The sequence below is a fragment of the Xenopus tropicalis genome, chromosome 6, assembly GCF_000004195.4.
Source record: "Xenopus tropicalis strain Nigerian chromosome 6, UCB_Xtro_10.0, whole genome shotgun sequence".
Lineage (NCBI taxonomy): Eukaryota > Metazoa > Chordata > Amphibia > Anura > Pipidae > Xenopus > Xenopus tropicalis.
The window spans coordinates 143,667,402-143,739,490 of NC_030682.2; the positions used below are offsets into that span (position 1 = coordinate 143,667,402).

Sequence of the window (72,089 nt, forward strand, 5' to 3'; positions counted from 1 at the left end):
TTTGTGCTTGTTTTATAAAGAGTTTGACACCCGACTCAGAACCATTTTTGAAGGGGACAATTCCAGTTTTACTGTTGTATGAACCTCAGAGGGGTGCAACCACAATAAGAGAATAATATCATTGGTAGCAACTACTCACTCACAGTAAAATATATCTGATTACCATTCCGGATTCTGTTCAAATTTATAGTTGCTTTCCAATCAAAATGTTGTAATTGTGAAAAATGAATTATTATAAAAATCCAAGAAGTAGTAAATGGCACCAGAGAAACACAGAGCATCCATTAACACGCAGCAGTGAAAAGTTAAATGTTTATTATTCTTTAATAAATACAATAATCCCATTCCAATATACAGTGAGCTCCTTCAGTGTCCATCAGGTCTACAGAGACTGAAAATATATCTGCCCCAAAAATACTCGAAAAAAACCAAAACAAAATAAATCCCAAATACTGGATCTACGCTGAAAGGACCTATTACACAATTGTATGATAAGAAGAAAAATGATTTCTTTGAGTGATTTAACAAGAGAATGGTGCATTGCACCTCTCCTAGAGAACACACAATATATTTATACATACACAGTGTTTGCATGAATTTAGCATTTTCTTTCATTAGCAGTAGGGATGCACTCAATTTGGTTCGGAATTCGGCCACAATTTGGCCTTTTTTTGCAGGATTTGGATTCGGCTGTATCCACGGTCCTGGCCGAACCGAATCCGAAAAGTCATGTAACTAATTAGGAGTCAGATTCAGTTCGGTATTTGCCCAAATTCTTTACAAAGGATTTGGGGGTAGGATTGCCACCTCTGCCGTACATGGCCGATTCTAGCTGCCGATATTGGTCCCTTAAGGTCCCCATACACTATAAGATCCGCTCGCTTGGCGATGTCGCCAAGCGAGCGGATCTTCACCCGATATCCCCACCTACGGGTGGGCGATTTCGGGTAGCAAGTGGGTTTAAAAAAAAATACATTTGCGGCCATGGGGCAGTCGGTTCGGGGAGCCAATGCGGTCCCCGATCCGACTGGATTTTTCCTAACCTGCCCGATCGATATATGGCCAATTTCAGGCCAGATATCGGTCGGCCAGGCCGCTCGTTTCTGCCCATACACGGGCCGATTAGCTGCCGAATCGGTCCAAGGGAGCCATATCGGCAGCTTCTATCGGCCCGTGTATGGGGGCCTTTAGACCGATACGGCAGCTGATCTACCCGCGTATGGGCGCTAACGATGGGCCTGACCAACCAATATCTGGCCCGAAATTGGCCAGATCTCGATCAAGCAGGTTTAAAAAGTAGTCGGATTGGGGGCCGCATTGGCTCGTTGATGTGGTGCCCGAACCGACGCCTACACCCTTCGTTTTAATTCGACGGTTTGTCCCCAGGGCCAAATGACCAAAAAGCCCGATATAACCCACCCATAGGTGGGGGATATCGGAAGAAGAATCGCTCGCTTGGCGACGTAGCCAAGTGAGCGAATCTTATCGTGTATGGCCACCTTTAACTGGGCAGGGGTGACATTATGGGGGCGGGAAGGAGGCGGGGCCATGACATTGTGGGGCGGGGAGGAGGCTGGCCGTGACATCATGAAAAACGGGGCTGTCCAGGTCCAACCCTATTTCAGCCGTATCCGAAAAAAGTGGATTCGGTGCATCCCTAATCAGCAGCCACTATGTGCGTATGGACTACAATAATCAAATATATTTCTTGCTTTACTCCTCGTTGCTCCTATTTTCTGGAAAACATTTTCATTTTTTTTTTTATTAGCTTAGTAAAATTCATTTTTTTTTCCAGTTAATTATAAACCACACCCCCTTTTCCCCATTATTAAGCATGTTATAATATTGTCAACCTCAGAACAGAATCAGATTATTTCTGGTTTAATACGATTACACAAGACAAGTTCAAAACAGAATCAGAATTTTTTTTTTTTTGTAAATCGAACTTTTTATATCCGTTTGTCTTTGAAGGCGTTTAATACAATTTTGAGATATATTTTGACATAAAAATAGGCAGAGTCTTGTCTAAGGAAATATTTTTTCTAGTGTAAATCAACTATTAAAACAGGATTTTTTCAATGCCTTTATAAATATTCTCTCTGACATTATATATTTACATTGAATGAATGAAAAAACCCCAAAGGGTTCGGCCATTTTTTCAGAATGTAGTGGTTATGGGTAAATATCACGGTAAAGCCTTTCCGACTGGGAAGGCAAAGAATGATCAGAGTTTACACCATTGGTACTAAATGCACAATCAACCCATTTATGGTTTAGTTGATACCACTTTTATCTGGACTCCTAGTCATGGATTGAAGTCTGATTTTCCTGGAACAATATACATTATTTTTCATTTTTACTCTTTGGTCCTCAAGTGTTTCAGTTCACAGAGACTAAATCGAACCTTAGCCCCCCGTTTGCTGGTGGAATAACCCAGACAGCGAGGAGGTTAAGATGTTTCCAATCTTTATCATTGGCAGGCAGGTCTTCGTTGTTGAGGTGGAACCAAGCTTAGCAGGAGATTTCCATGGATTTTGGAGTGTTGTGCTCGGAATTGGTGTTGTTGCTGTCTGTGTGCGAACGGCTGCGGTTGCCGTCGCCGGTGTGCGCTCTGCTCCTGTTTCCGTCCCCGGTGTGGGAGCGGCTCCTTGAGCCTTCGTTGGTGTGAGATCTACTTCTGTTGCCGTCTTGGGATGAAGAGCTGGCCGCTGATCCAGTGCGAGATCTCATCAGTCTGGTCATGCTAGCAGCAGGCACTAATAGGAGAAGGAAAGGTAAAAACTCAAGAAAGGTCTATGTAAAGCCATAAGCACTCACAGAGTCCTCTATCAAAAGAAACACAGGATTTCTTGTCTCCTTTTTTGTAAACATGTTCTTTGGTATCAGACCTCCTATCTCTAAAAAATCCTTCATTCCTGGGGCCAGAGTCTCTCCTCTCTCCCCTCTCCTGCTCCTCCCTCCCATAAGAATTCATAAAACTCACTCCCCTGCCCTTAGGAATGTGTGATCTGAGCTACAAATGTGAATTTAGAGTTTATTCATTCCTATGGGATTTTAAGAAGTTTAAAACTCACCAGTTGATAAATACTACGCTTCTTAAAGGAGAAGTAAAGGTAAAAACTAAGTAAGCTTTATCAGAAAGGTCCTCTATCAAAAGAAACACAGGATTTCTTGTCTTCTTTTATGTAAACATGTTCTTCGGTATCAGACTCTCTCCTCTCTCCCTTCTCCTGCTCCCCTTCCCATAAGAATTCACTTCCCCTCCCATCAGAATGTGTGATCTGAACTACCAATGGCCAGAGCTGCAGCAGGGAATCTATGAAGACCAAGCTAAAATGGCAGCTGCTATCTTAAACAAACGGAGGGAGATTCTAGGGCTCTTTACTCAGGTATGGTAAAGCTTTCTGCAGAATAAATATAGCGTTCTAGGTGGCACTAATGACAAATCCATTGGCAATAAAATGCCAAAATGACTTTTTTTCTCCTTTACCTCAGAACAAAAAAAATCTTTTGGGACAAGATAACATTTAGGGATCAAGTTAAGAAAATCTTTTTAGGATATCACCAGAAATCATTCGGAATACACAGTGCTCCATCTATACAGTATGGGGATCATTTCTCAAAGTTGGTATTTTCATTCTTTCCTTAATTCGATTCGAAAATTATAAATTTGAACTTTGGTTTAAAAACCCCACTTTTTTTTATAATAATTACGTGAAAAAAAATGCAAAAACATTGAATATAAAACTTCAGCATCTGAAAGCTTGTGAGCAGTGATGAGCGTAATTTTTCTCCAGACATAGATTTGCGGCTAATTTTCACACGTTGGAATTGCGATACGGCGCAAAAACGAGCCGCAGAAAAATTTGCAGTGTGTCAAAAAAACAAACAAACAATTTTTGCTGTGCACAATTTTTTGACTTTCATGAATTTTTGCCCGTTTTGCGGATCTATTTAATAAGTTTCGCAAACTTTTTAGCGAAGCGGAATGGCACAGATTCACCCATCACTATTTCTAAGGTCATGTAGAAATCAGAGGGAGGCCCATTTATCAAAATGTTTCTAATTTTTGTATTGGTCAATTTTTTTTCTAATGGGAATAAACTCCAAATTTTAAGAAATTTGGAAGTTTGCTTATTTATTAACAAAAAACGTGATTGGATAAAACGGTAGGAAAAAACTCAAATACCACTAATCTGTATAAGCTCAAAAAAATTTGAAAAACTTGAACCAATAGTTTAGATTTTGCCTAGGGCAGCTCCCATTGACTTTGCCATGACCACGCAAGCTTTCAGATGTGAAGTTTTGAACTTTTTGTTTTTTTATTGCTCAATAAATGTGTGTTTTTATCATGTTCAGAACAGCGCAGATTATTTTCATTACAATAAAGCAAACCATGGGTCACCCTTCATTCTGGCAATGGCAAGAAGAGTTTGGATGAGGAGGATTTAGGCCGGCTGCCATCTTTGAGGGAATTTACAAAAAATTCTCATAAAATGAGACAAAAGTCCTGGGATCCATTTCCAAACACAGTGATCTAATAAGGCAGGTGCCTAAGTGGCGTGACTCTTGCATAAGCCAAGAACGCACAAGTGCCATATTCTATTGAGAAAGAATGAATCCATAAACTGGAAGTGGCCCATGGATACAGCGGGAAAGCTCAACCCATGAACTTGTCATGTGACCTCTCATCAGGTCTCTGCCATAAACCCTATGCTTCCAGGTTCCTCTTTGATTGGTGCCAAACTGCATGTTATCTGGTAATGCCCACTATGGCAATGTCAAAGAACCCCCAAGAGACAAAGGGGCCCCCAACCTTAGCTACACAGGCCCTGACTTAAGGCAAATTAGGAAAGATTTGGTAAGATACTCCTTGAAGTCCAGTGTGAAGGTCTTGAGGTGGACTTGACTACTGTAACCTGCTACTAACTACTAACTACCCAACTCCCACCTCTCCCCCCTACAGTCTATATTAAACACTGCTGCCAGAATTCTCCTCCTCTCACCCAGGAGAGTTCAGGCCCTTCCCCTGCTAAAGTCCTTATCGTGGCTCCTATTAAACAGAGAATATTTTACAAACTTCTTCTCTTAACCTTCAAAGCCCCCCATTCCTCTGCCCCTCACTACATCTCTTCCCTTGTGTCTCCGTACGTTCCTGGCCGACTCCTTCGTTCCTCGCAGAGCAATCGTTTGGTTGCTCCCCCCACTACTACTGCTGTTTCCCCCCTTAACCCTTTCTGCCCTGCTGCCCCTCACATTGGGAATGCCCCCCCTGATTTCCTCCGGAGAGAATCCTCTCCCAGTCTTTTTAAAACCAAACTAAAAGACTCCCTATTGGAGCACTCGCCCAGCACCTGATCTGGGAACTGGCACTTATATTGTAGTGTCACCCACTGTCACCTACAGCCCTTATATTTGCCTATTTTTGTCTGTTAGTTACCCTCCCATATAGTAAAAGTTCCTCATGTTGCGGTGACCCCCCAACCATAAAATTATTCCTAAGACCATCGGACCACAGGCGACCCCTGTGAAAAGGTCGTTCAACCCCCAAAGGGGTCCCGACCCACAGGTTGAGAACCGCTGGATCTAAAGGCTATGGAAAAAAAGATGATTTTTCCCTGTTTATCATTCCCTATAGATTTATGGGGAAAAATTTCCAACAAAGGGATTATAATGAATGATTATAGCATCATATTATGTGTGCAAGGCTCAGGTATAATATCATTCTTGCTTTGTATTATTTCCTATTATACTTACTGTATCCCATGCCCTGGACAAAGTATTTAAAAGCCTCAGCAAGTTTTGCCGGCTGGAAAGACAAAAATGATGATAAACAATGAAAATAAGCAAAATAAATACAATAAAATAAGTGTTTAGATATTTAAAATATATATTTTAGCCATTAGTTTTTCACAATTGCATTCATTGGCCAATGGTGGATATTCCTGCTCTGTGGGGGATAATGCAATCAAAATCTGTAACCAATGCCAACCAATAACGTGATTGCCTCCAATCAAGTGACCAGTAAATGCTACTTGCTGATTGGTTGGTTCCTGTTACCCCCAAAAATGAATAGACGTTGAGCTGAGAAATAAGCAAATGCAAAAATTGGAATTTACCTGTACGACCTGAGGAAATCCCCCGCAGTCTGACATCTGTGGAGCAAAACAGATTGATATATTGATGATAAACGTGACTGATTGGTCAGTGCTTAGCCCCCCCCAAAGTACCACTACATAATATACTAGAGAGGAGTCATATAAAGGCTTACCTTTAGTAGAGTGGTCTTAGTGGGGTCCAGTTTTGAGTTACAGTCAACCTAAAGAGAGAAAAAAAGACTATTTTAGCCAGATTTGTAGGAACAGCAAGGCTCACTTGTACTAAGCACAATTCAGCAGGAACAGCCCCCTAAGTTTGCTCATAGCCTGTACAGAGAGATACCATAAAACTATGGCACATAGGGATTCCCCTGTACTAAGCACAATTCAGCAGGAACAGCCCCCTAAGTTTGCTCATAGCCTGTACAGAGAGATACCATAAAACTATGGCAGCATAGGGATTTGCCTGTACTAAGCACAATTCAGCAGGAACAGCCCCCTAAGTTTGCTCATAGCCTTAACAGAGAGATACCATAAAACTATGGCACATAGGGATTCCCCGGTACTAAGCACAATTCAGCAGGAACAGCCCCCTAAGTTTGCTCATAGCCTGTACAGAGAGATACCATAAAACTATGGCAGCATAGGGATTTCCCTGTACTAAGCACAATTCAGCAGGAACAGCCCCCTAAGTTTGCTCATAGCCTGTACAGAGAGATACCATAAAACTATGGCACATAGGGATTCCCCGGTACTAAGCACAATTCAGCAGGAACAGCCCCCTAAGTTTGCTCATAGCCTGTACAGAGAGATACCATAAAACTATGGCAGCATAGGGATTTGCCTGTACTAAGCACAATTCAGCAGGAACAGCCCCCTAAGTTTGCTCATAGCCTGTACAGAGAGATACCATAAAACTATGGCACATAGGGATTCCCCGGTACTAAGCACAATTCAGCAGGAACAGCCCCCTAAGTTTGCTCATAGCCTGTACAGAGAGATACCATAAAACTATGGCAGCATAGGGATTTCCCTGTACTAAGCACAATTCAGCAGGAACAGCCCCCTAAGTTTGCACCTATACAGACTCTGTTAATCCCAGGGGGCCCCACATTTCCTACATACATAGAAGGCCCATGTGAGGGTGAAATGGTGGCTATTGGGACTCAGAATGCCAGTGTCCAATCTAATAAATGGGAACATACCACTGCATCCACAGCAGGGGAACTGTCTCCAACCACCAACAGTGCAGGACATCTGTAACAGAGCATCATGGGTAAAGTTAGTACAGCCCAAACACACAGATATTCTTCATTGCGAGCTTTAATGAGGCATAGCTGGAAGGTGGTGTATATTTTTGCTACACGTATGTGCCCCTAGCAACCAGATAGCCACTAAAATACCAAATGGAGAGCTGCTAAAAAAAAGATAAATAACCGAAAAACCATAAAAAATCAAAAATGAAGGCCAATTGCTAATTTTCATAGAATATCAATGTCTACAACATATTAAAAGTTAATCTAAAGGTGAACTACCCCTTTAAAGTATGCGGATCCCAATTACGGAAAGACCCCTTATCTGGAAAGTAGTTCCCATACCAGTAGTAAGTTTATTATGGGATCAAAAGCAGCTTTGTGTTTCTATTGAATCCCCAATATTTAATGAATATTACTCACTTTAGTGTAACAGTGTTGGATCCTGGAAAGGGGCGTTCGATCTCCAGATCTCTGCGGCTATTGGGTAGAAAAACAGAGAATTATTATGGCACTGTTATGGGTTCTGGAACAGATTGCTATAGAATTATTCAGGGTGGGTGGTGCTACCGCTTGTGGTCCCTCATTGGGGAAAAAGGGGTCCTTAACAGCTCAAAGGCCTCTGGCCCTACAGCCCTTCCAATGTAAATAACAGAGCCCTACAGACATTGCCCAGGCCTGAGCTCCACTAAGAGAGCCTTTATCCCTTCTTATGTATTTATAATTTCCCTATACAGGTTTAATCTGATTGGCCCTTAAGCACATCCCATGCCATAACATAATCATCCTTATCTATTGTATGGTGTTGCGAAGAGCTTTGCCCCTTAAGCACATTATACACTATAATATCATCATCATCATCATCAGCACCCGTACCTATTGTATGATTTCACGAAGAGCTGAAGATTGTTCTGGTTAATGTCCTGGACTATATGCTGCCGGTAGGTCTCCACCAGCTCATGGTTACTGTGCACTTCATCCTGGATTGAAAGACATGACACGAAGGGTTAAGGCTTAAATGAGCCCATCTCCCATACAAAGCAAAGCAGGGCCTGGCTAAAGGCAATTATACAGTTCTGAAAGTAGGTCACTAGCCCAGCTGCTTGCCCAATGGTGTCAGGCATGGTTATGAGGGTCAGACCTCAGCACCCTGGGTGCATTCTGTCTACTGGGTGAGCTCCATAGGCAAAGAGAGTTAGTGTGTATGTGGGTACAGCTATATGGGAGATATGGCCGATATATATGGAACCCTAGCGGGGAGTGAGTGTGTATGTGGGTACAGCTATATGGGAGATATGGCCGATATATATAGAACCCTAGCGGGGAGTGAGTGTGTATGTGGGTACAGCTATATGGGAGATACGGCCGATATATATGGAACCCTAGCGGGGAGTGAGTGTGTATGTGGGTACAGCTATATGGGAGATATGGCCGATATATATGGAACCCTAGCGGGGAGTGAGTGTGTATGTGGGTACAGCTATATGGGAGATATGGCCGATATATATAGAACCCTAGCGGGGAGTGAGTGTGTATGTGGGTACAGCTATATGGGAGATACGGCCGATATATATGGAACCCTAGCGGGGAGTGAGTGTGTGTATGGGGGTACAGCTATATGGGAGATACGGCCGATATATATATGGAACCCTAGCGGGGAGTGAGTGTGTATGTGGGTACAGCTATATGGGAGATACGGCCGATATATATGGAACCCTAGCGGGGAGTGAGTGTGTATGTGGGTACAGCTATATGGGAGATACAGCCGATATATATGGAACCCTAGCGGGGAGTGAGTGTGTATGTGGGTACAGCTATATGGGAGATATGGCCGATATATATAGAACCCTAGCGGGGAGTGAGTGTGTATGTGGGTACAGCTATATGGGAGATACGGCCGATATATATGGAACCCTAGCGGGGAGTGAGTGTGTGTATGGGGGTACAGCTATATGGGAGATACGGCCGATATATATGGAACCCTAGCGGGGAGTGAGTGTGTATGTGGGTACAGCTATATGGGAGATATGGCCGATATATATGGAACCCTAGCGGGGAGTGAGTGTGTATGTGGGTACAGCTATATGGGAGATATGGCCGATATATATGGAACCCTAGCGGGGAGTGAGTGTGTATGTGGGTACAGCTATATGGGAGATACGGCCGATATATATGAAACCCTAGCGGGGAGTGAGTGTGTATGTGGGTACAGCTATATGGGAGATACGGCCGATATATATGGAACCCTAGCGGGGAGTGAGTGTGTATGGGGATACAGCTATATGGGAGATACGGCCGATATATATGGAACCCTAGCGGGGAGTGATCGATAGGAAATACAAGAGCTGATAACCAAGTTGGCATCAAAAAAGAGAGAGAAATTTTGGGCTCAATCAGTTTTCAACACAATAAACTCACCTTTGAGAAGAGGTGGGAAATGACCATGTCGGGTAATGCGTGGGTCCATCCAGAAATCTTTGGAGACACAAAAATACCCACCACGGTTAATAAAAATGCAACATGTTCATGATAAAGTCTGTAACCGCCCCCCCTCCCAGGTAATGAAAATCCATAAAATATTGGATAAAAATCACAGTCAGAATGTTGTTATTGTCCAATGACTTTGCTTCTCATGGGATCAGATTGAATCCTGGAGTTCCCAACCCACTAAAATATTTTCTTGAATTCCCAGAGCTCCCGTGAGCTGCAAAGAACAAGATGGCTGCCCAGTATATGGCTTCCCATAGTGCACTGCGATTGTGACTTACCTTAGTGGCTGCCCAGTCCATCCAGCCTTCTGCACAGGGGTTAATATTAATCAGAACGAGGCCTTCGACCATGCTGGGGTGGTTCAACTGCAAGAAGAAAAAGAGTTGACTGAAACGGAGGCAAGGGATAAAGGACAACTTAAAAAAATAAACCCAGTGCTGCGGGTGTCATGTGATTCTCAGTACAACCCATTATATTTTATTATAAATGATAGGAATGATCCCCTATACTTCTATGGACAAAGTTACACAGGCAGTACATTGGGCAGCTGGTAAGGTCCATGTCTGGGGAGGGAATGACGGCCACCCCAATGGATATCTTTTTGGGTCTTGGTCTGGCTGCAAAACCAAATTGGGTGAGTATTAGGTTGTATGCCATCCTTTTAATTTAATGAAGTCTATTGGCCCTGGGTGCAAACAGAATTAGCCCAATGTGGCGCATCACCTGGATGGGAAGGTTACTATAGGGTCCTGTCCTGGGTCCCAGCTTTTGGGATCTAGTTTTGGGGCCCCAGCATTGTGTTGAGTTTCTTCATTACCAACATGAGAACTGGTGCAACCCTGGTATGATGGGTGCAACCCCCCCCCCACGTCTATAGAGGCAAAGCATAGACAGTACAGTGAGGCCCAATAACTTACAGCGAATCTGGTAAGGATATAGGCACCGGCCCCAATTCCCAAGCCAAGAACGGACTTTAGTCTGTAGGATAAGGAAAGAAAACTTCTTAAACACAAAAGAATAAAATGTCCCAGGAGGAGTTGGCCTAGAAGATAAGCGATCAGCTTTTTTCTCTGTAATAATAAAACAGTACCTGTACTTGATCCCAACTAAGATATAATTACCCCTTATTGGGGGCAGAACAGCCCTATTGGGTTTATTTAATGGTTAAATGATTCCCTTTTCTCTGTAATAATAAAACAGTACCTGTACTTGATCCCAACTAAGATATAATTACCCCTTATTGGGGCAGAACAGCCCTATTGGGTTTATTTAATGGTTAAATGATTCCCTTTTCTCTGTAATAATAAAACAGTACCTGTACTTGATCCCAACTAAGATATAATTACCCCTTATTGGGGCAGAACAGCCCTATTGGGTTTATTTAATGGTTAAATGATTCCCTTTTCTCTGTAATAATAAAACAGTACCTGTACTTGATCCCAACTAAGATATAATTACCCCTTATTGGGGCAGAACAGCCCTATTGGGTTTATTTAATGGTTAAATGATTCCCTTTTCTCTGTAATAATAAAACAGTACCTGTACTTGATCCCAACTAAGATATAATTACCCCTTATTGGGGGCAGAACAGTCCTATTGGGTTTATTTCATGGTTAAATGATTCCCTTTTCTCTGTAATAATAAAACAGTACCTGTACTTGATCCCAACTAAGATATAATTACCCCTTATTGGGGCAGAACAGCCCTATTGGGTTTATTTAATATTTAAACGATTCTTAAGGTATGGAGATCCAAATTATGGAATGAACCCTTATCCTAAAAACTCCAGGTCCTAAGCTTTCTGGATAACAGATCCCATATTTGTTCTATACTCTACAGTCGGCCTGTTCAGCTAATGACATTAGGATGCTTACACTTAGAGGTGGTCTCCCATTTGTTATTGGTTAAAGACCCGCCTGGTGGCTGACTGCTATCTGACGGTTATCTATCTATCTACGATCTATCTATCTATCTATCTATCTATCTATCTATCTATCTATCTATCTATCTATCTACGATCTATCTATCTATCTACGATCTATCTATCTATCTATCTATCTATCTATCTATCTATCTGTCTATCTCTCTATCTATCTATTATCTATATACATAGTGCTTACCCAAGTTGCTGGATGACGCCAGGGAGCATTTCGGCCAGTTGGTCCATTGATGGGTACATGTATCTATGTAAGATTAATAGAGCAAAGAAAAATAAGCTTATCATCATTTTCATCATTAAAACCACCTAACTCTGGTCGTCAATAGGAGAAGCACACTCAGTGGATAATGGGGTCCCAGGATCAGAGAGGGCCCTGTAGGGTCTTGGCCAATTCCCAGTTCCAATATATCTCTGAGAAGCAGGTCAGGGTCTGCCAGCGGGGCCCAAGTTGGTAGGAACCAATCAGACATTCCCTTTCAGTATTCTGCCAGCAGCAGACAGATCAGAGCTATCGCCCTATTGGTTACGATGGGTAGCGCCAACGGTGCAACTTTTCCCAGTGGCGAAATACATCGGGCGCGTAGGGGATCCAGACCACGGGGACTGCTGTATCTTTGTCCCCCCTCCCTGGCCCCTCTTCTACATTAAATATAGCGGCATGGTTGGGCCAGGAGGTGCTGCACAGTAGGTGCTGGGGAGGAGGGGTTGGACCCTCTCAAAATATTTTTTTGCAGGGGGGCCCAGCGCGACCAAGTTATGCTGCTGACGTCTCCCCATGTTGGTAAACTAACTTGGTGACTGCAAATGCTGTAAAGAGGAGACTATCCTCGGCAGGGTTGGTGTGGGCCCCCGAGACAAGCACTTCCAGGGATCCATTATTCATATGGACCTGAAATATTTTTAAACTACAATTCCCAGCATCCACTGAGAGCTCAAACCTCAACATTCTAGGCTGGGAACTGCCCCCCCCCCCCACATTCCTTCATAAAGGAATATGATTGCTGTCATGCCACCTAGAGTGTAAGCCGCTTTGGCTTAGGGCTATTAATTCCCCAGGCACTAATCAGCACTAAACCTAATGCAGCATAAGGCTCATTCCAGCTAACGAGACACATTAAATGCCCATTAATTGCCTGGGCCCTGCAGGAGTCATGTAACGAGCTAGTTACCCAGCTGGGAAGGACGCTGCCCCCTCCTGTTGGCCCGGCGCATCCACGTGGCACACAGAGAAGTGTTGGGTGATTTCATGCATGTCCTCGAAGTTAAACAGGGAGTTGAAACAGGTTTTATCTGCAAAGGGAAAGAACAGAGGGAGGTGTTTTGTGGGTCAGAGCAGAATTTTTATGGGGTACTATTTATCTCTAAATGACACTGTTACACAGCAAATAATTCCCTCTGTCATTTAATATTTTATTCTTGTACCAACAAATGTATTTGTAGCTGTAATATTGGTGTGTAGGCGCCATCTCAGTGCCTTGTGCCTGAGTCTGAGCTTTCAGCCAGCGCTACCCATTAGAACTGCTTTCAGCTAACCTATTGTTTCTCCTACTCCCATGTAACTGGAGGAGTCCCAAGCCGGACTTGGATTTCTTACTATTGAGTGCTATTCTGATACCTACTGGGAGCTGCTATCTTGCCCTCTTCCCATTGTTCTGCTGATCGGCTGCTGGGGGTGAGGGGGGGGATATCACTCCAACTTGCAGCACAGCAGTAAAGTGTGCCTGAGTCTGAGCTTTCAGAAGGAGCCAGCGCTACACATTAGAACTGCTTTCAGCTAACCTATTGTTTCTCCTACTCCCATGTAACTTGAGGAGTCCCAAGCCGGGGCAAGGACTGATGGGAATGTGATAGGGACCTTAGATTGTAAGCTCACTGGGGCAGGGACTGATGGGAATGTGATAGGGACCTTAGATTGTAAGCTCACTGGGGCAGGGGCTGATGGGAATGTGATAGGGACCTTAGATTGTAAGCTCACTGGGGCAGGGGCTGATGGGAATGTGATAGGGACCTTAGATTGTAAGCTCACTGGGGCAGGGACTGATGGGAATGTGATAGAGACCTTAGATTGTAAGCTCACTGGGGCAGGGACTGATGGGAATGTGAAAGGGACCTTAGATTGTAAGCTCACTGGGGCAGGGGCTGATGGGAATGTGATAGGGACCTTAGATTGTAAGCTCACTGGGGCAGGGACTGATGGGAATGTGATAGGGACCTTAGATTGTAAGCTCACTGGGGCAGGGGCTGATGGGAATGTGATAGGGACCTTAGATTGTAAGCTCACTGGGGCAGGGACTGATGGGAATGATGTATAATGTCTGTACAATGCTGCGGAATATGTCAGTGCTATATAAAGTATTACAATAGCATATTATACAGTTAATAAAAAAGACACTTACGGTTTAAGCCGATATCATGGTAGGTTAAAATGACAGGTCGGTTCAGCTTGGGCGTCCCACACATAGTGACATGGACAATTCCGTGAGCTGTCTCAATGTCATGTTCCTGCCCGGGGGAGAAATATATATATCAGTCAGAATCCATATTTATATTTCCTCAGAGCAGCAAATGTCACTAATACAAAATGTCAATTCCATTTTTACAACATATAAGATTCTGTTCTGAAGCTTTTCAGTTTGGAATTACATCTGTTATCCTGTTGCTAGGGTCCCAATAACCCTAGCAACCAGGCAGTGGTTTGAATAGCGATTGAAAGAGCTAGGATTTTACATTTTGGCAAAAAAGAACATTAAATAATAATAATTTAGAAACTACCAAAAAAAGTAGAAAAGTAAGACCAACTGCAAATTGTCTCAGTGTGTATGGATTTTTTTTTATATCATATCACCCAACATTTCAGTTTATAAAAGCAACAGCTTAGGACACACCCATGGTCCACAAAACCACGCCCACTTTCCACCAAGCCCCATCATGTTTGGGGCCCACGATTCACAGCTGTCCCTGGGAAGATATAGGGGGTTATGCAATAAATAGCACTAAGTTTGCCGAGTACAGGTATGGGATCCATTATCCGGAAACCCATTATCCAGAAAGTTCTCAGTTATGGGAAGGCCATCTCCCATAGACTCCATTATAAACAAAAAATTCTAAAAATGATAATAATAATAAAACAGTACCTGTACTTGATCCCAACTAAGATATAATTACCCCTTATTGGGGCAGAACAGCCCTATTGGGTTTATTTCATGGTTAAATGATTCCCTTTTCTCTGTAATAATAAAACAGTACCTGTACTTGATCCCAACTAAGATATAATTACCCCTTATTGGGGGCAGAACAGCCCTATTGGGTTTATTTCATGGTTAAATGATTCCCTTTTCTCTGTAATAATAAAACAGTACCTGTACTTGATCCCAACTAAGATATAATTACCCCTTATTGGGGCAGAACAGCCCTATTGTGTTTATTTAATGGTTAAATGATTCCCTTTTCTCTGTAATAATAAAACAGTACCTGTACTTGATCCCAACTAAGATATAATTACCCCTTATTGGGGGCAGAACAGCCCTATTGGGTTTATTTAATGGTTAAATGATTCCCTTTTCTCTGTAATAATAAAACAGTACCTGTACTTGATCCCAACTAAGATATAATTACCCCTTATTGGGGCAGAACAGCCCTATTGGGTTTATTTCAGGTTTAAATAACCTTTTAGTAGACTTAAGGTATGGATGGAGATCCAAATTATGGAAAGACCCCTTTTGTAGAAAACCCCAGGTCCTGAGCATTCTGGATAATGGGTCCCATACCTGTATTTACATCACATTGGCAGGATAATCAGGTCGTACTGAGACCCAAGCATGGAAGGCAGTATATACCTGAACAAAGGGGGAGTTCACACTTGATGCAGAGCAGTTATCCACATCCACCAATAGACATTTAGCTTTGATCAATCTTTTACAGATAAGATGATAAAAGGAAATAGCTGATTGGCTTCTGCTCTACTTTAGAGCTGCACTCGGTTAAACAGACGCCACTGATTTCCCAAACAGAAGAGAAATCCACAATTCCTGTGTTACTAAACTGAATTGAAGTCCAAAACAATGACACAAACTAATAAAAATATATATTTAACTATTCTCAGCCCTCGTTAATTACCTCGTTAGTCGTATAGAAGACAGAATCGTCCACTTCCAGCACCATCCTGGGCTTAGGTTATTGGGCACAGCTGACTCAGCACCTCTCAGACAAACAGATCTCAGGGAACCCTCTGCCCAAGGCGGTTTTATAGGGAAGCCGCTCCCCCTACGTAAGCACAGGGACTCCCAGCATGCACTGCCAGCAAAACAAGCTAAGTTGGGATGAGGATGTTCTTAACTGGGATCTGTGTCAAAGGTTCTTGATATGACAAATGCTCTTCAAATCCAGCTCAGACGGCAAAATAACAAGGTCAAAGAATAGAGGGGTGCCGGGCACGTCGGACCTTCTTCAGGAGCATTAATCCCCCTCGCTGACCTCTTAAGAACAGCAGGGCTCGGCTATAAGCTGGGAATTTCAGGAGCTTCTGAGGTGCCTGACCCAAAACAAACGCAATCTGCTGGCACCAAACTATCATTCTCAACATGTAAGGGCTTCCAAAGGCGCAGGGAGTCACCGGCACACCGGGATTTCTGTGCCAACTGATCATTAACAACCAATAAACATCAAGATATTTATGACTTCTGCCTATGAGACCAAGATAAACCTATATTTATTACAAGGGGCAAATTGCATAGTGCTCTTTTTGCCCACAATACAGGGGCAAATCTTTGTGCCTTGAGGGAATTTGATCCCAAAAGTGTATCTCAACTTGTTACGCCATTTAAAGGGCAACATGTAGGAGGTCCATGGGCAAGTCCTTCTCTGCCCCCCTTGGTGTTGTCATCTATAGCTCTGAAATGTAACTGAAGGCGTAATTGAACCCCACGTGCCATGGCTGCCAGCTCTGGGAATTTTCATGGTTTTCTTACCCCCCAAAAAAGTGCATTTTCATAGACGAACCCCATTCAATTTCCCACTAACCATTGAGCCTACATTTTGGAATCTTATTGTTTCTTTTGAGGCTTTGGTTTGGGACACATTCCGGCCTATGGGGGGAAATATAATTCCTTCTTTTCTGGCATTGTGATAGTTACTTCATTGTTATCCAAGTCCCCCCAATAGGGACAGGCTTTCTTGAAAGTGGGTGTGGTTTTGGTCAGAGTGTGTCTGGCCCACTTTATAGGGACCCAATACCCTTAGTTCTATTAATTGCCTCCAGTGATGCCATATTGTGCCTATGGATAACTAAGCCATAGGGTAGTATAACACATTAGGAGGACTAATAAACAATATTGTGTGCAGCCAGTTAGAGACAATGGATTGTCAGTATTAGCCTTAATAAGGAGCAATAAGCCCCTGGGGATACAATTTGCATTGGGAGCCCTTCAATTGCTATCAAGAAGACCACCAGATGCTGATGAACTGCCAGAACTGCCACCCTGGTGTTTTCATCTATAGCTCTGAAAAGTAATTGGAAGCATAATTGAACCCCACATGCCATGGCTGCCAGTTCTGGGAATTTTCATGGTTTTCTTACCCCCAAAAAAGTGCATTTTCATAGAAAAACCCCATTAAATTTCCCATTAACCATTGAACCAACATTTTGGATCTTAGGAGGCCACACTGGGGAATCTTATTGTTTCTTCTTTCAAGCTGAAGATGAGAGTAGGGTTTCATAACTGTTGACTTCCATCGGGACCTTCAAGACTTAGTCGTTTAGATTGACTTAATGCTTCTATATAGGTGCATTTTCATAGAAGAACCCCATTAATTTTCCCAGTAACCATTGAGCCTACATTTTGCATCTTAGGAGGCCACACTGGGGAATCTAATTCCTACTGAAGATGAGAATAGGGTTCCAAAACTATTGACTTCCATTGGGTCCATCAAGACTTAGTCGTTTAGATTGACTTGATGCTTCTGCCCATGTCCAGTGTCAGACCGGCCCAACAGGATACAAGGAAAACTCTCGGTGGGCCCAGGTGTCCGTGGGCCCTCCTGCTCCTGACCATTTGGCCTACTTCATGGTTATTCCCTATTTTTGAATGGGAATAAAGAGGAGAAATAGATGGAAGAATAGATGCTAGCATGTACATAAAAGAGACTAGGAGAATAAAGCGGTTGGGTGAGGAAAGGAGGAAAAACAGTTTTGAGAGTGGCCCTATAGGCTAAGGTTTTCTGGTGGGCCCCTGGGGTCCCAGTCCAGTAAAAAAAAAAAAAAGGCTAAGGTTGACTTGACTTTTCTATTTGGCATATAAATAGTAGTCCATGAAAGTAGGGGCTGCCATGTTGCTTATTGTCAGAACTAAGAACATCCATCAGGGACCTTAGAGAAACAGTGACCTCTGCTGGTCAGTATGTAAAATGCCAACACAGTTTAGTAGAAACCTCATGGTGCAGGACTATGGACCTCCTGCTGGTCCTTAGGGGCGGTGGAAGGATCTGATAGGCTGCTGAACTGCTGGGCCAGGGCAAGGAACCATTATTATAAAAGAAAAGAAAATTAAGTGGCACAGACTATTTCAGCAATATTATTACTGGGAGACTGCAAGGACCAGGGCAGGAGTAAGCACCAACTTAGGGACGGAGTGGCCCCTGTGTGGCCCAGTTGGGACTACATTGCAGGCTCCATTGCTGGGAGCAGATCAGTGGCCACACTATATAACATCAGAGATATTAGAGAAGCCGGGGGGGGGGCACGTAGTCTGGCTCAATAAGCTGATGGAAGGATAAGGGAGACGCCATCTGTGCAGCAGCCGCTCTGACCTTTATCCGCTGCGGAACTGGCACAGTCACCGCGTTTGGCTCATGATTGGACTCAATAGGAATAAAATGTCTGTATAATTATTTTTAATGTGTTTATCTGAGCGCCTCGATTGGCCCGTCACTGGCCAATTATCTGATTGGCTAATTTAAAAAGGGGCAAATTTCCCGACGGATCTACCTGGCCAATATCTGGCCTAAAATTGGGCAGATCTCCATCGGGCAGGTTTGATTTTCCCATCAGAATGAGGACCCCATCAGCTTATTGATGCTGCCCCTTAGTCTGACCACCCATATACCCACCATTTTAATTCAGTCGTTTGGCCTGTTTCACACTGTGTGTGGCCACCTTAAGTATAAGTATTATAGCCGGGCCAGTTTATCGGCCTTTGGGAATTATTTTGCCCTTCCATGGCCTGATCTGAAAATAAGTACCACTCAGTTATGGGCAGTGGCAACTACTTGTCAGACAGAGGCAGCACCAGATTCATATCCCGTGGCAGGATCCCGCTTGCCCTTTAATCTAAGATGTAAAGGCAAATTTTCTGTGCCTGGGCTGTTTGCCTGATGCATTAACATTTAAAATAGGAACCATGTTTCTCTATGGTGCTGCACACACACAGGCCCCCAGCTTAAAGGTTGTTGTAACTTATAGTAAGATGTATTCTGAGACAATTTGCAATTGGTCTTCATTTTTTATTATTGGTAGTTGTTGTATTGTTTTACTTTTTGTTTCACAGCTCTCTAGTTTGTAATTTCAGCAGTTATCTGGTTGCTAGGGTCCAGTTTACCTTAGTAACCAGGGAGTAGTTTGAAAGACTGGCATTGTGATAGTTACTTCATTGTTATTCAAGTCCCCCAATAGGGACAGGCTTTCTGGAAAGTGGGTGTGGTTTTGGTCAGAGTGTATCTGGCCCACTTTATAGGGACCCAATACCCTTAGTTCTATTTATTGCCTCTTTGCCTCCAGTGATGCCATATTGTGCCTATGGGTAACTAAGCCATAGGGTAGTATAACACATTAGGAGGACTAATAAGCAATATTGGGGCACATTTACCAATCCATGAATCCCAAATGGGAAAAAATCGTATTGGAAAAGAAAATTTTGCGACTTTTTCGTCGCCGTTGCATTGTTTTAGTATTTTGCGCGATTTTTTCGTCGGCGTCGCAATTTTTTCGTATTGAGCAATTGTAAACAACGGAAAAACCAATCTGATTTTTTTACATCGGCGAGGAAAAAGTCGCGGAAAATATACGATAAAGACGTAACGGCGATGAAAAAATCGCGGGACATACAAAAAAGTTGCGATGGCGACGAAAAAGTCGCAAAAATACAGATCATTACGAAAAAACGCGTTAGGACGCTTTCGGTCCGTTCGTGAATTAGTAAATCTACCCCATTGTGTGCAGCCAGTTAGAGACAATGGATTATCAATATTAGTCTTAATAAGGAACAATAATAACATAAAACAATATAAAAAAAACCCACTGCAAATGGAATTAAGGGCCCAGTCCCTAGAGCTTACAATTATATGGATTTCTTTTCTTGTTTCACAAGTCCCTATGCCCCAGGCAGCCAGCAGAGGGCGCTGCAGTCGCACAGTAGCCCAATGTACTGTATGTAACTCCCTGTATTTACTGTATAAGCATTGACTTCCAATTGACTTTATATAAGCCCTTCATGGCTAAATCATACCAGTGCCCATTGTTTGAAGTTTTATTGTTGCCCATATAAGGACAGGGCCTTGCTGAGGATGCTGGGAGATTAGATCTGCCAGAAAGCTATAAATACAACGTACAAACATGTGACTGGACTACAACTCCCAGCATCCACTGCCTGCCAAATATGACAGTTTAGCTGGGGTCGTAATGTTTTAAGGAAACCAGGGGCTGGGAGTTCTCTTAGAGCAATCAGAACATGATGCTGGGAGTTGTAGTTCAGTTAAGTTTGTTGCAGGGGATGGGATTAAGGGGACACTGTTATCACATAATTACCCATTATTAATACTCTGTATATATTGTAATAGGTGTCATGGTCTGTTTGCTATGGCCTCTCCTAGCTAAGTCAGTCCTAGGCCTCTCCAGGCAGCAGTGCAATCGTATGAATGAGTAGAACGCAGGTTCCTTACCTGGGTGACGTACTCCTGCAGTAGCACCGTGATGCCCTGGGAACAGAAAGGGCCACATTGTAACTCACACATTCACTATGGAGCAGCCACTTATCTGAAACCAAGTGCGGCTATGGGATCCCTTACCCGGAAACCCCTTTATCCAGAGCTATGGTTTGTTTACATAGGGCATTATGGGAAATGGCATCAGAGATCCCACTAGCACAAATGCGCCCAACACTCAAAGGGTTAAAAACATAAATGCCGGGGGTTAGTTTTGTATTTGCCACCCGTGGTATCTATAGGTCATGAGAGGGGCAGAATGATATGATGAGCTGCTGGGGCAATAGTGTGTGTATAGTAAGGCAAGAAACTGATATAAAATGTTACCATTTACTGTATTAGTTACAGCCCCTTCCCCTGACACCAACTGGCCCTATTCTACCCCATCTTGCCTTACTATACACAACGTCAGCCAAACTGCTGTTCTTTGGGACCCCCTCAAGAATTGCCCCCCAGCCCTGGTTGCGGCTCGTTAGACTTTGGTTACATTGCAGAAGGAAGGGAGGTTATATAATAAAAGGCACTAAGTTTGCCCAGGAGCAGTAACCCATAGCAACCAATGCACTAAGTTGCCCAGGAGCAGTAACCCATAGCAACCAATGCACTGAGTTGTCCAGGAGCAGTAACCCATAGTAACCAATGCACTAAGTTTGCCCAGGAGCAGTAACCCATAGCAACCAATGCACTAAGTTTGCCCAGGAGCAGTATAGACAGATGCAGGACCCCTACCACCTAACATCTGATTGGTTGCTATCGGTTACTGCTCCTGGGCAAACATAGTGCCTTTGATTACATATGGGGGAAATAAATAAAGACATAATATTAAAATAAATGAAAACTCACATCCTTATCCACCAGCAGGGGTCTCCCCTCCGCAAAATTCAGGTCTGTCATCTCCGCAGACATAGCCGTCAGCCTGAGGAGAAGGGAAGAATTGCTGTTAGTTACCTGCTGCTTTAGTGCGCCAGAGATACAGCAGCCCTATACTCAGCACTCACTCAGGGTTGGACTGGGCCTCGGTGTGCCCCGGGGGCCCATACCCAATCCCAGCAGGGTGCTCCCCGAGCTGCCAGTCTCCCTCTCCCAATGCAGTGAAGGTAAGTTAATTTATGCACTCGGGGGGGGGGGGGGGGGGTTGGATGGGTGGTGGGGGCCCCTGCAGGGGGTTTAAAGTTCGTGGAAGGGGCCCATTGGACCATGCACCCCCCAGTCCCACCCCACCCTGCACCCACAAACATGGTGGATTTGGATACGGTTGGGTATTCGGCGGAATCTTTTACAAAGGATCCAGGGTTCAGCCGGATCCTAAAATAGTGGCTTCAGCGCATTTGTAGAGTGTAAGCTCTTTTGGGCAGGGCTCCCTTCCCCTCTTGTATCGGTTACTGATTGCTTTATATGTTACTCCTTGTAGAGTGTAAGCTCTTTTGGGCAGGGCTCTCTTCCCCTCTTGTATCGGTTACTGGTTGCTTTATATGTTACTCCTTGTAGAGTGTAAGCTCTTTTGGGCAGGGCTCCCTTCCCCTCTTGTATCGGTTACTGATTGCTTTATATGTTACTCCTTGTAGAGTGTAAGCTCTTTTGGGCAGGGCTCCCTTCCCCTCTTGTATCGGTTATTGGTTGCTTTATATGTTACTCCTTGTAGAGTGTAAGCTCTTTTGGGCAGGGCCCCCTTCACCTCTTGTATCGGTTACTGATTGCTTTATATGTTACTCTGTATGTCCAATGTATGTAACCCACTTATTGTACAGCGCTGCGGGGTATGTTGGCGCTTTATAAATAAATAATAATAATAATCACTAGTTAAAAATAATGAACCTTCAGGAAGTGTCACATTATGAGGCCTCGTGCTCAGTCTATATACTGTATATAACGTTAACTGCACCCCCCCCCCAAATGCCCTACTGAGCCACTCATATCATGAATGTGTAACAGGAGCGCCCTCTGCTGGGACAGAACCTGTAATTATTCAGTGGTTGATTGATTAGTGCCAGTCAGACAGCCCCCCGATTTACACCTTGGGATCCCCACAGGAACCTAAAGATGGTAGTTACATGGCCAATATTTGCCCCACACCAGTAGCCTATACTTCCCAGGGGTGTAATCATTCTGTGCAATGGCACGGGGCCCCGATACTCTAGATACTCAGCAGACTTGGTGGTGGCATAAATCATTGTGCTTTCTGAAGGATAAAAAAAAGGGGGGCAGAATATAAGGTCTTTTTCGGGGGTCTCTGGGGTCCTGTTATACCACAATTGGTTATTATAGACATTTTACTAGGTCCCGGCCAATCATTAGATGTTGACCCAAGTGTTAGAAAGCACCTATAGCGTATAACACACTCACAACTTGGTGTTGCACTTTACTTCCCCTTTAAATGTCCTCCTTGACCTCTCTATAGGCAAACATCCTTTTTTAATTATAGTCCTATGACAAAATAAAATAAATAAAAATAAAAATAGCCCATGACTAAGGAAACCAACGCCAGAACTCTCAGTCCGACTGCCAAGAGCTCAGCTGATTGAATGAGAGGTCTCGCTTAATAAAGAGCAGATGTTTCCCTTCGCTTCCCCACGTACCGCCGGCCTCTGCCCCATTAGCAGGGCATCCAGGGGTCTTCTCTATGCTGGCAATATTAATAGGGGATGGGGCAACTGGACCCTAGGAAGCCAATGGCAAAGTAGATCCAGGATCCGGTCCAATCAGACTCCTCTGGATCCACAAGAACTTAGGGAAAGGCCTGAACCTGATGGAAATGTGGTTCCACCTTAGCTGCTATGTACCCATGTGTGTGGCAAGGCCCCGGTACCGGTCCCGTTAGGGCTATGTGCCCGGTAGAACACAAACACAAGTCATATAGGGACAGGGAGATTATATGGCAGCCATTGGCTATTGGATTATTCCCTCCCACGGGCAATACAGGCTGAGGGACCATTAAATCCTTGCAAACAAATATAACGGAGAGGTAACATCCATCGCTGAAGGAAAGCAATGGGAAAACCAACAAATAAAAGAAAAATCTCAGAGGGCTGAAGGGGAGAGCATAGAGAGGCAATGAAATGGGATTAAAGGTGAAGTATTCACTTACATGCTTGATTATTAAACCCCCTGTGGTTCTGGCTCTGATAGGCCAAGAGACATATATAGGAAAATTCTGCATTATATTTTAGCAATGGGAATCATCTCCTTAATTACACTCATCATTATTATATTCTATGTATATAGGCCCAATATATCCATGCCCTGAAGAGCTTGCAATCTAACTTTCTAACACACAAACACTTGGACCACTTTTATCAGAATACAAGTTATTTACCTACGTGGGTGCAATTATACATGCCCAGTCCCCTTGCCACTCACACCCGTGTGGGATCCCCTGTCGCCCACAAGGCCACCCAAACCCATGGACGGACATGGGAGACTGGTGAGGACGACACTGTATGGCCACCTTGGTGATTAAATCTTTTGTCCCTCAGGCCAAGCAGTGGATCACTCATTGTGCTCCCGTACACCAATATAACTGATTGCATAGTGGTAACTGCCCTCTACGGAGCATTGGAAATGATCACAGGTTGAAGTAATTGATCCCAGAGGTGTGAATTGATGTAACAGGCAAGGTAGCAGATCACAGAGCAATGTAACTGGGTTGTAAATCTGGCCATACATGCATTGATATTATCGCATGAAACCGATATTTGCCGCGTGTATGGTGGATCGACGAGACTAATGATATCGTGAAAGCCTTGGATATTGCTCATCTCGTCCATTGGGCTGGACAAATGATTTTGAAGGGGCTGAGCAAAAGCTGCGTTTTGGGCTGAATTGTCAGATATGGATAGAATTCCTTTTGTTTCTACCTCTGCCCTGAACATCAGTGGAGGGTAAGAACCATCTTTCTTGCGACATACGGTCACAGGAAAGATCATAATTGTTACGTGGATGGCCACCTTAAGAGATGTATCTGGCCACAGAGCGCTGTAACTGATCACAGACCAAAATAATCAATCACAGAGAGGTTGAATTAATGACGTAACTGATCACAGACCAAAGTAATCGATCACAGAGAGGTTGACTGATGCAAACTGCCACAGAGTACTGTAACTGAACACAGACCAAAGTAATCAATCACAGAGAGGTTGAGTGATGTAACTGGCCACAGAGCACTGTAACTAAACACAGACCAAAATTCTTTACTGACTGCACAAATACCAAAGTAATCGATCACAGAAAGGTTGAATTACAGAACACTGCAACTGATCACAGACCAAAGTAATTGATCACAGAGAGGTTGGATGCTGTAGCTGATGACAGAACACTGCAACTGATCACAGACCAAAGTAATTGATCACCGAGAGGTTGGATGATGTAGCTGATGACAGAACACTGCAACTGATCACAGACCAAAGTAATTGATCACCGAGAGGTTGGATGATGTAGCTGATGACAGAACACTGCAACTGATCACAGACCAAAGTAATTGATCACAGAGAGGTTGGCTGATGCAAATAGCCACAGAGTACTGTAATTGAACACAAACTAAAGTAATCAATCACATAGAGGTTAAATGATGGAAATGGCCAAGAACAGTGTAAATGAACACAGACCAATGTAATTGATCACCGCAAGGTTGAATTATGACACTGGCCACAGAGCACTGTAACTGAACATAGGCCAAGGTAATCAATCATAGAGAGGTTGAATAATGTAACTGACCACAGAACACTGCAACAGATCACAGACCAAAGTTATCGATCACAGAGAGGTTGAATTATGCAAATAACCACAGAACACTGTAACTGAACACAGACCAAAGTAATCGATTAGAGAGAGGTTGGCTTATGTAACTGGCCACAAACTTCTGTAACTGAACACAGACCAAAGTAATCGATCACAGAGAGGTTGAATGATGTAACTGACCACAGAACACTGCAACTGATCACAGACAAAAGTAATCAATCACAGAGAGGTTGAATGATGTAACTGACCACAGAACACTGCAATAGATCACAGACCAAAGTAATCGATCACAGAGAGGTTGAATGATGTAACTGACCACAGAACACTGCAATAGATCACAGACCAAAGTAATGGATCACAGAGAGGTTGAATGATGTAACTGGCCACAGAACACTGCAATAGATCACAGACCAAAGTAATGGATCACAGAGAGGTTGAATGATGTAACTGGCCACAGAACCATGTAAGCAGGTTTTGAGTGACCCAACTGGCTACAGTAGAATGTGACTGATCACAGACTTAGGTTGTGGGACAGTGGGAATGGCTGTGCAGCAGTGTAACTAAATGCTGAGTAATATTAATGGTTGAAATACAATGTAACTGCTCCCTCAGTTGGAGACGTTATATCCTCGTTAATTAATCATCCACATTCTGATTAGAGCCGGTTTGTATCGAGTGGCCCTTTGTATTGCATTTCTTCCAAGCATTGCACAATCCAGCTATAAATCTACACTAGCAGTGGATTAACTATAGCCACGACGGAATTATAAGTGTGGCCCCCAAACTTTTGTTATAATAACAAATTGATACCCCTAGGCCCCCTGTAGCCACTGGGTCTCTGGCCCAACAGTCCCCCAACAATATTTTCAAGCTCCGCTTGCCTGACCCCCGCTGCTCCCAACCTGCTGATATTATTACTTTAATCATTTATTCAAGCTGTGATAAAGCAAAGAGCCACCCCAGCCAATTCTAAAGGTAACGATGGTTGAATTATTGTAAATGCAGTTTCGCCTCCTGCCCCTGATGTGGAACCATTCTGACACAGATGCAGCCAGCAAGTTTTCACATTTTGTCTCACCATGTCCAGACATCATTTTTTGAGTGTTTAATCCTGCCTCTAGATGGTGCTAGAGTGCAAAGACTTGCCAGCAAAACACAATAGAAAATGCCTTAGACCATGCGCCACCTAGTGGTGATTTTTTTTTGTTCCTCTGGCAGAGACATAACACAACAACATGGTAAAGGCTACATTTGTAGATAACAACTACAGTTAATGGGGGGGGGGTCCCTTTTGTGACCCATAAGAATATAACAGCAGGGATTGGAAAGCATTTTAGGGCTTCTATACTTCTGTACAAGACCCCCCTGGGCTGCCGGCATAGAAATGCTTCTTGGCTCATGTTCTGCTGCGAATGGAAGCAGCACCCTAACAAACTAAAGTTATAAACTAAAGACCACGTGGGAGGTTTGTAGGACAAGTACAAGTATTACAAGGCAGCGAGACAGGAAATGATACAAAAATAGAATGAGACGTGCAGAGACTATGGCTTTACAGGGCATGTGATATTTAAAGGAAATGGGATTTATTCATGATGAACTGAATATCTGGCATTGTTCCTCAACAGCAGGCTGGGACTTGTCTCTTCTAGAATAGCTAGAATCTCAGCCATAAAGCAGGGCAGGACTGCTGCTTACAATGGGGGGATCAGATAGGATCTGTGCCACTGTGACAGAATGCTCTGTTATACAGATAGCTAGAATCTCAGCCATAAAGCAGGGCAGGACTGCTGCTTACAATGGGGGGATCAGATAGGATCTGTGCCACTGTGACAGAATGCTCTGTTATACAGATAGCTAGAATCTCAGCCATAAAGCAGGGCAGGACTGCTGCTTACAATGGGGGGATCAGATAGGATCTGTGCCACTGTGACAGAATGCTCTGTTATACAGATAGCTAGAATCTCAGCCATAAAGCAGGGCAGGACTGCTGCTTACAATGGGGGGGGGGGGGGGGGGGGGGGGGATCAGATAGGATCTGTGCCACTGTGACAGAATGCTCTGTTATACAGATAGCTAGAATCTCAGCCATAAAGCAGGGCAGGACTGCTGCTTACAATGGGGGGGATCAGATAGGATCTGTGCCACTGTGACAGAATGCTCTGTTATACAGATAGCTAGAATCTCAGCCATAAAGCAGGGCAGGACTGCTGCTTACAATGGGGGGATCAGATAGGATCTGTGCCACTGTGACAGAATGCTCTGTTATACAGATAGCTAGAATCTCAGCCATAAAGCAGGGCAGGACTGCTGCTTACAATGGGGGGATCAGATTGGATCTGTGCCACTGTGACAGAATGCTCTGTTATACAGATAGCTAGAATCTCAGCCATAAAGCAGGGTAGGACTGCTGCTTACAATGGGGGGGATCAGATAGGATCTGTGCCACTGTGACAGAATGCTCTGTTATACAGATAGCTAGAATCTCAGCCATAAAGCAGGGCAGGACTGCTGCTTACAATGGGGGGATCAGATAGGATCTGTGCCACTGTGACAGAATGCTCTGTTATATAGATAGCTAGAATCTCAGCCATAAAGCAGGGCAGGACTGCTGCTTACAATGGGGGGATCAGATTGGATCTGTGCCACTGTGACAGAATGCTCTGTTATACAGATAGCTAGAATCTCAGCCATAAAGCAGGGCAGGGCTGCTGCTTACAATGGGGGGGGATCAGATAGGATCTGTGCCACTGTGACAGAATGCTCTGTTATACAGATAGCTAGAATCTCAGCCATAAAGCAGGGCAGGACTGCTGCTTACAATGGGGGGGATCAGATAGGGTCTGTGCCACTGTGACAGAATGCTCTGTTATACAGATAGCTAGAATCTCAGCCATAAAGCAGGGCAGGACTGCTGCTTACAATGGGGGGATCAGATAGGATCTGTGCCACTGTGACAGAATGCTCTGTTATACAGATAGCTAGAATCTCAGCCATAAAGCAGGGCAGGACTGCTGCTTACAATGGGGGGATCAGATTGGATCTGTGCCACTGTGACAGAATGCTCTGTTATACAGATAGCTAGAATCTCAGCCATAAAGCAGGACAGTGGCGCAATCACAGTTCCAACACAGATAATCTTGCACAAACTTTCACTCCTTAATTACAATATGAAAGGAAACATTTCTCTAATCATATCTGACATGATACAAACCTATGAAACACTAGCGCGGCGGGACACACCTTCGGGACAGGATAATGCTTTGTCTGCAAATTCCTCACCTTTGCTACATGGAATGTTTAACAGATCACGTGATATCCCTCGCAATAAGCAAGTCTCTCTATTAAAGGGGAACTAAAGCCGCAATCAGACTTGTGCCAAAAGAATCACACCCTAACGCCCGACAGAAAATATTTGCATTGTGGGTAAAAAAACATAGTAATTTGTGCAAGTGCCTTCATATCACTCAGCATTAAAGGCCAACTTAAATGTAAATTTCTTTTTCTTAATCTCTAAAAAAATCAAAACATACATTTTTTTTACTGCAGAGTTGCAACAACTTCCAGCTGCATTTTTGTGGCCGTGTATGAGGCAGAGTGACTCACAGGTGGCAGCGGAACCCTGTGCGGAACGTTCCAGATGTTTCCAGTTCTGCGGCCGCTTTTCTACAGGGCCATAAAGATACCCACTGGGCACGTGTCTGCTCTGATTTAACCCTGTCTGGGGAATGGAGAGGCCATACTGACCCGGCTACATTGGTTCAGGAGTCATAACTGGTAGATAAATAAAAAGGAGCTGCTCTGCACACTGTATCCCTGCAAATATTGACTGTGTCCTTATCGGCTCTCTATCTAACGACGTTTACTCTGCAGGCAGCAGCTGATAGACTCTATTGAGCTGGGTGGAGAGTCTCTAACGAGCTGGGCTAACGATCCAGGCTGATAATGATTAAAAAATAACATAAAAAGCAGGGTATAACATTACATTTAACCAGCAAGTGTCACTCTGGCAGCCCTACCCACATCTTTACTAATAATGAAATGTTTTCTGGGGAATAATGCTGCGGCTCTTGTATATTATAAGGATATTAGGAGTCACTGAGGCTGAGTTATACAGGGAACTCTGAGTATCACTCATGTATTATAAGGGATAATGTACCCCCTGCTGTAAATGATAAGGATATTAGCAGTCACTGAGGGGTTCTGTGCCCATATAAAGGCACAAGGCTGCAGGCTGAGTTATACAGGGAACTCTGAGTATCACTCATGTATTATAAGGGATAATGTACCCCCTACTGTAAATGATAAGGATATTAGCAGTCACTGAGGGGTTCTGTGCCCATATAAAGGCACAAGGCTGCAGGCTGAGTTATACAGGGAACTCTGAGTATCACTCATGTATTATAAGGGATAATGTACCCCCTACTGTAAATGATAAGGATATTAGCAGTCACTGAGGGGTTCTGTGCCCATATAAAGGCACAAGGCTGCAGGCTGAGTTATACAGGGAACTCTGAGTATCACTCATGTATTATAAGGGATAATGTACCCCCTACTGTAAATGATAAGGATATTAGCAGTCACTGAGGGGTTCTGTGCCCATATAAAGGCACAAGGCTGCAGGCTGAGTTATACAGGGAACTCTGAGTATCACTCATGTATTATAAGGGATACTGTACCCCCTACTGTAAATGATAAGGATATTAGCAGTCACTGAGGGGTTCTGTGCCCATATAAAGGCACAAGGCTGCAGGCTGAGTTATACAGGGAACTCTGAGTATCACTCATGTATTATAAGGGATAATGTACCCCCTACTGTAAATGATAAGGATATTAGCAGTTATACAGGTCAGAAAACGAATATTCTCATATTTTAAAGCAAGAGGTGGATATACAGTTGTAGACAAACCATGTGACACACATGACTTCAGTAAATACTAATTATAACTGATTATATCACTGAGCACCGTATATAAGGATATTGGTTTCAGACTATTTCACCTTTACACTAAATGCTGAGGTCTGTGCTTGCGGAAATCTTACAGTGCGGGTTACACTAGAAATCTGCAGAGAAACTAAAAACACACAGTTCCCTGTTGTGGTGAAAAGTTACACAATGTATCAGTTTGCTATGATTTCTATAATGTCTCCAGGGTGTGCAAGACAAACATGGGGGAGATCATTGGAACAGAATAAGTGCTGGGGAACCATCCCAAGGGGATTAAAGGGGAACTTCACCTGTTTAATAAAAATGATCAATATACATATTTAAAGAGATTTAATGGCTTATTTGCCATTGGCTAGGCACATGGCTGGCACAGTTAGGGGTACCACGCACTATATATACCCTGTGCTGCTTGTGCCTTTGTTGGCATGGCAACTAACACCTGCCTCGACATGGCACCCACAGTATCTCAAAAATATATGCATCTGGCAAGTGTGGAGGGACCTGTGATTGGTAGATAGACAGCTATCGTCAGGATGTACTTTTTATGGAAAAATTTAAAAACCAAAAGCCTAAGATCTATGGCACAAGTGGTGAATTGAATGTTTTCCCAATTTGGCAGCCAGAAAAAGGCTTCATCGTAGACATTAATGGCTCTACAAGGTCACTCGATAAAAAAGGCCAATTGTAGTATTTTGCTGCTTGCCCACCAACCTGGAAATATCCATTTTGCTTCTTCATAAAGTTGCCTGGTAATTGCAAATTGACGTGTTTTGCTGTTTGCCCCCCAAGGTCAAAACAATTACCCTCCAAGTCTATGAAGAGGCAAACTAAAGTTTTGTGCTGCCTGCCCACCGAGCTGGGAATCTCTCATTTGCTTCTTCATAGACATTTCCGGTAATGAAGAAGCAAATTAGTAGTTATTATGATCATGGTAGTGATTTTGCCTATACGAAGTGCTAAATTGTAACTTTTTGCCCTTTGTCAACAAAGTCATATATTTTAATGATTGTAGCTCCAGCCCTGCCAGGTCAGAACAATTTCACTTAAAGTGTATGAAGAGGCAAAGTAAAGTGTTTTGCTGCCTGCCCACCAAGCTGAAAATTTTCAGTTTGCCCCTTTGTAGCATTATGCTGCCTGCCCACCAAGCTGGATATCTTCAATTTGCCCTTTTGTGGCATTTAGCTGCCTGCCCACCAAGCTGGAAATCTTCAGTTTGCCCCTTTGTAGCATTTTGCTGCCTGCCCACCAAGCTGGAAATCTTCAGTTTGCCCCTTTGTAGCATTTTGCTGCCTGCCCACCAAGCTGGAAATCACCAATTTCTATAGAAATTTAAAAAATGAGAAATAGGACGTTTTGCTGGCTGCTTTCTAAGCAGGACATTCTGTGGGAGGCAAAACACTTGGAAATCTTCAATTTGCCCTTTTGTGGCATTTAGCTGCCTGATCAACCAAGCTGAAAATCTTCAGTTTGCCCCTTTATAGCATTTTGCCAGCCATCAAAAAGGTTTGCCTTGGGGTCCTGAGTTTGGATCCAACTTGAGTTTCTATGTTCTCCCTGTGTCTGTGTGGGTTTCCTCTGTGTTCTCTGGGTTTGCCCCACACTCCAAATACACACAGGCAGGTTATTTTTAGTTTGCCCCTTTGTAGCATTTTGCTGCCTGCCCACCAAGCTGGAAATCTACAGTTTTTGCCCCTTTGTAGCATTTTGCTGCCTGCCCACCAAGCTTGATATCTTCAATTTGCCCCTTTGTAGCATTTTGCTGCCTGCCCACCAAGCTTGATATCTTCAATTTGCCCCTTTGTAGCATTTTGCTGCCTGCCCACCAAGCTTGATATCTTCAATTTGCCCCTTTGTAGCATTTTGCTGCCTGCCCACCAAGCTTGATATCTTCAATTTGCCCCTTTGTAGCATTTTGCTGCCTGCCCACCAAGCTTGATATCTTCAATTTGCCCCTTTGTAGCATTTTGCTGCCTGCCCACCAAGCTTGATATCTTCAATTTGCCCCTTTGTAGCATTTTGCTGCCTGCCCACCAAGCTTGATATCTTCAATTTGGCCCTTTGTAGCATTTCGCTGCCTGCCCACCAAGCTTGATATCTTCAGTTTGCCCCTTTGTAGCATTTTGCTGCCTGCCCACCAAGCTGAAATCTCCAATTCACCTCCCTATAGACTTTAATGGTAATCACAGGCACACTGAAGTGCTGTTCCCAAGTAACTACCATTAAGTTAAAGGCAAATAGTAGAATTCCGCTGCCTGCCCACCAAGCTGGAAATCACCAATTTCTATAGAAATCTACAAAATGAGATAAAGGAAGTTTTGCTGGCTGCTTTCTAAGCAGGACATTCTGTGGGAGGCAAAACACTTGGAAATCTTCAATTTGCCCTTTTGTGGCATTTAGCTGCCTGCCCACCAAGCTGGAAATCTTCAGTTTGCCCCTTTGTAGCATTTTGCCAGCCATCAAAAAGGTTTGCCTTGGGGTCCTGAGTTTGGATCCAACTTGAGTTTCTATGTTCTCCCTGTGTCTGTGTGGGTTTCCTCTGTGTTCTCTGGGTTCGCCCCACACTCCAAATACACACAGGCAGGTTATTTTCAGTTTGCCTCTTTGTAGCATTTTGCTGCCTGCCCACCACACTGGAAATCTTCAGTTTGCCCATTTGTAGCATTTTGCTGCCTGCCCACCACACTGGAAATCTTCAATTTGCCCATTTGTAGAATTTCGCTGCCTGCCCACCACACTGGAAATCTTCAATTTGCCCATTTGTAGAATTTCGCTGCCTGCCCACCATGCTGGAAATCACCAATTTCTATAGAAATCTACAAAATGAGAAATAGGAAGTTTTGCTGCTTTCTAAGTAGGAAATTCAGTGGGAGGCAAAACACTTGAATACACACTATGTGCCGTAGCAATAACAAAATAAAGGCTTGGGTGTGTCGACTGCAATCTCTAAATTGTATTTTTCCTATGGTTTTTCAGGCTCGAGGTGCAAAACATTCAGGTTAGAAAAATGTCAGTAACAACGAGGCACGAAGTACACAAACAAAAAGTCAGAGAGCCGTGAACCAGCGCAGTGGAATTTCACAATCTCCAATATCAAAGGAAACCAGTAATAACTGTACTTTGTTTCCTTACAGTAATGTCTCCCAGCAGGCTGGACTCATGCACACAGGCAGGACAGGTTCAGACCTACGAAACAACTTTGTTTTCTTTAGAGCACAATAAAATGACAGATTCTCAATGTGCGCTGGCGCTAGTGTGTGTGTCTGGGAGTCTGATACAATTACAAGGAAGTCCCAGACATAAGCTCCTTGATAGGACTCGTGCCAAGAGGATACTATCTAGCCTGGTTGGATAGCATGTGGCCTGGACAATCAAATTGCACAGTCAATGGGAAGGGAAAGGCAGCACTGTCACTTTCTATTTGTCTTATACTCCTACATTTTTTAGCACAGCACCAACGTGCCTGAAATTGTTTCCCATTGAGTTGAACGGTAAAACACCTAAAAATGGGCCCCATAACCACACAGTCGCTGCTCCAGTTGGTTAGTGGGGGGCAACTATATGGAGCAGGGCTGGGCAATTTCATCAGCAAAGAATACATTGACCAATCATACTCCCTTTGCCTAACTATAGATCCTTCCTAGTCTGCCAAGTGGCATCCAGTGTGTACATTGCATGTGGCTAGTAGTTGTTCCATGATGGCTAGAGGCAACACAGGTCTGCGGTTCAGCTTACTATGGACACAGTCGGCACAGGTATGTCCCCAAGTGCAGTCAGCAAAGTGGTATTTGGAGCACAATTGGCATTTTCATAGAATTCTGGTCTGTGCTCTTGACACTGTTCCACTGTTGATATTGCAATTGTGCCGATTAGGCAAAATTCACAATGTCACAACTCAGTTGCACCAAATATTTTTTAAGTATGCCTGGCATCCTTTCCCATGTTCCGCGTGCAAATAACATGTGTGCCCTATTCATTCAGCGCAACTGAATTGTGCCAATTGATGCAGAGCACTGAGGTGAACACCATAGCTACCACCTGGTCTGGGGGGAACCCTGGGGCTACCACCTGGTCTGGGGGGAACCCTGGGGCTACTGCCTGGTCTGGGGGGAACCCTGGGGCTACCACCTGGTCTGGGGGGAACCCTGGGGCTACTGCCTGGTCTGGGGGGAACTCTGGGGCTACTGCCTGGTCTTGGGGGAGCCCTGGAGCTACTGCCTGGTCTGGGGGGGAACTCTGGAGCTACTGCCTGGTCTGGGGGGATCTCTGGAGCTACTGCCTGGTCTGGGGGGAACCCTGGAGCTACTGCCTGGTCTGGGGGGGAACCCTGGAGCTACTGCCTGGTCTGGGGGGAACCCTGGAGCTACTGCCTGGTCTGGGGGGAACCCTGGAGCTACTGCCTGGTCTGGGGGGGAACCCTGGAGCTACTGCCTGGTCTGGGGGGAACCCTGGAGCTACTGCCTGGTCTGGGGGGAACCCTGGAGCTACTGCCTGGTCTGGGGGGAACCCTGGAGCTACTGCCTGGTCTGGGGGGAACTGTGGAGCTACTGCCTGGTCTGGGGGGAACCCTGGAGCTACTGCCTTGTCTGGGGGGAACCCAGGAGCTACTGCCTGGTCTGGGGGGAACCCTGGAGCTACTGCCTTGTCTGGGGGGAACCCTGGAGTTACTGCTTGGTCTGGGGGGAGCCCTGGAGCTACTGCCTGGTCTTGGGAGAACCCTGGGGCTACTGCCTGGTCTGGGGGGAACCCTGGGGCTACTGACTGGTCTAGGGGGAACCCTGGGGCTACTGCCTGGTCTGGGGGGAACTCTGGAGCTACTGACTGGTCTAGGGGGAACCCAGGAGCTACTGCCTGGTCAGGGGGGGGGAACTCTGGAGCTACTGCCTGGTCTGGGGGGAACCCTGGAGCTACTGCCTGGTCTGGGGGAACCGTGGAGCTACTGCCTGGTCTGGGGGGAACCCTGGAGCCTGGTCTGGGGGGAACCCTGGAGCTACTGCCTGGTCTGCCTGGTTTCGCACTTGCTAAACTACATGCATATATATATTCTCTGTATAATGGTATTTAAACCTATGGGTCAGGGGCATAACTACTCTGTGCCAGCCCCCCTGCCAAAGAATCTTCACTCTCCTACCTTGGAGCCAGCATGGAGTGGGGAAGCAGACCCTATGGTCCAGGCCCCCCCCCCCCCCGACCACGGGGGTTTGCTTCTTCTATTGCTACGCCACTGCTATGGGTGGGAGCTGCCATAGCACTTGCCTCAACTCAAAAGATGAAAGACTGTTGCTAGGGCTGGTAAGTCTAAAGCAACTGGACTAGCTGAGCAACGTTAAACGCGTTACACTGCTTGTCCCAGAAGCTTCTTCCGTTGAACTGATTGCATTAGGGGTTGTAATTTATCTATGATATAAGTCAGTCAGTACGACAGCTCAGTACAGTATATGACGCCCATGTAACTGCGTTTGCTTTAGTCAGCTGACTGCGCCCTCCCTGTCGCTTACACCAGCGTCACATGTGCAGAGAGTGTTGATGGGTGAGATCCAATCCCAACACCTTGAGGATAAATACAGGGGAATATACAGGAGGCATGTCCTGCTGGAACAGATCTGTCATGGGGCTGCTGTACACAAAGGCTTGTACTGCTGCCCCATGAGACTATTCATGTACATTAGGGTAAAGACACACGGAGCTACTTAGTAGCAGCTACTTGGCACGGCTACTAAACACCAGAAAATCCCCTGCCATAGACAATACTGAGAATTGCCCCTGCTAAAACACACGTAGAGACAATTATCAGTAAATGATCAGCATTGTCTGTTTTAGTAGCCGTGAAAAGTAGCTGCTACAAGTTGCTCTGTGTGTCTTCACCCGCAGCTCATATATTTGTAGTAGCACACAGTTAGGGGGAAGACACACGGAGCTACTACAGGTAGAAGCTACTTGTCAAGTATTGTCTATGGCAGGGGATTTTCTGGAGTTTAGTAGCTGTGAAAAAGTAGCTGCTACAAAGTAGCTCTGTGTGTGATGTGATATACTGATATTTAGAACCGAATATCCCCCTGCAAAATAACCCCCCCATAGGAAACATAGTAACAGCGTGCGTAGGATGCATTTTGTTCTAGGCTCCCTGACCAGTTGGCCATCTCTCATAAGTGGATGATGACAAGGGATGTGATCAAGGAGAGGATTAAATCTGCACAATACTAATTCCTTTCTTGCCTACATGCCCTGCCTACAATCTGTCTCCCTCTGCTCTCCCGTCATGTTTACAAACTGGTGGGGGGGTAATACTGTTATTTGAATTGTATCCAAACATTATTGCTTTAGCTGCAAAGTTACCCCCCCCCCCGGGCCCCTCGGGGCACTGTGCCCAAAGTACCAATGAAACCCGCTGAGCAAATAATACCATGTACCTCTTCGCCTCCTGTATCGGTTACTGATTGCTTTATATGTTACTCTGTATGTCCAATGTATGTAACCCACTTATTGTACAGCGCTGCGGGATATGTTGGCGCTTTATAAATAAATGTTAATAATAATAATAATAACTGCCCTGTTACACTGTTAGACCAGCTCAGCTTTGACGGAATATACCAGGATTGTGCCCCTTAACGTCTCCAGTTATACTTTCTAAACTGTTTAAGCGGAGGCAGAAATATGCTTGGTACCCCCCTTACCTGGCACCCATAAACTCACAAGGTGGCACAGGTGTCTAATGCTTCTCATATATCCATGGGCACTGCCAGGTGATCTTCCCACAGAGATGTTTCTTCCAATCCCCCCAGCCCCCCAGTTGCAGTGCCAGTGCAGGTAAGGAGCGGGGTGTCTCTTACCTCTATGTGCCAGGCAGAAGTGTATCCTGGTGTCCTGATGCTGCGCTCTCTTTCTCAGCAGTACAATAGGATGCCCGCTGTCTGCGTTGGTGCCCAGATGCTGCACTTTCTCACTGGGTGCTAGAATTCCCTGGGTGCCAGCCAGATGTGTCGGTGCCCAGATGCTGCACTCTCGCCGCCGTATTACAGATAGTTCAACAGATTTTTTTTTCCCTAATCTGGCAGCTCGGTGCTGGGGGTTATATGGGATCGTGTAACTCCACCTTTGGTTCTTCCCCCTAGGCTGAGCCTTGTACAGGAGATGGAAGGGGGTGGCACAACCCTAGCAAACAGCCCCTGCCCCTCCCTGCCGGCTCTGCCCACTGCTCTGTGCCTGCTGCTGCAACCAAACTCTCTATTGGACTTTCCAATTCTCCCTTATCAGACCTGGGGGTAGAGCCGGGTACCAGTTCTGTGCTTGGCTCTTTCCTCAGCCCAGCACTTTTTTTTTACCCAGCATTTCCCTTGCTGTTTATGTTTTACCTCCAAGCAGCTGTTGCTCGTTTTCTGATAAAAAAAAAAAAGCACAATTAAAGGGACAGTGCGTCCAAAGGATGTGGCTGCCGGCTGACAACTGCTTTGCGACGTAGGGGTATATTTATGAAAGAGTGAAGTTAGAGCTTGCCACGGTGCATTAAATTCCTCCACTATCCATTCATTTATATGGGATTTTTAAAAGAGTATTTATCAATGAGTAAAACCCTTTGATAAATACACCTATAAAAATGCTATACATAGGAATGGAGAGTGGCGGAATTTCACTCTAGCGGACTGTGGCAATCTCTAACTTCATTCTTTGATAAATAAACCCCTATGTCACTCTTTAATAAATAAACCCCATAGTTTCAGGTATGACCCCTTTATGCTTAGCGCATCTGGGTTCTACTCTCTGAGTATCTCTGCCCCCTTCCAGTCCCCACACCGGGGGATACAGGGACCCAATTCTCAGTTACAGGTACCAATCATAGGGAAGGGAAGCACAGAGATACAAAGGGGCAAAATCAGGGTTGGAAGATCTGTCATCAGGTCGGACTGGGGGGTGCCCTGCAGGTGCCCCCGCCGGCCGCGTCCCCTAACCCCCCCCAGGGGCCCCCCTAACCCCCCTCTGAAGGAGATGGGTACCAGGCACTAGAGTTTTGCAGCAGATCAGGTACCCACAGGTTACCAGCAAGAAAAGCGTTACCCTGCGGGTTGTGGCTGGCATTCCCGGATGCGGTTATATATAATATATTGTCTATATCATCAATCGGGGCCAGAACTAGGGGTAGGCCTCTTCAGTTCCTGTTACTAAACCCAGACTAGTGCCCCTGTTAGGAGAAAACTGCACCATCCCGGGGTATCTGTGACTGAGTGATCCTCTTCCTTCCCGTGGCTGGCGCTAGTAGGGTGGTCCTGCGCGGGACTCTACCAGGCACATTGCTAAATCCTGGGTATGATCATTGCTTTTTGTATTTAACTCTTCACAGGACACTGCTATGTTCATTTAAATGCTCCCACGCTGTTTGGTGCAGTAGCGGCCTATCAAATGCTCTTTTCATTACAGGGTCCCGGTATTTCCCTTTCCATCTCCAAGCAAACTGAATAGCTGTTTAATATGTTATAAACAGAGAGCATCATTGCTGGCATCCCCCATTAGTACCAAGGGACTCGCAATGGGCTTGATGAATTGTTGAACTGTTGAACTGTTCCCTGTGCCATTTTGGCAAACAATCCGAACATTCCAGGCCGGTAGGGAACCTTAGGCTCAATGAGGTTTATAACGTCGGGGCTTTTTCTGGTTTGTTTCTGAAATAATGCCCCCAGGAGGCAACTGCTTCCCCCAACTTCACGAAACGTTCAAGTTTTACATTTTGCTGGCTGCCTGGTGTGAAAATAAATGCTGACAGTTTAGGTTGCAGCTTAGATAATATTGTCATGTATTATAGATAAACAACATTAGTACTAGGGGTAGACTAAAGAAGGGCCAAAGCAACACAGGAGGGGCCCAAGGACTGCAGGAGGCTTGTAATGCCATATGGGGATACCTGCAGGTCTCTAGCGCCCCACTGCCAGCAGTGTGTATGTGGAACAGGGGCCCCAGGCCGGACATTGCCAGTATTCCAGAGAACAGGTATAGGGAAGGAAAACAGCTAGAAGTGATAAATGTAGGGGGTGATAGGCAGGAGAAAAAGTGAAAGAGGCAAATCAGAGGGATGGGGAGAGCATTATAAGGGGGGGAAATGGAGAGCAAATTGGCACTGAGGAGAGATCAAAAGAAGAAGTGGGAGAGAAATATAGAAAGAAAGGGGGAAGAGAGAGCCGAATGGCAGGGGGCCAACAACTCCACTGTTGCAACTACTACTTTATGTCAGGCCTGTCCAACAAACTGCCCTTCACTTGTGGTTGTTAAAGCTCAACTTACAGCAACGCCAAAGGTTGTCCTTCTAAAGGTCCCCATACATGCGAGATCGCCAAGTGAGCGGATCTGCACCCGATATCCCCACCTACGGGTGGGCGATATTGGGGAGCGTGTAGTTAAAAAAAAAACAATAATTCGGCAAAACAATTGAATTATACTGCCGGCAAGGGGCAGTCGGTTCGGGCATCGCATCAACGAGCCGATGCGGTCCCCGATCCGACTGAATTTTCTAACCTGGCCAATCGAGATCTGGCCAATTTCAGGCCAGATATCGGTCGGCCAGGCTCCTCGTTTCTGCCCCTACACGGGCAGATAAGCTGCCGAATCGGTCCAAGGGACCCATATCAGCAGCTACAGTCTGCCCGTGTATGGGGACCTTAAGTTCTTATGTTTTGAACCATTTACTGTAGAACTAGCTATCAATTTCATCTAAGGGTGGCCATACACGGGCAGATTTTCAGGTCCTTCAGACAGATTCGGCAGCTTATTTGCCTGTGTACGGGCAACCCCAACTGAGATCTGGCCTAAAATTGGGCAGATCTTGATTGGGCAGGTTTGATTTATCATCAGATCAAGGGCCGCTGAGATGCCTATCTGGATTATTTCGATCGTTTGGCCTGAGGGAGAAAATCTGCTCATTTGGTGACTTCACCAAACGATCAGATCTTACAGTGTATGGACACCTTAAGGTGTAAAGTTGGGGGACTATGTACTATTGTAACTAGTAACTATGTACATACACCACTTCCAATGACTGCAATGGGCACACAATGGATAGCGAAACTGATGTATTGTTCCCCTCACACCTGTGTTGCATTGTACTGTAACTCTCAGTGTTTACAGTGGCACCTCCGTGTGTACATGATCGATATTAGCAAGGGAGCTGAAGGTTAAACATGGAAGAATAATTAACCAAGTGCAATGTTTGTTGTTATACACTCATTGGAGTTGTCCGCACCATGAAGAACTTAGGAAACAGATTTAATTTCGGGAGAGCAGTGACCCACGACTCGGTTCCAGTTCATTTGCTCAAGTTTTAAACAAAAAAAGCTTGCAATGTTTGCACTGAAAACAATAACAAGAGTCTCCCTTTAAAGGAGTCCAAAGTTTTTAAGCTTTTTATTTAATGAAATTTGCCCCAACTCAATGAAAAGCAAATGGTCAGGAACTGAAGGAGACATTGGCGAAAGTAGGGTTTGGTTATACCCAACGACAAAGCACAGATTAAGGCAGTGATCCCCAACCAGTAGCTCAGGGGCAACATGTTGCTCCCCAACCCCTTGGATGTGGCTCTCAGTGCCCCCAAACCAGGGAGTTATTTTTGAATTCCTGACTTGGGGGCAAGTTTTGGTTGAATAAAAACAAGATTTCCTACCAAATAAAGCCCCTGTAAGCTGATAGGGTGCATAGAGGCCCCTAATAGCCAATCACAGCCCTTATTTGGCTCCTCCATGAACTTTTATGGTGCTTGTGTTGCTCCCCAAGGCTTTTTACATTTGACTGTAGCTCACGAGTAAGAAAGGTTGGGGACCCCTGGATTAAGGGGATTAAGTTTTGCTGGTCTGTGCCAACAGAAAAGAATATATGGTTTGAACAGGGGGTGAACTCGACAGCCTGGTTCAAAACTGGACAAAGACCAATTTTAAAGCAGAAAAATAGACCATGGCCAATCTCAGTGATGACCAGGGTGTTGGATACAGACAGGAATAACCAAGACCAATGAACCAATGGACTATAAAACGCTCATGGCTACATGGCTGGTTGATTTAAGCCCCTTCAGACTGAGTTGGAAGCTTATTGGCCTGTGCATGGGGCCCACCCAAAGGCCTGTCCAACCGATATCTGGCAGCTAATTGTCCAACGACCTGTAGTATCTACCTGTAGTATCTAAAATCTTGTTTTAATGTGACTCAGCATTCCCATTGTAATCCAGTTTTTTACCCAGGGTCCAAATGATTGGATCATCTTGATTATACCCTCCTTGTTTATAGGCACATAAGGTAAAAATGGGCTTGTTTGGTGTGTGCCCAACTTTAGGCCTATTGCATGTATAGTCATTTTCAGCCTTAACCTTAGGTCTAGAATAATCAAGCGGCATCCAAATGGTTGCTAGGGGCTACAGCAGTAGTACGTACTTGCAGCCATGTTACTAAGTGAGGGTTCCCAGGCATAGCAGCAAGAAGTCAAGCCGTTTAGCCAGACAGAGAGAGTAGCTCCAGATGTAATCTTTCCATTTGGGTCATAGACAGATACCTCCCATGTGTTTCCTGGCAAAATGCAAATTATTGCAAAATAAGTTTGGAAATATCTGGCAGATTCCTTGTCGTATCCAAGTCCTGTGTATTTGGGTAAGGGAAGGGGGGGCTAAATACACTGCATTGTCTTCGGCCCGGCACCATTTACACACACAGAGGTGAGAATTACTGTTTTTTAAAGGGGAACTCCGGCTTCTGAACCAAAATTTGATCCCAACACAACACAGAAACCCCTAATATCCCTATCCCTGTAATCTGTTCCTTCAAACAGTAGGAATAAATACCATTTTATATGCTGAAATCCAGCTGCAAAACAGTTCTACTCTTTCTGCATCATTTGAAATCCTGGCAGGGGAGGAGGGACTAAAACACTGATGTTACAAATTGTAACAACTTCCCCACAGCTTACAGGCAGCATGCAGGAACTACATAACCCACAATGCATTGCACTGGGATGTTCCTTTCCTTATTGACATCACGTGTGCAGCAGGGGATTGTGGGATTGGGAGGAGGCAGGCTGAAGGCTGAGGGACAGACGACTACTGTTACATTTTATTTGAGTCACAAAGTAGTCAGCCAATCAGCAAGGGAATAGGGGGCGGGGCTTAGGGAACAGGGGGTGGGGCTTAGGGAACTGTTCCAAACCATATTATTATGTTAAAATATTATTATTATTATTATTATTATTATTTATTATTATTGTTATTATTATTATTATTATTATAAAACATCATGAAAAGGCTGCATATTTTTTAACTGATGTATATTGCACAGTTGCTTGAAATTATGTTTACTTTTCAAAAAGCTAAAGTTGTGTTTGGGTGGAGTTCCCCTTTAGGAACTATATTTCCTATGAATTAAACCAATCCGGGAAATTCCCAGGGATTCTTGGCTTGAGTATAACGCTGCCCTTCAAATGACCAACTGCTGACTCATGTATAGATCCCAAAGAATGGCCTTGCCTCGTATCTGATTGGCTGTCCACACTGGCCAATCAGAACCTGCCTATGGATGCATTAATGTAGCCGCATACTGCATGGCTGTACAGAAACCAGTGCAGTCGGTCAGTAGCTTCATGTTGGTATAATTTCCATGAAACAATATCAAAGCAATTGAGAATAAAAGCAAGTTGTGTATAGCCGGCGCCTCACTCAGGATATCCTGGGGTTATTTATTTGGGTTTATGTTGAAGGGAAATTGCTTCACACTTAATGCAACTGCTTGTAAACTGCTGAGTGACTGCCTGTTGCATCACCCAGAGGGGGCGGCGCTGCGTGGGTTACGTGTACTCCTTGCACTGCGACTCTTAAAGAGACGGCAGCACTTTAAAGGGGTGTTATAGAATGGCCCATTCTAAGCAACTTTTCAATTGGTCTTCATTATTTATTTTCTATAGTTTGACTTCTTCTTCTAACTCTTTGCAGCTTTCAAACGGGGGTCACTGACCCCGGCAGCCAAGAAACTATTGCTCTGCGAAACTACAGCTTAATTGTTATTGTCCTCTCCTATTCATATACCAGCCTCTCATCCAAACCCCACCCTGGTTGCTAAGGTAATTTGGATTCTAGCAACCAAATAGCTGCTGGGACTCCAAACGGGAGAGCTGCCGAACAAAAACTGAAATAATTAAAAAACTGCAAGTAATAAAAAATGAAGACCAATTGCAGTTTGTCTCAGAATATCACTCTCTACATCGTACTAAAAGTTAACTCAAAGGTGAACAACCCCTTTTAATAAAACTTCTTCACATTTAATTGTGTCTTCCCCTTTTATCATTGCCCCTGGCTTCATAAATAAGGCCGCTAGGTTAATGCATTTTATCAGTCCCTTCCCACCATACAATCTAATTTGCGTAACACAATACACAATGGGGCCAAAGGTGCCAGGAGACCTACCAGTATGTTTTTGGAATGTGATAGGGCCCTTAGATTTTAAGCTCACTGGGGCAGGGACTGATGGGAATGGGATAGGGGCCTTAGATTGTAAGCTCACTGGGGCAGGGACTGATGGGAATGTGATAGGGACCTTAGATTGTAAGATCACTGGGGCAGGGACTGATGGGAATGGGATAGGGACCTTAGATTGTAAGCTCACTGGGGCAGGGGCTGATGGGAATGGGATAGGGGCCTTAGATTGTAAGCTCACTGGGGCAGGGGCTGATGGGAATGTGATAGGGACCTTAGATTGTAAGCTCACTGGGGCAGGGGCTGATGGGAATGGGATAGGGGCCTTAGATTGTAAGCTCACTGGGGCAGGGACTGATGGGAATGGGATAGGGACCTTAGATTGTAAGCTCACTGGGGCAGGGACTGATGGGAATGTGATAGGGACCTTAGATTGTAAGCTCACTGGGGCAGGGACTGATGGGAATGGGATAGGGACCTTAGATTGTAAGCTCAACTGGGGCAGGGACCGATGGGAATGTGATAGGGACCTTAGATTGTAAGCTCACTGGGGCAGGGACTGATGGGAATGTGATAGGGACCTTAGATTGTAAGCTCCACTGGGGCAGGGAGTGATGGGAATGTGATAGGGACCTTAGATTGTAAGCTCACTGGGGCAGGGACTGATGGGAATGTGATAGGGCCCTTAGATTGTAAGCTCCACTGGGGCAGGGACTGATGGGAATGGGATAGGGACCTTAGATTGTAAGCTCACTGGGGCAGGGACTGATGGGAATGGGATAGGGCCCTTAGATTGTAAGCTCACTGGGGCAGGGACTGATGGGAATGTGATAGGGACCTTAGATTGTAAGCTCACTGGGGCAGGGACTGATGGGAATGTGATAGGGACCTTAGATTGTAAGCTCACTGGGGCAGGGACTGATGGGAATGGGATAGGGCCCTTAGATTGTAAGCTCACTGGGGCAGGGACTGATGGGAATGTGATAGGGACCTTAGATTGTAAGCTCACTGGGGCAGGGACTGATGGGAATGGGATAGGGACCTTAGATTGTAAGCTCCACTGGGGCAGGGGCTGATGGGAATGGGATAGGGACCTTAGATTGTAAGCTCACTGGGGCAGGGACTGATGGGAATGTGATAGAGACCTTAGATTGTAAGCTCACTGGGGCAGGGACCAATGGTAACAATGTATTATCACTAACTAAATAATAACAATAATAGTAACACTGTTATAACATTCTGTTCTCCTTCAGAAATACTGTGTGTGTGCGAGATGCCGATAACTCACCGACAGTGCTAGTAACAGGGCACACGTGCTATGGCGGCACGGATCTGCAGGGAAAAGGTCAGTGCAATCGCACAAGAGATTTTATTGCAACAAATTGCGTTACTAATTGTTTTTCTCACACCCACTCCCTGCCCTGTGTCGTACTCTCCTGTTTATGTACATCAGGTAACAGCGCTTGGGTACTGAGCCCCTGTCGTCACTACCTGTTGTTTTTGGGACAGGTTTTCACCTTTTATAATTGTATTTTCTTCTTTCTGGAAGTTGCATGTCAGCCTTTTTCCCTATAAATACAACTTGCATGACACATGGTTTGTGTTGCTTGGGCCTGGAACCTAATAGCCAGTTGGCATCCCTAGATGATTATACATCATTCCCATCAGTCCCCGCCCACAGAGCTTACAATCTAAGACCCCTATCACATTCACAAACACTAGTGTGAGTTTTATCAGGAGCCATTGAGCCTGCCTGGAGCACCCAGTGAGCACCCACCTGAGGAGAACATACAAACTCTTGGAACTAATTCATGTCCTAATCCTTTTTGCCTTCAATAATAGATTGTTCCATTTCCAGACGGGTCCATTTCCTGCCCTGAGTGAATATATCACTATTGCACGCCTGGTTGCACACTTACTGATTTCATATGAGGCCGAGCAGAGTCCTGGCTAATAGGCCCAAACTGCCATGAAGTCTTATGACTCCTGCCCTTGCTAATTGGAGCCGCGTATAAAGTCATTAATGTGGTTCAGATTGTTCTCCCGTGGATTGGGGGTGGGGGGGTAATGACCACGTGCTTGTGATTAACCAGTGCACATATTCAGCACCACATCCACATATTTATAATGTACTGGAATGGGAGGGTAAACCTGCTAAATAGTGCTTAGATACAGGATTGCTTGGAAAAGCAAGTGAAATAAATGTAATAAACATTCCAGCAATAACATTGGCCTCGTTAGCTTAGCTCCAATGTAGCGCATCAGTATTTACCCAAGATAAAGCCCTAAAGAGTCCTTCCAACCCATAGCAACCAATCAACAGGTAGCATTTACTGGATAGCTGCTTGAAAGCCAACATCTAATTGGTTACCATGGGTTATCAAAAGAGAAAAGGGAATCATTTAACCATGAAATAAACCCAATAGGGCTGTTCTGCCCCCAATAAGGGGTAATTATATCTTAGTTGGGATCATGTACAGGTACTGTTTTATTATTACAGAGAAAAGGGAATCATTTAACCATTAAATAATCCCAATAGGGCTGTTCTGCCCCCAATAAGGGGTAATTATATCTTAGTTGGGATCAAGTACAGGTACTGTTTTATTATTACAGAGAAAAGGGAATCATTTAACCATGAAATAAACCCAATAGGGCTGTTCTGCCCCCAATAAGGGGTAATTATATCTTAGTTGGGATCAAGTACAGGTACTGTTTTATTATTACAGAGAAAAGGGAATCATTTAACCATTAAATAAACCCAATAGGGCTGTTCTGCCCCCAATAAGGGGTAATTATATCTTAGTTGGGATCAAGTACAGGTACTGTTTTATTATTACAGAGAAAAGGGAATCATTTAACCATTAAATAAACCCAATAGGGCTGTTCTGCCCCAATAAGGGGTAATTATATCTTAGTTGGGATCAAGTACAGGTACTGTTTTATTATTACAGAGAAAAGGGAATCATTTAACCATGAAATAAACCCAATAGGGCTGTTCTGCCCCAATAAGGGGTAATTATATCTTAGTTGGGATCAAGTACAGGTACTGTTTTATTATTACAGAGAAAAGGGAATCATTTAACCATGAAATAAACCCAATAGGGCTGTTCTGCCCCAATAAGGGGTAATTATATCTTAGTTGGGATCAAGTACAGGTACTGTTTTATTATTACAGAGAAAAGGGAATCATTTAACCATGAAATAAACCCAATAGGGCTGTTCTGCCCCCAATAAGGGGTAATTATATCTTAGTTGGGATCAAGTACAGGTACTGTTTTATTATTACAGAGAAAAGGGAATCATTTAACCATGAAATAAACCCAATAGGGCTGTTCTGCCCCCAATAAGGGGTAATTATATCTTAGTTGGGATCAAGTACAGGTACTGTTTTATTATTACAGAGAAAAGGGAATCATTTAACCATGAAATAAACCCAATAGGACTGTTCTGCCCCCAATAAGGGGTAATTATATCTTAGTTGGGATCAAGTACAGGTACTGTTTTATTATTACAGAGAAAAGGGAATCATTTAACCATTAAATAAACCCAATAGGACTGTTCTGCCCCCAATAAGGGGTAATTATATCTTAGTTGGGATCAAGTACAGGTACTGTTTTATTATTACAGAGAAAAAAGGTATTATTTTAAAATTTAAATTATTTTATCAAAATGGAGTGTAAGGGAGATGACCTTCCCTTAATTCAGAGCTTTCCCCTCTCCACAGGTCAATCGCCCTTGAAGAAGAGAAGAAGGTTAAATGGCAGGAAAAAAATATTTTTTATAGGAGCCTTTAAAGCACCTGAGTGTGCTGGGCGTGCAACAGGGTGTTTGTGCCACTAGCGCGCCCATAATCACAACACTGTGACTCATCTACTGAGTCATAAAGATCACGGGACAGCAGTTAACCTCTGGAAGTGGGTCAGTAATCCAAATCCAAATAACATGCCTACAGGCTGATGTTGGAAATTATTTAGCCAAAGGGGCAATAATTAAAAATAAAGGGATACTGTCGAGAGAAAAAATAGGGCTTATCCCGAAGCCACTGTGCGTGACCCATGGAACGGTCAATTTAAAAATAAAACTGATATACGTACTGCTGCCTAGAGACACCTGTGATGGATTGACCTATGACTGGGAGAGATAAGAATGGCTCAGGTGAAGCAGAGCAAACAAAACCATGGAGCTTTTAAAATTCCTATATTCCACCAAAATCTTAGGGTAAATCGTGCAATAAAAGCTTTGGTTAAAAATTAAATGGGATCAAACAAAAAAAGGAAGAAATTCTGTGATAATAGTATCCCTTTTACTAGTGGGAGATTATATAAAGGGTCGTCAGAGTGAAAAATTCAGGATTGAAAAAGTGTTTTTATCTTGCTTTGTGTATAAAAGGTGTTCCTGTGTAACATTCCATAGTAACATTTGCACTAATTATGGTAACTCCAAATGTAATTTCCTTAAATATAAATTCCTGCCCTATATGTGCACACTGGCACGGTAATATACTAATAGGAAGGGGCAGATCTTCCTGCCCCAGGCTCATTTTCCCTGAGGGCAAAGTGATTGAACCAATGGAACTGGCATTTACCTATAGGTGGCCATACACGTTTAGATCTTTCTCCTGATATGCCCACCTAAGCTTGGCGATATTGGACTAAATGACCAGGATATTGGGCTAAACATTCAAATTACAATGAAATCCCCAATCCGAAGGGAAAATCATACCTGCCCAGTCGACACCTAAAACAATTTTTGGCCAGATATCGGTCAGGAAGCTCATCGGGAGTTCCCAAACACAGACAGATAAGCTGCCAAATTGCTCTGAATGACTTGAATTGGCAGCTTAAATCAGCCCGTGTAAGGCCGCCTTAAGTTATTAAATCAATGGTTTGGGCTGTTGTTAATTGGGCAATGAAATTGCACATAAACAAGCCTATGTTGAATAACAGGAGGCTGGGGGTGGAAACCTGCAGCCCAGCACAGAAGAAAGGTCAGGTGGATGGATCCATTCCAAGCTGGAAGTCTGTCCCATAATAGATCTTGGGGGGTACATTTGAGATGCAGAGTAAAACAGGCAATAGTTTTACCCTATAGATTTGCCCTGTAGAAGTAGGGCCTGTTTGGTGGTCACATAGCTCCCTAGATAGACTAGGTGAGGCTTTCACCTTGCTGGAAATGTCTATAGAATTAGATGTACTGATACCACCCACCAATACCACATCCCAATGCCACAGTTTCCCAGGTACCCCGTCACTCCCAACCCTCATGTTTTTTCTGTGCCACAACCTAGAACTATACTATAACCTACAAAAGTGTCACCAATATTGTTATACTAACAATCCACCATGTTTGGTCAGTGTAGCCCTACTGGTACATATTATCAGTTTTATCATGAAAGCCCTTTTTGCTTCCCCTACTTATCCCTAGTGCTGCTCTGTGCAAACAGAGGGTAAGTCCGCTCATGGAACTCCTGGCTGCAACGCATTCCAATACTCACAGAATCCCAAACAGAATATAAAAAGGGCTCATGTTACACCATGGCGGAAGCCTGAACAGTTAATGTGTTTGCTTTCCAGACCATTTGTTTGCAGAACACAATAACAATGTCAGACTGCTTTCTGAGGGTGGAATTTTGTTGCACAAAAATTGAAGCTTCTAATGGACGACGTTAGGATTGCTCTACAGCTGACTGGACAAAATCGGATATTGGTTTGGCTAAGAACAACTTACTGTGGCACTATGGAGTCATTGGCCGAAGTCATTGAGTACTGAGTCATTAGGGCTGATTCACTAAGGTGCGTTATTTTTCGCAGCTTAATACACGATTCACTAAAAGCATACTTGCTTTAATTTAGACGCGATGCTGCTTGCGTTATTTAAGTTGCGAAGACTATTTTCATGCGGTATTTGACGCAACGTACGCTAATTAACGCAGCGCGCACAAATTGTCACCGCGAGCGAAAAAACGCACGCCATATTAGCCAAACACGCCATTACTTTCGGAAAACTACTGTACTGAAAATGCCCATTTCTCTGCAAACTGGCGGCAGCATCACTCTGGGGCCAACACAGACTTGAATAAATCCCACTGCAAAGTCCTTATTGTGTTGCCAAAAGCTCATGAACTGTACTTTTCTATAATTACCGCCTGCCCCAAGTAGGGGTTAATTTTCGCACAGACTAATGCGATATTTAGCGCGTCTAAGTGTTTGTGAATCATGCGTTAGTGTTATTTCTGCGCGCTAATGAACGCAATGCGTTGAAATTAACGCATTCGGTTGCGCTCTATTTAACACATGCGATATGTGATAATACTTTCCGTCAATTTTAACGCAAAAAAAGCATGCGATACCGCTTATCGCACTTTAGCGAATCAACCCTATTGGGTGGTATCCAGCCCACCAGATTATCAATATTCTCCATTACCAGCCACGTCCTGATGCTGGCCCAGTTGGATCAAGCTGAATACTAAAGGTGGCCATTCAGTGGCTGATCTTTAACAGTAGTGGTCTCCAAACTGTAGGGCTCTAGAGGGCTCACAGCCCTGGGTAATGTCCAGTAAGGAGAAATTTAAGAAGAATATGTATTTCCTTCATTAGAAACCAGCTTCATGGTCTATTATAGCAAGATTTGGCCAATATAGTAAAGTCTACATATGACTATAACCTTGAGCTATGGGGCACCCCATCCAAATACTCAAAAGCCCCTCGACTGGAACCAATGTTCTAAACCAGTGCTGTCCAACTTCTGTTGTACCGAGGGCCGGAATTTTTCCAACCTACGTGGTGGAGGGCCGATAATGGAAGCCAGTTTTGACCACTCCCCTTTTTGAAACCGCACCCACTTGAAACCACACCCATGTTATCACATGACCATACCCATATTAATGGTTGTAGTACAGCAAAAACCTGCCATACTCTGCCTGTGTGTGCCATACTCTGCCTTCCCTATGCTGCCTGTGTGTGCCATACTCTGCCTGTGTGTGCCATACTCTGCCTTCCCTACCCTGCCTGTGTGTGCCATACTCTGCCTTCCCTACCCTGCCTATGTGCCATACTTGGCTGGTTTGTGCCATACTTGACCTATGTGTGCCATACTCTGCCTGCCCTACCCTGCCTGTGTGTGCCATACTTTCACTGTGTTTGCCATTCTTGGTTGGTTTGTGCCATACTCTGCCTGTGTGTGCCATACTCTGCCTTCCCTACCCTGCCTGTGTGTGCCATACTCTGCTTGCCCTATGATGCCTGTGTGTATGGCACATACAGTGACACAATGCTGGCACTGCTCCTACAGTCTGCACAATAACTATATATTAAAAAACTTTTTAATTGCAGTACCACCTTAGTATATGTTCTTTTTGTAGTGTGCAGGGATTATTTGTGGGTTTCTACTGCTCCTGAGGTGTGAACAGGGGAACAATATGGGTGATTACAGCCTGAGCCTGAGGTGTGAACACTGCAGGGGGTGAACAATGCAGAGATTAAAAGGTGTGAACAACACAGGGGATTACATTTTTAAACAATACAGCCTGATTACAGCCTGAATCTGAGGTGAGAACCATGCAGGGGGGCATTTAATCACAGTACTGATACCATTTAAAGCTTACACAAAGGTAAGCCATCAAAGCAGCCAGGCAGGTGGGGGGCCACACAGAGGGGGGTCGCGGGCCGCATGCGGCCCGCGGGCCGCCAGTTGGACAGCACTGTTCTAAACTATTTGACCAAACAGCTTGCTTACCAAACAGACAGATGCCATACTAATGGCCTACTTGGCCACATCATGTTGTTTTATATGTAAAACCCTGCTTTATCTAAATAAACCATTTTCATATAAATATACTTTTTTAGCCGTATGTGCTATTGGGTAATCCTAAATAGGAAACTGCCATTTTAAGTACTAAGGTCCGCCCCCTGGGATCATAGGAGTCACAGTGCACACAAACAAGCCAAGGCACACATACATGCTAGGCCCCATCAGCCAATGAATGGGCAGAGTTCTGCCTTTTGCTCCCACACTACTTCCTGTTACAGTTAGAGCTGCATTATTTCTGGTTATGTGATCTCTGAGGCAGCTACCGCCCCAGGGGAGGGGCAACTGGTGCCCCAGTCCGACCCTGTCCAGAAGCCATATTTATACATGAGCTCCTGTTCATGGGTTATAAACCCATGAAATTCTTCTCTGTGAAGGAATGTAATCATATCAAAGGAAATCTAGATTAAAATCACTAGGTACGCTCCCTTCATGGTTTCCCTTGTTAGAAACTGGTGCTGGTTGATGGGGCTGTCAGGCCGAGGGAAAATAATGAGGAACACTTCACCCTCTCCATAGATTGTTCTGCAACCGGCGCCAAGGTCACGGAGACCTGGATACTCTGCCATGATTGGGAGAATAAACACAGAATGACAATTGCACTCAGCGGGGAGCTGCTACACACGCGGATGTTGTAAACCTGCAATGTAATAACTGTTAGTGCTCTCTACACCTGTATAAGGAAAGTATAGATTATATAAGGCCAGTATCTCTCACTGACTGTACCCTGAGTTATATTATAGAGAACTCTGAGTTTCACTCATGTATTATAAGGGATAATGTACCCCCTACTGTAAATGATAAGGATATTAGCAGTCACTGAGGGGTTCTGTGCCCATATAAAGGCACAAGGCTGCAGGCTGAGTTATACAGGGAACTCTGAGTATCACTCATGTATTATAAGGGATAATGTACCCCCTACTGTAAATGATAAGGATATTAGCAGTCACTGAGGGGTTCTGTGCCCATATAAAGGCACAAGGCTGCAGGCTGAGTTATACAGGGAACTCTGAGTATCACTCATGTATTATAAGGGATAATGTACCCCCTACTGTAAATGATAAGGATATTAGCAGTCACTGAGGGGTTCTGTGCCCATTTAAGGGCACAAGGCTGCAGGCTGAGTTATACAAGGAACTCTGAGTATCACTCATGTATTATAAGGGATACTGTACCCCCTACTGTAAATGATAAGGATATTAGCAGTCACTGAGGGGTTCTGTGCCCATATAAAGGCACAAGGCTGCAGGCTGAGTTATACAGGGAACTCTGAGTATCACTCATGTATTATAAGGGATAATGTACCCCCTACTGTAAATGATAAGGATATTAGAAGTCACTGAGGGGTTCTGTGCCCATATAAAGGCACAAGGCTGCAGGCTGAGTTATACAGGGAACTCTGAGTATCACTCATGTATTATAAGGGATAATGTACCCCCTACTGTAAATGATAAGGATATTAGCAGTCACTGAGGGGCTCTGTGCCCATATAAAGGCACAAGGCTGCAGGCTGAGTCACTCGTGTATTATAAGGGATAATGTACCCCCTACTGTAAATTACAAGGATATCAGATTGCACTGATTTCCATAATAATTATAATAACTGAAACCTTACATTACACTAGGGGGGCATATTTATTACAGTGTATAAGCCAGCATCACCGGTGATGTTACCCATAGCAACCAATCAGCAATTAGATTGGAACAGTCACCTACAGGATAGACAACAAAAGCAAAGATCAGATTGGTTGCTATAGGCAATATCACCGATGATGCTGGCTTACACACTGTAATAAATATGCCCCGTAATGCACATATGTTCCTTGATCTGAGTGCAGATGATTTATGGAAAATAAACAGTAGGATTCTTTACAGAAATTGCCCGACATCCATGTTTGTTTACCCGCTGAGCTCGCTTGCCTGCCAGTTGTGACACTAGGAGCCAACCTAAAATAAACCTATTATTGAGCTTTCACAATGGCACAGCATCACACACTGCCCTGGCACCCCCAGCTTTATCCGCTGCCTGCCAACTGGAATTATCCCTTGTATATTTGTAACTGGCATTTATCTCTGCACACAAATAGCAAATGTTAGAATAGATGGATATACCGCAATTAGCACAAGTCAGTTTTATTTCTAGAAATAGCCCCGAGGGTAGGGATTTCCAACACAGAGAAAAGAACTGGGGGCAGTTTTTACAGACTAGACCCCAGTCAGACTTTCCGGACTAAAAACTCCATCTGCTGATGCCCCTTCTAGGCACGTGGATGCGGTATCTGGAAATTCTAAACAAGCCACCGGTCCCTGCTGTGATGGACTCATGGGCAAGGAATATAGATTATAGATTAATTATATATAACAGGAACAGCATAGGGATTCCCGTGTACTAAGCACAATTCAGCAGGAACAGCCCCCTAAGTTTGCTCATAGCCTGTACAGAGAGATACCATAAAACTATGGCACATAGGGATTCCCCTGTACTAAGCACAATTCAGCAGGAACAGCCCCCTAAGTTTGCTCATAGCCTGTACAGAGAGATACCATAAAACTATGGCACATAGGGATTCCCCTGTACTAAGCACAATTCAGCAGGAACAGCCCCCTAAGTTTGCTCATAGCCTGTACAGAGAGATACCATAAAACTATGGCAGCATATGGATTCCCCTGTACTAAGCACAATTAAGCAGGAACAGCCCCCTAAGTTTGCTCATAGCCTGTACAGAGAGATACCATAAAACTATGGCACATAGGGATTCCCCTGTACTAAGCACAATTCAGCAGGAACAGCCCCCTAAGTTTGCTCATAGCCTGTACAGAGAGATACCATAAAACTATGGCACATAGGGATTCCCCTGTACTAAGCACAATTCAGCAGGAACAGCCCCCTAAGTTTGCTCATAGCCTGTACAGAGAGATACCATAAAACTATGGCAGCATATGGATTCCCCTGTACTAAGCACAATTAAGCAGGAACAGCCCCCTAAGTTTGCTCATAGCCTGTACAGAGAGATACCATAAAACTATGGCACATAGGGATTCCCCTGTACTAAGCACAATTCAGCAGGAACAGCCCCCTAAGTTTGCTCATAGCCTATACAGAGAGATACCATAAAACTATGGCACATAGGGATTCCCCTGTACTAAGCACAATTCAGCAGGAACAGCCCCCTAAGTTTGCTCATAGCCTGTACAGAGAGATACCATAAAACTACGGCAGCATAGGGATTCCCCTGTACTAAGCACAATTAAGCAGGAACAGCCCCCTAAGTTTGCTCATAGCCTGTACAGAGAGATACCATAAAACTATGGCACATAGGGATTCCCCTGTACTAAGCACAATTCAGCAGGAACAGCCCCCTAAGTTTGCTCATAGCCTGTACAGAGAGATACCATAAACCTATGGCACATAGGGATTCCCCTATACCAAGCACAATTCAGCAGGAACAGCCCCCTAAGTTTGCTCATAGCCTGTACAGAGAGATACCATAAAACTATGGCAGCATAGGGATTCCCCTGTACTAAACTCTAAGGAAAATTAGAATGTATAATGGCCTTTAAAAGTAAAAGAAAGCAGATTTTTTACATAATATAAATCAGGACGTGTATATTTAGACCCTTTTCAGTATGACATTTTTCCAAGGTTGGGAAGATTATAGGACCCCCCCTTATTCTGATACAACATTGCCTTTAACCTTGTTTGTTCTACTTATCGCCAGTGATTGTATGAGACCTGGGTTAGAAGCTTCAGAAGAATAGACAGGATTAATTGCTCGCTCTAACAATGAGCCTTTGACAATAGCGTGCCTGGTGTAGGCATGTCCCGGAGCCTGCGGCCTTGGCCCAATTCTAAGCGTCCAACTGGCATCCATGTTCTTCTGGGAAACCATATCACAAGGTTGCTGCTATTGATTAAAGGGAACGTGATGCTTTATGTGAATTTTGCTCTTTAATGTTCTAAGGCACAAGAATAACCAGCAGAATAGTCTAGTGACTCATAAGGCAAACATAGCCAAAGTTTCCCATTTCCAGCCAACTGCAGCTGGCTACAGGGCCAGCCTTAGGGCAATTGGACCAATTGGGCCCAACAGGGCTCCGCACCAGTGGGAATAAGCACATAAAGCTGTACAGCCCGCCCCCAGTAATGTTGCTATGTGTTTTGGGACTTAAAACCCAAAGTGGGCACTGCATTCATACTGCTACCCCGGGGTACCCACTGTCTGTCACTGTATATAGTGTGCTTGGAAGTCTCATATTGTATATAGTATGCTTGGTGTGTCAGTGCCCAGTGCTTGGGGCCACATTGTGCCATGAAATGTTGGGGGCCAATGAATCAAGAGAAAGAGAGGTCAAAGATTATTTGCCCACCCAGCCCTGGAACCCTGTGCCAACTGGCAACACCTTGTGTAGGGGGCTCCGCCAAAATGATCCCAATTGGGCCTCGCAGTTTATAAGCCCGGCCCTGGCTGACTACTTCTAGGGACTTCAGGCTTTGGTTGCTTGGCCTTTGTACCCTTGTGTAGTGCAATAAAAGCCCAGCAGGTATGAGGCACGATTATGAATGCTGTGGGTAAAGTCTGAGACTGAGTCTGAGAACATAGAGAGTCAGAATACTGACTTACTGACCTGGGTATAGGGCCCTGACTCTCATGTCAGCTAGGTCTCTGTTGGGCTGGCTGGAAAAAAACAATTGGAGATATAATGTAAAAGAATGTAATAATGTATAAGGCCCTAGGTGTAGACCTTACTGAACCAGTCTGCATCAGGGCTGGTACCAGCAGGCAATTGGCAAAATGAAGAAAAGAAATTTGTGTGCTTGTGGGCCCCCTATCCCCTATTAAAATGGGCCTGGTCTGCATTGGCTCCTAATGTAAGTTCGTCAACCTGATGTGGCCCACCACCTAGGTATACAGGCAATGGCATGTCAGGCTAGCCATTGCTGTACTGCGCAGATATCGATTGGACAGGTTAAAATATTTTGTCAGATCGGTAGAGATGTTGCGAACTGTTCGCCGGAGAACTAATTCGCACGAAAATCGGGTGTTTGCAAGTTCGCGAACTTTTAGCGATGTTCGCAATTTTGGGTACGCCTTAGCTGGAGCCAAATTTTGACCTCTCACCCCAGAGCCAGCAGATACATGGCAGCCAATCAGGCAGCTCTCCCTCCTGGACCACCCCCGGACCACTCCCTTCCATATATAAACCGAAGCCCGGCAGCCATTTTACATTCTGCCTGTGTGTGCTTGATGAGTTAGCATAGGGAGAGAGCTGTGCAGGGGTTTGAGGGACAGTTTAGGTAGCTTTGCTGACTAGTAATCTACTTTCTACTGCTCTGTATGTAGCTGCTGTGGGCAGCTGTCCTGCTGATCTCATCTGCTGTAACCCAATAGTCCTTGTAAGGACTGCTTTTATTTTCTGATTACTGTTACTCTTCTTTTCATTGTGTACTGCAGCTCCGTCTGTGTGTGTTGGAGACAGGTGTGCTGCTCATAGTAGTGCACTAAGCATCAACCACCGTTTAACACATAATTTTTTTTTATTTGTGTTTCTTTACTTTGCTACTGTAATTTATAGAGCCCAGTGCTATTAGTCTAGCTGTGTTGGGGACTGGTGTGCTGCTCCTAGTAGTTCACCCCCAGCACCAACCAGAGATTACTTTTTTTTTATTATTCATTTTTTTTTTTTAATTTAACTGTTCTTTAACGTGTCCAGTGCTGTTTGCTGTTATTCATAGTAGTGCACCAAACACGTTACACATAGTAGTGCACCAAACACGTTACACATAGTAGTGCACCAAACACGTTACACATAGTAGTGCACCAAACACGTTACACATAGTAGTGCACCAAACACGTTACACATAGTAGTGCACCAAACACGTTACACATAGTAGTGCACCAAACACGTTACACATAGTAGTGAATTGCAATAAAATCACCTGAGCGACGTTTTTCCACCAGCAATAATATATTCCGTATCCACTACTGCAGCGTTTTGTCTTTGCGTGTGAACCGGCTGTAACCTTTACACGACTTGATTGGCATGTAGACGCCGGACGTTTTAAAGCAGTTTATTACACAAGTTTAGAAATGTAGTGTGATTTCTTGCCCTTTACAGCACAAAACGCAACGCTGTGTCAACAACGTATTTTTCAGAGAAGTTTTTGCCCTTGATCCCCCTCCTGCATGTCACTGCCCGGGTCGTGGCACCCTTTAAACAACTTTAAAATCAGTTTTCTGGCCAGAAATGGCTTTTCTAGGTTTTAAAGTTCGCCTTCCCATTGAAGTCTATGGGGTTCGCAAAGTTTTGTGAGGTTCGCTACATCTCTACAGATCGGGGACCGCATTGGCTCGTTGGCTCGAACCGACTGCGTCTATTACCGGCTTTCTAATTCGATCATTTAGTCCCAGGGCCAAATGACTGAATTAGCCTAAATTTACCCGATATCACCCACCCATAGGTATGGATATTGGGAGGAGATCTGCAACCTCACCAAACGAGTGGATCTTAACGTGTATGGCCACCTTAAGGCACAACCAGAGCATTTAGTAAAGTGTCATTGCTTTGTATGACTTGACCCTTAAATCATAGTGGAAATGCAGGTCCCTCTTTATCCGGGCGGATTTGCCCGTGTAGGTGCCAACAAGAGATCTGCTGAAACAAATGGGTGAGTTATTGGAGGGAATTGGCAGCGAGAGGCCAGTACTTTTATAATTCAGCATTCTATAAAGCGGGTTAAAGTTAAACTCGATAAGGGAGGACAAAGTAAACAGCCGTATAAATGATTAGCCCGCACCAGTTCAGCATTCAGCAAAAACAACCTTTATTTTTGGCACCTTCTCAAACGCTCTTGACTATTCTGGTGTGTGACTGCAATTAGCTTTGTTTGTCCCCTGGCATATCAGCACATCTCTGGCCGGCCTAGGAGGGCTCCGGGGCCCCAGTCACATGATGGGACGGGAGAATGTGGCTTTTCATCAAGCCAACACAATGCATCTCATTCAAACAGAAGCAGCAAACATCATTTTGCTCTGCACATTGATTTACCCCCCCATTATGTAACAAAGCTATTTATCCCCCCCCCCCCAGTTTATGGGAGAAACAGCACAAATATTATTGTTTTAAAGGAGAATGTCCACCTGTAACGTTAACGGTTTTAGTAAGATGTAGACAATAATATTCTGAGATTATTTGCAATTGGTCTTCATTTTTTATTATATGTGGTTTTTCTGTTGTTTAGGTTTTTGTTCAGCAGCTCTGCAGTTTGGAATTTCAGCAGCTATCTGGTTGCTAGGGTCTTGTTGACCTAAGCAACCAGGCAGTAATATAAATTAAAGACTGCTATATAAATAGGAGAAACATAAGGAATACAAAGTAACAATAGTAATAAAATGGTAAGCTTACAGAGCAATCGTTTTTTAGCTGCCGGGGTCAGTGACCCCCAATTGAAAGCTGGAAAGATGTAGAAAAGGAAGAAAATAATTTAAAAATGATCAGAATTGAATAATCAAGACCAATTGCAAAGTTGCTAGGAATAGGACATTCTGTAGCATGTTAAAAGTTATCTTAAAGGTGATATAAATAAAGGCAATTCCACACCCTTTGACCATTATCCCCTTTTGTATGATGCAGGTGGAAGTCTCTCCTGCCTACCCCTAGTCTGTGCTGTGCTCTGGTTCCATTGCCCCCGCCGCTTGTCATTACGTGACGGGGGTAATGAACTATCGGTTTGCATCTCACACCCCCCCGCGCCGAACTGCGCATGCACGCCAACACACACGGGGGGGGGGGGGGGGTTTGTTGTTGATGTGAGATCCCGATCACTGTCATCTGTTCCTGAAATCCAGCTGCAAAACAGTTCTTCTCTTTCTGCATCATTTGAAATCCTGGCAGGGGAGGAGGGACTAAAACACTGATGTTACACATTGTAACAACTTCCCCACAGCTTACAGACAGCATGCAGGAACTACATAACCCACAATCCATTGCACTGGAATGTTCCTTATTGACATCACATGTGCAGCAGGGAATTGTGGGATTGGGACGAGGCTGGCTGAAGGCAGGCTGAGGGACAGGCGACTACTGTTACATTTTATTTGAGTCACAAAGTAGTCAGCCAGATCAGATGGGGAACAGCAGTGCCACCATGGTGAAAACCCCTTTTATAAAATTATTAAAAATATAGTGAATAAAGTACCCCCTATTGTAAAATATAAGGATACTATAAGTTCCATGACCATATAAAAGAACGAAGCCAAAGGCAGAGTTTTTTTATAAAGGTCATGAAACTCCAAGGTGACTTCTAATATCCTCCTTTACAACAGGGGGTACTTTATTTATTATAATACACGGATTTAAGTGAGTCATGTGACAGAAATTACATCACTAAGCACCGATTATAACTAATAACATCACTAAGCACCGTTTATACCAGGGATCCCCAACCAGTTACTCGGGGACTCACCAACCCCTTGGATGTTGCTCTCAGTGCCCCCAAACCAGGGAGTTATTTTTGAATTCCTGACTTGGGGGCAAGTTTTGGTTGAATAAAAACAAGATTTCCTACCAAATAAAGCCCCTGTAAGCTGATAGGGTGCATAGAGGCCCCTAATAGCCAATCACAGCCCTTATTTGGCTCCTCCATGAACTTTTATGGTGCTTGTGTTGAAAGGTTGTGGACCCCTGGTTTATACAGGATATTCATGGCTCTGGTGTATTACGATGGGGGGTATCACTCTTGGTGATTGGTGGGCAGCTGATGGGACCCCACCGTCTGTGCCATGGGCCTTTCTCATATCAGAACCCCAGAATTTGCTTTCAAATGTGACATTTTTGCCATTTCTGCAGGGAATAATGGCCCTTTGTGTCCCGCAAGCATGCCAGGCTGTAAATATTCCCATTCGTCATCTGCGTGTTTAGCGGAAGCCCTTGTCTGAGACCGTGAGAAATTTCCACCTACGGCGCAGGATCGGCCTGAATCGAGGCATTTTGCAAACTTGCTGCCTGGCACTTGGCTACAGAAATCTCTAACTGCTGCACATTCCCAGAGGGGCTCGGGACCCTCGGAGTAAATATCCAGTACGAGGACATCACACGGCTTCTTGCTTTCTCTGCAAATCCAATTAGTCTGTACTTCTGTATATTAATTGGTTTTAATCTTGTTTATCCTGGTCATCATCCAGCTTGTACAAGAGGGAGGGAATCATTTATTTCTCTTCTAAATTCTATTAGAGCTTCATTTATTGGAAAGATGATCATGAAATTGGCGGCCTGGGAGGAAGAGTGAATCACTGATTTAGGGATATTGTGCTAATCAGAAACCAGTGTTAGTATAGTAGGTAGAGCCCCATCCCTGCTGATGTTGAAAATCTAAGGCCCCATCTGAAAGGGAAGAAATCAAAGGAAGGTGGCCATACACGGGCCCATTCTAGCGGCCGATATCAGTCCCTTAGACTGATTCGGCAGCTTATCGGCCCCTGTATGGGCACTACCGACGGGCCTGCCCGACTGATATCTGGCCTGAAATCGGGCAGATATCGATCGGGCAGGTTAAAAAATTTAGTCTGATTGGGGACCGTCTCGGCTTGTTGATGTGGTCCCCGATCTGACTGCACCTATTACCGGCGTTCTAATTCGAATTAGCCAAGCCAGCAGACCTTGTCCAAAGGGGTTTTTCCAGTTGTCCCGACTGGTAATCAACTCAACCCATGAAGAGGTCAACAATGAACAGCCCCTTTCCAATTTATTTAATAAGTGGAATAAGCCACACAGCCCTGACCTTATCCCAACTGAGCCCCTGAGAGATTTATCAGAACACTGATGTGACCCAGGGCCGATCCCCAACATCAGTACCCCACATACGAACAGAAGATAATCCCTCCAACCATATTCCAAGCACTTAGTGAAAACGCTTCCCAGAAAGAGTTAAGGCTGAGAGAGGACCAGCTTCCTACTGATGCTATTGGTTTAGGATGAAGCGGTTGTCCACATACGTTTGACCAAATAGTGTATATACTTTACTTTGCTGATCACCCCAGATAACGAATGGGGGAGTGAACTTGGGTTTTTTACGCAACTTGTAACCTGTGTACTGGTGTCAACCAAGCTCCTGAGATGTTAAGAAAGGAGGCGAGGCCAGGTCCATCAGTAGAAAGATGCCGACAGAGAAACATCATGTGTGCCTTAGATCTAAAGGGCTTACGTTGCCTATGTCCATTAGCCTTCTTTATCTAATCATGTGTTGCTTTCTTTATTCTAATTGCTAATTTGTTGCTATGGGATTTCAGTGCTGCCTCTGCTACTATACAAACCTCTATTTTTCCAGTTACATATTACAGTAGTAAAGGTGGCCATACACGGGCTGATACTAGCTGCTGATAACGGTCCTTTAAGGTCCCCATACAAGTTGAGATTCGCTCGCTTGACGAGATTGCCAAGCGAGTGGATCTTCACCCGATATCGCCACCTAAGGGTGGGCGATATCGGGGAGCGTTTAGGTAAAAAAAAATAATAATTTGATCGTTTGGCCCTGAAATCAGCCAGATATCTATCGGGCAGGTTAAAAAATTTAGTCAGATCGGGGACTGCATTGGCTCGTTGATGCGGTCCCCAAACCGACTGAGCCTATTACCGCCATTCTAATTCAATCGTTTGGCCCCAGGGCCAAATGACCAAATTAGCCTGAATTCCCCCGATATCACCCACCTATAGATCTTAACATCTATGGCCACCTTTACTCTGAGGCCAACACAAGGTAACTCAACAGATGTAGGAGAACTCATCCATTCAGCAGGCTCTTAGTAAAAGCATTACAGGCAATAGGACATGATTAAACTATAACTATACCCCCAGAATGAATACGTAACCAACAGACAGTTTATATTATATTAAGTGGCCTATTAAAGAATCTCCCCAAACTGGAATATATATATCAGTAAATATTGCCCTTTTACATCCTTTCCCTTGAGCCGCCATTTAGTGATGGGCTGTGTGCTCCCTCAGAGATCAGCTGACAGGAAGTGATGCAGCTCTAACTGTAACAGGAAGTAGTGTGGGAGCAAAAGGCAGAACTCTGCCCATTCATTGGCTGATGGGGCCTAGCATGTATGTGTGCCTTGGCTTGTTTGTGTGCACTGTGACTCCTATGATCCCAGGGGGCGGCCCTTAGTACATAAAATGGCAGTTTCCTATTTAGGATTACCCAATGGCACATACTGCTAAATAAGTATATTTATATGAAAATGGTTTATTTAGACGAAACAGGGTTTTACATATGAGCTGTTTATGCAATATATTTGTATAGAGACCTACATTGTTTGGGGGTACAGTTTTCCTAAACTGAAGAAACAATGAGGGGGTGAAACAATTCCCAGTTTGCCCAGTGAGTCAAGTTGCCTTAGACTTACAGCTACAGCTACTAACTACTGTATATACAGAATAGCAGCAGTCGGTAATGAGGAATAAGGAACATTTTCCTGTCAATAAGGTGACGTGGGTGCGCCTGACACAACATGAGTAAAGCTGGCGTTCCAGGGCAAAGAGAAAAATGTAAATAAATACAGGGGGGGAGAGTGTGATGGAGAGCAAACAGTCTCATATGATTAAGCTGAATGCCCAGATCTGATTTGTATTTCTGTATTGTGTCTGATGATAAGCACAAATATATATTCAGGCCTCTCCTATTCCAATTCCCAATGACCTGTAATATTAATATATTTTAGGAATGGACCGTGCTAATACAGTTAACAAAAATGCTAAAATCAGGGGCAGCACTTTAATAAGCAATTCATTTGGGTTTCATGTTTCATTTGAAAAGGACTTTTCTGATTACCATGTATATTTTATAAGGGGACCACGCAATTAACTCTTTGCCATTAGATATTGGCGATAGGGTTAGGGACCTCCATCCTCTTGTGTCTTTGACTCTTAACTTGTTGCAACTGTATTCAGGGCCGCCATCAGGGGGGCACAGGGGGGACAGTTGTCCCGGGCCTGGGCGTTTAAAGGGGGCCTGGCCGTTTTTTTTAGCTCAGGCCCCCTTCAATCAACTCCGGGCCCTGTTACTTTCATCGCTGGCGTCCGCTGTTATGTCCAGAGCTCCCCGCTACATGTGCGCTTTTATAAGGTTGCGCCCTGTGCGTACTGATGTCACACGCGCGGGGCGCAACCCTATAAAAGTGCACATTTAGCGGGGAGCTCGGGACGTAGTGGAAGACACAACTGAAACCAGAGTTGACGCAGGTGAGGAGACGCTGGAGGAGCCAGAGGAAGCAGACGGATGCTGGCGGCCGGGGGGGTGGAGGACTGGAGAATGCTTGGGGGGGCCCTTGGGGAAGGTGGAGGATGCTTGGGGGGGCCCTGGGGGGAGGTGGAGGATGCTTTGGGGGGCCGTGGGTAAGGTGAAGGATGCTTGGGGGGTCCCTGGGGGAAGGTGGAGGATGCTTGGGGGGGCCCTGGGGGAAGGTGGAGGATGCTTGGGGGGGGCCCTGGAAGAAGCAGCAGGATGCTGGGGTGGGGAGTGGCAAGAAGCAGTAAGGAAGCAGCGGAGAGCGGGCCATTGTATGGGGACACTGGGGGAGGACCACCAATGTTTTAGGGGGCCCTGGGCTGGCTAGCAATGTTTTAGTGGGTCCCTGCCCTGGCACTAATGCAAAACGTAACCCTTGGCCACAAATGTTTTAGGGGGGCCCTGGCTACCAATGTTTAAGGGGGCCCTCACTGCCAATGCTTGTGTGTCCCTTGTATTGATGGGAGGGGCCATTGGGAGCGTGGGAGGATGGGGCCCAGAAAATTTTGGTGTGAGGGGCCCCGTGATAAAATATAACTGCTATTAACAAATTTACTCCAAACTATTAATGTGTTAATTTTTAAAACTCAAGTTAATAGGAGTTCTTTGAGCGAAGGGTTAAAACTGATGGACACACGCGTTCCTTTAGCCTCATTCCCTATGGTACAGTACTATATATTTAGCATTTATTGGATAGAGAAAAGAGGAGGTACAGTATTTAATCCATAGTCACAGAGAAAACCCTTTGCCATGAATGGGAACCATTCTTCCCCAGTGTGCCGGCGCGTAGGGAATTAAACAGAGCGCTCAAGGAAATATCCGGAACAAAGTTGGATCAAAGTCTCTGAGACTTTCATTCTAAGTATAATGTTTGTGCACAAATAAGTGCGTTGGTATTTTTACACACTGCCATAAAAGATTTGTTGGCGTTACAAGCACGTTCCATAAAAATGTGTATTTTATAGTTTGGCTGCATTTTATGAACCCTGCGAAGTAGAAATGAAATGCAGAACGTGCTCGGTGCCCAAAATAAGTAACGAATACGACTCCTTGTAAGATTTATATGAGTAGGATCGGCCTTACATCTTGCAAAGTAAGATTTGTTAAAGGGGAACTCTGCCCACACACCAGTTGTTTGAAAAGAAAACATCATTTCAATATACATCAATTACAAAATATGCAGCCTTCATGATGTTTAATGTAATAATCTGGTTTGGAACAGTTCCCTAAGCCCCGCCCCATGTTCCCTAAGTCCCGCCCCATGTTCCCTAAGCCCTGCCCCCTGTTCCCCTGCTGGTCTGGCTGACTACTTTGAGACTCAAATAAAATATAACAGTAGTCAACCTGTCCCTCAGCCTGCCTTCAGCCTGCCTCCTCCCAATCCCACAATCCCCTGCTGCACACATGATGTCAATAAGGAAAGGAACATCCCAGTGCAATGCATTGTGGGTTATGTAGTTCCTGCATGCTGTCTGTAAGCTGTGGGGAAGTTGTTACAATGTGTAACATCAGTGTTTTAGTCCCTCCTCCCCTGCCAGGATTTCAAATGATGCAGAAAGAGTAGAACTGTTTTGCAGCTGGATTTCAGCATATAAAAATGGTATTTATTCCTACTGTTTGAAGGAACAGATTACAGGGATAGGGATATTAGGGTATATTAAGGTATATTACATGTTGTGTGGGGCTCTTTAACTGAAGACTATCTCCTCCTGCCGCTGGATGTTCTTCATTATTTATTGTGAACAATTTCCAATAATATGACATTTTAGGCAGAAGCTGTAGAGAAACGCAGCAAATCAGAGAGTATTGCCAAGAGTTTAAGACAATATTTTGAATAACTCGGCAGAGATAACTCCGGCTCATAGCATGGGGCCTCATCTCTGGTGGGAGTGGAACCATTTCTGTTAATGCTGTATAAACTATCTGAAAGCATTAACCTCTGGGCTCAACCAAAAGAGCTTACATCAGCAACCCGGCCGCTGCGGGACTGATACATACAGTGGTGTGAAAAACTATTTGCCCCCTTCCTGATTTCTTATTCTTTTGCATGTTTGTCACACAAAATGTTTCTGATCATCAAACACATGTAACTATTAGTCAAAGATAACACAAGTAAACACAAAATGCAGTTTTTAAATGAGGGTTTTTATTATTTAGGGAGAAAAAAATCCAAACCTACATGGCCCTGTGTGAAAAAGTAATTGCCCCCTGAACCTAATAACTGGTTGGGCCACCCTTAGCAGCAATAACTGCAATCAAGCGTTTGCGATAACTTGCAACAAGTCTTTTACAGCGCTCTGGAGGAATTTTGGCCCACTCATCTTTGCAGAATTGTTGTAATTCAGCTTTATTTGAGGGTTTTCTAGCATGAACCGCCTTTTTAAGGTCATGCCACAACATCTCAATAGGATTCAGGTCAGGACTTTGACTAGGCCACTCCAAAGTCTTCATTTTGTTTTTCTTCAGCCATTCAGAGGTGGATTTGCTGGTGTGTTTTGGGTCATTGTCCTGCTGCAGCACCCAAGATCGCTTCAGCTTGAGTTGACGAACAGATGGCCGGACATTCTCCTTCAGGATTTTTTGGTAGACAGTAGAATTCATGGTTCCATCTATCACAGCAAGCCTTCCAGGTCCTGAAGCAGCAAAACAACCCCAGACCATCTCGTCGGTCCACAAGGTATTTTCCCAAAAGTCTTGGCAATCATTGAGATGTTTTTTAGCAAAATTGAGACGAGCCTTAATGTTCTTTTTAAAAAAGTGGTTTGCGCCTTGGAAATCTGCCATGCAGGCCGTTTTTGCCCAGTCTCTTTCTTATGGTGGAGTCGTGAACACTGACCTTAATTGAGGCAAGTGAGGCTTGCAGTTCTTTAGATGTTGTCCTGGGGTCTTTTGTGGCCTCTCGGATGAGTTGTCTCTGCGCTCTTGGGGTAATTTTGGTCGGCCGGCCACTCCTGGGAAGGTTCACCACTGTTCCATGTTTTTGCCATTTGTGGATAATGGCTCTCACTGTGGTTCGCTGGAGTCCCAAAGCTTTAGAAATGGCTTTATAACCTTTACCAGACTGATAGATCTCAATTACTTTTGTTCTCATTTGTTCCTGAATTTCTTTGGATCTTGGCATGATGTGTAGCTTTTGAGGTGCTTTTGGGCTACTTCTCTGTGTCAGGTAGCTCCTATTTAAGTGATTTCTTGATTGAAACAGGTGTGGCAGTAATCAGGCCTGGGGGTGACTACAGAAATTGATATTGAAATTGATAAACCACAGTTAAGTTATTTTTTAACAAGGGGGGCAATCACTTTTTCACACAGGGCCATGTAGATTTGGAGTTTTTTTTCTCCCTTAATAACGTAAACCTTCATTTAAAAACTGCATTTTGTGTTCAATTATGTTATCTTTGACTAATAGTTAACGGTTTTTGATGAGCAGAAACATTTAAGTGTGACAAACATGCAAAAGAATAAGAAATCAGGAAGGGGGCAAATAGTTTTTCACACCACTGTATACACAAAAACCTCATTGCAAATAATTATCATTGAGGCAAGGCAACTTTAGAAAACAGCATCACAGGGGAAGTTATCATAATATTTAGTCTCGAGAATGGAAGTATGTCAAAAAAGGTGCATTTTTATTATGGTTTAAGTACTGTCCAGTTGTTAAAGGGGTTGTTTAACTTTTAGTTTGATGTAGAGAGTGATATTCTGAGACATTTTGCAATTGGTCTTCATTTTTTATGATTTGTAGTTTTTTTTTTAGTTATTAGTTATTTCATTTTCAGTTGAGGAGCTCTCCAGTTTGGAGTTTCAACAGCTATTTGGTTGCTAAGGTCTAAGTTACTTTAGCAACTAGGGAGTGGTTTGGGTGAGAGACTGGTATATGAATAGGAGAGGGACTGAATACAAATATAAGGAATACAAAACTAACAATAACAGTAAAACTATAGCCTTAAACAGTACAGGTATGGGACCTGTTATCCAGAATGCTCAGGACCTAGGGGTTTCCAGATAAGGGATCTTTCTGTAATTTGGATCTCCATAACTTAAGTATGCTAAAAATCATTTCAATATTGAATAAACCCAATAGGGCTGTTCTTCCCCCAATAAGGGGTAATTATATCTTAGTTGGGATCAAGTACAGGTACTGTTTTATTATTACAGAGAAAAGGGAATCATTTAACCATTAAATAAACCCAATAGGGCTGTTCTGCCCCCAATAAGGGGTAATTATATCTTAGTTGGGATCAAGTACAGGTACTGTTTTATTATTACAGAGAGAAGGGAATCATTTAACCATTAAATAAACCCAATAGGGTTAACTTAAAAGTTAAGCAACCCTATAAAGCGGTCTCATTTTCTCATGGTAAAATTGTGTTCTTTCCACTGCAAATTCAGACTGGGGGCTACAGTGGCCAATTCTATGCAATCCATCCAAGCATTGCACTTTTAAATAATGATACAATTGACTGGCTCATAGAAGCTCAAAAAAATTTCCACTAGAGGTTAAATTATTATGTACACAAAGCATTCCTTCTCTGTATATTTGTATTTATACGGGTGGGAAGGGCCATATTGTTATCCCAAATATGAGTGTAGTAGAGCGCAGAACCTTTATCTTTCCTACTTTACTAATTAATTATGTACTATTAGGAAACACTTTCCCTTTACACTATACAAATATATGACTATGTCCCTGACTATTGTTGCTAAACATGAATTTGCCTGCACCAATTATCACTTACATCATTACACTTTCATTGTAGCTCTACGTAAATGAAATGCACATGTGGCCAAACCTGTTATTTTCCAGCACATAATGGAAATTCTTGCAGAAGGTGTGAGAGTGGAACCAGATACTCTGGGCTGGAATGGGAATAGCTACAGTCTGTCCCAATGTACAACAATAACAACCTGTGTTCCTAAAGGGAAAAAAATCACCCCAATATATATAGTGTTGTGTTATCTTTAATCGCATATATAGAGATATACTGTAAAAAAATATATATATAGTGATGAGCAATTTTTTTCACCAGGCATGGCTTCACCGTGAAATCCCGCATTGACATTTTTTTCCAAAACTGCCGCTAAAAAATGTGCCCATATATTTTTGTATTTTTTTTTTCTCCCACCATTATAGGCTATCCCCAACCATTTTTACCGATGAGCTGCATTAATAGGTAAAAAATGTTGGAGAGCAACACAGACTCGCAAAAAAACTACTGGGGTTGCCAATTATCGTCTGGTGTTGACAAGGGAGGCTCCGAATCCTGGATTTGGTTCAGGATTTAGGCCGAATTTTTTTACCAGGCATGGATACGTAGTGAATTTACACTTTTCGCAATTGGCAAACTGTTTCGCGAAACTTCCATGAAAATTTGTCACGGGAAAATTTGTTGCGTGCCAAAAAAAGTCGTGGTCGTGTCAAAAATGGGTAAAGTCTCGTCAAAATTGGGCGCGGTTTCGTGAAAAAATTAGCATTAGAAGCCAAACGTAATCCATGATTGCCCCGAATTGGGAAACCCCTGGCGACCAGGAACACTTTGATTTTTGTGTAACGTTTGTTAACAGGAACTCAATTTACCTGCTGAACCAGTGGAATGTTCTAGATTATTTAAGAGAGACTTGTTAAAAATGGAACACTGGGAACCATGCAGGTGCCTTTATGTGTGTTCAAAGCAAATTCTGAATTCCACAATAATAAAAAAAAAAAAGATATGGGCCCTCAAGCAAACATGTGCTTTATCGTGGTTACGGGAGGGTTTGCGTGCTTTGGGTTTCTGCAGCTTCAGATAATGAAAGCAAAGACTGACTTCAGAGGGGGTAATAAGTACTCAATGGGTGGGACAATGGATTCAAGTAAAAATGAGCAATATATGAGTTACAGAAATATCAGATTATCAATGATATAAGGTATAATTTCCCCCCTGCTGTAAATGATATTAGCAGTCACTGAGGGGTTCTGTGCCTATATAAAGGCACAAGGCTGCAGGCTGAGTTATACAGGGAACTCTGAGTATCACTCATGTATTATAAGGGATAATGTACCCCCTACTGTAAATGATAAGGATATTAGCAGTCACTGAGGGGTTCTGTGCCCACATAAAGGCACAAGGCTGCAGGCTGAGTTATACAGGGAACTCTGAGTATCACTCATGTATTATAAGGGATAATGTACCCCCTACTGTAAATGATAAGGATATTAGCAGTCACTGAGGGGTTCTGTGCCCATATAAAGGCACAAGGCTGCAGGCTGAGTTATACAGGGAACTCTGAGTATCACTCATGTATTATAAGGGATAAAGTACCCCCTACTGTAAATGATAAGGATACTAGCAGTCACTGAGGGGTTCTGTGCCCCCCATATAAAGGCACAAGGCTGCAGGCTGAGTTATACAGGGAACTCTGAGTATCACTCATGTATTATAAGGGATAATGTACCCCCTACTGTAAATGATAAGGATATTAGCAGTCACTGAGGGGTTCTGTGCCCATATAAAGGCACAAGGCTGCAGGCTGAGTTATACAGGGAACTCTGAGTATCACTCATGTATTATAAGGATAAAGTACCCCCTACTGTAAATGATAAGGATACTAGCAGTCACTGAGGGGTTCTGTGCCCCCCATATAAAGGCACAAGGCTGCAGGCTGAGTTATACAGGGAACTCTGAGTATCACTCATGTATTATAAGGGATAAAGTACCCCCTACTGTAAATGATAAGGATACTAGCAGTCACTGAGGGGTTCTGTGCCCCCCATATAAAGGCACAAGGCTGCAGGCTGAGTTATACAGGGAACTCTGAGTATCACTCATGTATTATAAGGGATAAAGTACCCCCTACTGTAAATGATAAGGATACTAGCAGTCACTGAGGGGTTCTGTGCCCATATAAAGGCACAAGGCTGCAGGCTGAGTTATACAGGGAACTCTGAGTATCACTCATGTATTATAAAGGATAATGTACCCCCTACTGTAAATGATAAGGATATTAGCAGTCACTGAGGGGTTCTGTGCCCACATAAAGGCACAAGGCTGCAGGCTGAGTTATACAGGGAACTCTGAGTATCACTCATGTATTATAAGGGATAATGTACCCCCTACTGTAAATGATAAGGATATTAGCAGTCACTGAGGGGTTCTGTGCCCCCCATATAAAGGCACAAGGCTGCAGGTTGAGTTATACAGGGAACTCTGAGTATCACTCATGTATTATAAAGGATAATGTACCCCCTACTGTAAATGATAAGGATATTAGCAGTCACTGAGGGGTTCTGTGCCCATATAAAGGCACAAGGCTGCAGGTTGAGTTATACAGGGAACTCTGAGTATCACTCATGTATTATAAAGGATAATGTACCCCCTACTGTAAATGATAAGGATATTAGCAGTCACTGAGGGGTTCTGTGCCCACATAAAGGCACAAGGCTGCAGGCTGAGTTATACAGGGAACTCTGAGTATCACTCATGTATTATAAGGGATAATGTACCCCCTACTGTAAATGATAAGGATATTAGCAGTCACTGAGGGGTTCTGTGCCCATATAAAGGCACAAGGCTGCAGGCTGAGTTATACAGGGAACTCTGAGTATCACTCATGTATTATAAGGGATAAAGTACCCCCTACTGTAAATGATAAGGATACTAGCAGTCACTGAGGGGTTCTGTGCCCCCCATATAAAGGCACAAGGCTGCAGGCTGAGTTATACAGGGAACTCTGAGTATCACTCATGTATTATAAGGGATAATGTACCCCCTACTGTAAATGATAAGGATATTAGCAGTCACTGAGGGGTTCTGTGCCCATATAAAGGCACAAGGCTGCAGGCTGAGTTATACAGGGAACTCTGAGTATCACTCATGTATTATAAGGGATAAAGTACCCCCTACTGTAAATGATAAGGATACTAGCAGTCACTGAGGGGTTCTGTGCCCATATAAAGGCACAAGGCTGCAGGCTGAGTTATACAGGGAACTCTGAGTATCACTCATGTATTATAAGGGATAATGCACCCCCTACTGTAAATGATAAGGATATTAGCAGTCACTGAGGGGTTCTGTGCCCACATAAAGGCACAAGGCTGCAGGCTGAGTTATACAGGGAACTCTGAGTATCACTCATGTATTATAAGGGATAATGTACCCCCTACTG

At 44.2% G+C, this 72,089-nt stretch overlaps 1 protein-coding gene across 2 annotated transcripts; it reads right to left on the reverse strand.

The window, feature by feature from the left end:
• Positions 1–298: 298 nt before the first annotated feature.
• ndrg1 (N-myc downstream regulated 1) lies at positions 299–37,473 on the reverse strand. Of its 2 annotated transcripts, NM_001008145.1 has the most exon segments (16): positions 1,923–2,756; positions 5,758–5,809; positions 6,120–6,155; positions 6,272–6,319; positions 7,304–7,355; positions 7,775–7,831; positions 8,228–8,331; positions 9,770–9,826; positions 10,120–10,206; positions 10,759–10,819; positions 11,962–12,024; positions 12,950–13,070; positions 14,177–14,282; positions 20,712–20,747; positions 21,597–21,669; positions 37,260–37,473. In NM_001008145.1, coding segments are annotated over 15 exon segments (1,188 nt in total). In that variant the 5' UTR covers positions 21,660–21,669; positions 37,260–37,473; the 3' UTR covers positions 1,923–2,511.
• Between the last annotated feature and the right edge of the window lie 34,616 nt (positions 37,474–72,089).

What these genes read in the sequence shown, in the direction of transcription:
- ndrg1 (XM_012964570.3), bottom strand. Translation starts at nt 15,941, where the DNA reads ATGGTGCTGGAAGTGGACGATTCTGTCTTCTATACGACTAACGAG. An exon ending in GATTTCCTCAGGTCGTACAG is followed by an intron (nt 5,810 to 6,119) that starts GTAAATTCCAAT and finishes TTGTCTTTCCAG; the next exon opens with CCGGCAAAACTTGCTGAGGC. An exon ending in TGTCCAGGGCATGGGATACA is followed by an intron (nt 2,757 to 5,757) that starts GTAAGTATAATA and finishes TTCTCCTATTAG; the next exon opens with TGCCTGCTGCTAGCATGACC.